This window comes from Acomys minous (genome assembly GCF_964271855.1).
Source record: "Acomys minous genome assembly, chromosome: 11".
Classification (NCBI taxonomy): Eukaryota; Metazoa; Chordata; class Mammalia; order Rodentia; family Muridae; genus Acomys; species Acomys minous.
In genome coordinates, this window is record NC_140492.1 from 35735404 (window position 1) to 35807492 (window position 72089).

The 72089-nt window shown below is 36.5% G+C and overlaps 6 protein-coding genes and 1 pseudogene across 7 annotated transcripts; 6 read left to right on the forward strand and 1 right to left on the reverse strand.

Annotated features, from left to right (window-relative positions):
* Positions 1–3965: 3965 nt before the first annotated feature.
* LOC311608545 (olfactory receptor 5H19-like) lies at positions 3966–4895 on the forward strand (the record flags this gene model as incomplete). The annotated part of the gene is made up of 1 exon (XM_084801076.1): positions 3966–4895. The coding sequence occupies one exon, from the start codon at positions 3966–3968 to the stop codon at positions 4893–4895; it is 930 nt and encodes a 309-aa protein (XP_084657202.1).
* A 13047-nt stretch (positions 4896–17942) lies between these two features.
* LOC311608544 (olfactory receptor 5H19-like) lies at positions 17943–18872 on the forward strand (the record flags this gene model as incomplete). Its single annotated transcript, XM_084801075.1, has 1 exon — positions 17943–18872. The coding sequence occupies one exon, from the start codon at positions 17943–17945 to the stop codon at positions 18870–18872; it is 930 nt and encodes a 309-aa protein (XP_084657201.1).
* A 2861-nt stretch (positions 18873–21733) lies between these two features.
* Positions 21734–25842, forward strand: LOC311608877 (olfactory receptor 5H18-like; annotated as a pseudogene). The gene is made up of 2 exons: positions 21734–21739; positions 24916–25842. The product of its transcript is annotated as an olfactory receptor 5H18-like (transcript).
* A 5762-nt stretch (positions 25843–31604) lies between these two features.
* On the reverse strand, positions 31605–32525 carry LOC311608551 (olfactory receptor 5K3-like; the record flags this gene model as incomplete). Its single annotated transcript, XM_084801082.1, has 1 exon — positions 31605–32525. One exon carries the CDS (start codon positions 32523–32525, stop codon positions 31605–31607), a length of 921 nt encoding a protein of 306 aa, XP_084657208.1.
* A 13935-nt stretch (positions 32526–46460) lies between these two features.
* Positions 46461–47390, forward strand: LOC311608548 (olfactory receptor 5H19-like; the record flags this gene model as incomplete). Its single annotated transcript, XM_084801079.1, has 1 exon — positions 46461–47390. One exon carries the CDS (start codon positions 46461–46463, stop codon positions 47388–47390), a length of 930 nt encoding a protein of 309 aa, XP_084657205.1.
* Positions 47391–57836: 10446 nt separating this feature from the next.
* On the forward strand, positions 57837–58766 carry LOC311608547 (olfactory receptor 5H19-like; the record flags this gene model as incomplete). The annotated part of the gene is made up of 1 exon (XM_084801078.1): positions 57837–58766. One exon carries the CDS (start codon positions 57837–57839, stop codon positions 58764–58766), a length of 930 nt encoding a protein of 309 aa, XP_084657204.1.
* A 7270-nt stretch (positions 58767–66036) lies between these two features.
* On the forward strand, positions 66037–66960 carry LOC311608549 (olfactory receptor 5H18-like; the record flags this gene model as incomplete). Its single annotated transcript, XM_084801080.1, has 1 exon — positions 66037–66960. The coding sequence occupies one exon, from the start codon at positions 66037–66039 to the stop codon at positions 66958–66960; it is 924 nt and encodes a 307-aa protein (XP_084657206.1).
* Between the last annotated feature and the right edge of the window lie 5129 nt (positions 66961–72089).

Here is a 72089-nt window from a genome sequence, read left to right on the forward strand (position 1 = left end):
TATGTACTTACATAAAATAAAGGATAGAGTGCACATTAAGAACACAAGAAACCTGTGGCTGGTAGCAAGTATAGTTGGTCTGGGATAGACACTGGAGAAGGTTTTGGGGTGCACGACTAGATGGAGATGTTGGACACCGATAAAAGTGAACTATTTGACGTTGGCAGATAGTGGGTCCAGGGTAGACACTGGAGATGGTTGTAGGAATTATGGCTGGAAGAAGAGGTAGGATATAGAAAAAAAAGGATCTGTGAGTTATTTTCGATAGACCAGGTCCAGACTAGACCCTATGGGGTACAGCCAGGAGTGTCCAGACTAGTCTGGGCTACTAGATGTGGGATCCAGACAAGATTTTGTGAGCGGGGCAAAGCATAGGAGGGAGGTGAGGAAAAATCACTTTTAATGGCCTGGACACTTGAGAATGAAGTGGGCTGTCTCTGAAATGTATTTTCTTTTATTAATTAATTAACATTGTATTGTGATCAGAACTTCTCCCTTCCTTCTCTCCTCCTCCTCCTTTTTTCATTAATTAGTTAATTTAGTTTATATTGCAATCAAAACTTCTCCCTCCCTTCTCTCCTACCAGTCTCTCCCTCTACCTTCCCCTCCAATGTTTCTCCTTTTCTCCTCAAAGAAGGAGAGACCTTCCCATAAATAACAAGCTGCATTGGCATATCAATCTGCAGTATGACTAAGCATATCTTAATCTATTGTGGCTAGACAAGGCCATCCTGTTAGGACGACAGAGAACCAAAGGCAGGCAACAGAGTCAGAGACAAACCCCGCTCCTACTATTAAAGGACCAAGCTGTACATTTGTTACATATTTTCAGGGTGCATAGGTCCCATGCATGCTGTCTGTTTAGTGGTTCGGTGTCTGTGAGTCCCTAAGGGCCCAAGACGGTTGATTCTGTCGGTTTTCTTGTGGTGGTGCTGTTGACTTCTCTGGTTCAATCCTTCCTCCCATCTTCTGTAAGATCCCCTGAGCTCTGCCTAATGTTTTGCTGAGGGTCTCTGCATCTGATCTCATCAGCTGCTGGATATAGCCACTCAGATGACTGTTATACGAGCTTCCTGTCTACAAGTATAGCAGAGTGTCAGAGGCAGGTGTGGTGGCGCATGACCTCAATACAAGCACTCAGAGAGGCAGAGACAGGCAGATAGCTATGAGTTCAAGGCCTGCCTGGTCTACAGAGTGAGTCCAGGAGAGCCAGGACTACACAGAGAAACTCTGTTTCAACAAAAAATTGTGTCAGGAATGGGCTGTCTTGTGACATGACTCAAGTTAGGCCAGTCATTGCTAAGCATTCTTTTATAGTAGGAAAATTGTGGGTGGAAGGTTTTGCTGCGGGATTGGTATCTCCATCCCTCCAGTGTGTTTTCAATAGTTAATATTCAAGTCTCTTACAACATTGAATATGAATAGTGTTAAAATGTGTGATACTCTGTGGGACCAATTTGGACATTTCATAGGGGTCTAAATCTATGATGCCCAGTAGGGCAGGCTTACCTTGTTCTCTAGAGAACAGTTAGGCCAAATGGGAATTTCCGTTCTCTAACCCACAGTCCTCTAGAACAAGCTTCCATGGGTACAATCTGATTCTCATGGCAAAGGGTGGAGTTCATTATAAACAGTATATTTGGGCTTGGGCAGTTACATTTCCAAAATGAATCACCATGAAAGGAATTGTTATCCACATTACTGCTTGCCTGTGCCATCGTGCTTTTTTCTGATTTAGAAAGGCTCACATGTTTTTGAGGATCTCTGTGGTGTCTTCAAAGATACGTGTAAGTGAGAAATGAATTATGTAATATCCATCATGCTTTCCATAAACATTAAAGAATGGTTTTTATTCCATTTTGATATTATATTTGGCTTTGGATTCCTATAACCAGATATAAATGAGTACAAAGGATGACCTGCATAGTTTAACATCATCAATAAATATGAATAAGCAAAATAGTTTGTATTTTTCTCCTTAGTAGTGCTTTTTAAAATGCCTTATGGCACTCAAAGAAAGAAAAAGCAGGCTACCAAGGTGAGACTTGATAGCCTATGACCATATAGTGGGGGAAGAGGTCCCCCTCAGTCTTAGACGTAGGAGAGGGGAATAGGGTGAAAGCGGGAGGAAAGGAGGAATGGGAGGATACAAGTCATGAGATACAGTTGAGATGTAATCTGAATAAATTAATAAAATTAAAAATTTTTTAATGTTTTAATCTTACCATAATGATGTTTAAAATCTCATGAATATAGTATTTTAATTGACTTCTTCATGGTTTGTGACTTATGTACATGATTTTTGTAGCAGTCCTGCTGTTTAAGAGTAATGAGCATAAGCTCTGATGCTTGGTGAGGGGGGGTCTATGTGACCTGACTGGAAAACAAACCCAGAGGTAACCATTTATTTCATGGAAATGCAGTTTTTATTTGTTGGCATGAGATATCTGTTGGGTTTTGTGCCATCCTTATTGTAGACTAACTCCATTAAATTTTCTTTTATAAATGTATGCATTTTTGCTTAAATTTCTTATGACTTTCCTCACCATAGTGTCCACCCCTCTCCACGTGATCTTTACTCATGTATCCTTAGTTGAAAGCTCTCTCTCAAGGAGCCTATGGTGCTTCACAAATGCCAATTGTACTCCACATTTCTTAAATTATTTCCAAGTATTCCTGTACCTTGTAGCAATCTACTTTTTCTTTTAATTCTTCTATTTTCCAACATTGGCTCTATCATTTTCAGGAAATTGTTTTCACCAAATACATTAAAAAAAAACTTTACTTTTCAACACGCATGGCTTTATAGCCAATTGTACTTCACCATTTTACTCCTATTACTTTCCCTTTCTTAGCGATTAAAACCTTAAACTATCCACTTATCTTCTCCCCAGTGTATATTTGTATATTTCACTGGCATGACATATGCCCGTGGTTACAAAGAAAAACATTTCTTAGGATATGAGATTGGTAGAGAGTGGAGGAATTCACTGGACAAAAAGCAAGGGAACAGGCCACACATTATTATTAAGCCTTGTTAGGCCAGCTCTCCTGTTCATGATTAAAAACAGCGGACACAAGCCGGGCGTGGTGGCGCACGCCTTTAATCCCAGCACTCGGGAGGCAGAGGCAGGCGGATCGCTGTGAGTTCGAGGCCAGCCTGGTCTACAAAGTGAGTCCAGGACAGCCAAGGCTACACAGAGAAACCCTGTCTCAAAAAAAAAAAAACAAAAAAAATAAAAAATAAAATAAAATAAAATAAAAACAGCGGACAAGTGCATCTAGTTTCTCAAGCTCCAGTTTAATAGACTCCAATGTTCACAAATAGGGTTTTTCTCCTTCTCATTAAACATCTAGTTAGCATTTCCTATAATCCCTGCTTAGTGGTAGCTGGTCTGTATTTGATTTTTTTTGTGTGTGATGTACTATTCTGGTCTCTAACTACCTCCAGAATCCTACCACATATGCCTTTGATTTCATACAATTTAAAGCCATTTGGGCATGTTTGTTTTTACTACTTTAGAATTACTTTGAAATTAATTCTGAAGATTTTTTTTTTGCCAGCTACTACAGATTCTTAACTTTCACCTGAAAGTTAGTCACTATATTCCAGTTAGTTAAGACCAATTATATCTGTATAAATTATAATGAAGGTGCATAAAACAGTTTTTTTCTAAACTCATAACGGACAACTTGGAAAAACTCTTCCCAGACAATTGAGATTCCCGTAGATTTTACAAATGTTAGAAGATTCTTATTTTCCATAAATCTGTTGTACATTCACATTTAAATTTTAAATCATGAAAGAATATTTTTAAAGTCACAACAATAGATACAATAAAAGGGAATTCTTATAAATACATAGCTGCATTTAAGCTACACTACACAAAAGCCCACTTTCAAAAGTCATAGTGAGTGATGTATGATTTTCATTGCTTTCCATTTCAGGGATATTCAGTGAAGATATGGAAACAAAGAATGGAACACTGTTGACAGAATTTGTTCTCACAGGTCTCACTCATCTGCCACAGTGGAAAATCCCCCTGTTCCTGCTGTTCTTGGTCATTTTTCTCATCACCATTGTGGGGAACCTTGGTCTGATCACTCTCATCTGGAATGACCCTCACCTTCACATTCCTATGTACTTATTTCTTGGGAGCTTAGCTTTGGTGGATACTTGGTTATCCTCCACAGTGACACCAAGGATGATACTAGACTTTTTTTCCAAGAGCAAACTGATCTCTTTCTCTGAATGCATGATACAGTTTTTCTCATTTGGAATCAGTGCAACCTCGGAATGTTTTCTCTTAGCAGCAATGGCCTACGATCGCTATGTAGCCATATGCAAGCCTTTACTCTACCCAGTGATCATGACAAATAGACTCTGTGTACGTCTGTTAATAATGTCCTTTGTAGCTGGATTTATTCATGTTTTAATTCATGAAGGCTTTTTATTCAGACTAACCTTCTGTAAATCTAACATAATACATCACTTTTATTATGATGTTATGCCACTGTTAAAGATTTCCTGTAATGATCCTTCTCTTAATTACCTAATGCTTTTCATTTTCTCTGGCTCAATTCAGGTATTCAGTATTTTGACTATTCTTATCTCTTATACACTTGTTCTGTTTTCCATCTTAAAGCAGAAATCTATCAAAGGCGTAAAGAAAGCCTTTTCCACCTGTGGCGCCCATCTCCTGTCTGTGTCTTTGTACTTTGGTTCTCTTCTTTTCATGTATGTACGCCCTGCATCTCCACAAGTAGATGATCAAGATATGATGGACTCTGTATTTTACACTGTTATAGTTCCTGTCCTGAATCCAATTATCTACAGTTTGAGAAATAAGCAGGTAAAAAATTCACTGGCAAAATTCTTAAAGAGAAATGCTTAGGTCTCATATCAGTTGTATTTTTATTGAAACATCATAAAATCATACAGGCTACATGTAGCAAAACTTTGTTTATTCTTAACATTTTTGCAATATATTTACCCTATGAAGTTTTTCTTCCTGGTCTTTGTGTATATGAATATACATGTATATACATACATGTATATACATATATGGTTATTGTTATGTGTATTTTTGTTTATATATGATATATATTATATATTTGTATTATAGTTTTTAGGTGAATAGTTAATAGTATGATTCCTTTGGCTTTTTCAGATATATATATATATATATATATATAGTTATTTTATCCACTTCCCTCCTTCTCTTGTATTTATGTACCTATCTCCTACCTAAGAATCCCACCCTTTTCTATTTCCTCAATCATATCCTTATATCTTGCAATTGCCCTTTACCATCTTTCACCTTATTTTGTATTTAACTTATCTCAGCTCCTGAGGAGTTCTACTTATTTTTATTTCCCTGATCAGATTATAAGGCTGAATTTTTGCTTCTTTCTCCATCTGTTCCAAAAAGCCATCAAGAACCATGAACACTCACAGTATGTTGTAATTATTTGGTCTTAGATAAGATATATTTAAAGTATGTTTTCCTCAATGATACAATATAGTAACACTTTATTACTCTTTTAATTAACCAATTCATGTATTCACTTTACACCTGGTCAGAGCCACATCCTTCTTCTCCTCCCAGTCTCACCATCCATCCCTTTCACCCTCCTGCCCCCCTATTCCTCAGAAAAGGAATCCGCCTCAGCTCATCAAGTCTTATCAGGGCTGAGTGGGTCCCCTATAGCTTGGCAGTGCAGTCCTGTCAGGAGGAAGTAATTGAAAAGCTGACCAAGAGAGCCCTTGGGAGAGAGACCCCATGCTCCTCTTACGAGGGGACCCACATGAAACCAGAGCTGCCCATTGGCTACATCTTTGAGGGGCCTAGGTCCGATCCATTCACAGCCCCTCTGGGCACCTGGTTAGGAGGCTCTGTTGGTTTTCTTATGGAACCTCAATGTCCTTTTATCCTTCCCCTCACTTTTACACTAGAATCCCTACGTTTTGCCCAGTGCTTGGCTGTGAATCTCAGCATATGTTTCGAGGCACTGCTGGGTGGAACCTCTAAGAGGACTACTCTGCTTGATTCCTCTCTGCATACATAGCAGAATATTGTTAGTAGTATCAAGGGTTGGTGTTCTTTAATGGGGTGGGTCTTAGGTTGAACCAGGCATTCAACACTCTCTGCTCTTGCTGCTTTATCTTTATCCCTGCACATCTTGTAGGCAGGGTGAATTTTGTGTCAAAGTTTTTGTGGGTGGGTTGGTGTTCCCCTTCCTCTACTAGAAGACTTGTCTTGTTAGAGGGTGTCCTCTATGTCTGTATGACCATTACTGCTAGAAGTCTCTGCTGGAGTCCCTCTCATATCCCCTAGCTAGCCTACTCTGACTTAGGTCTCCAGCTGTCAAGGAGCTACCCCACCACAGTTTCTCTTTTCTCTATAGTCTTTTCGTCCTCCCACTCCCAGATCTTCCCCAGGGCTGATCTCCACTCTTGTACATTGCTGTATTTTCTATCCTACTTAGTTCTCTCTCTTCAGCCAATACCTCTGTCTGTTATATTTCCCTTTCTGAGTGAGATTTATGCATTCTCCATTGTATCCTTTTCTTACTCATCTTCTTTGTGTCTGTGTACTATAGTACGTTCATCCTGTACTATATGGCTAAAATCCACTTGAAAGTGAGTATATTTCCTGTCTGTCTTTCTGAGTCCGGGTTACCTCACTGGGGATGATCTTTTCTAGTCTTATCAACTTGCATGCAAATTTCATGATTTCTTTATTTTTAATAGCTGAGTAGTATTCCATTGTGTAAATGTACCACAGTTTCTTTATCCATTCTTCAGTTTAGGGACATCTGGGTTGTTTCCAGATTCTGGCTATTAAGACTAAGGTGACTATGAACATAGTTAAGCAAATGTCCTTGTTTAAGTTCTAACTAGAACAATAAAACACTAAATGAGATCAGAGGGATACATTATGTAAAGGAAGAAGTCACAGTATCACTATGTGCATATAATATGATAGTATAAAGGATAGGTGACCCCAAATTCCATAATAGGATTCATACAGTTGATAAACACTTTCAGCAAAATGGCTGGTTACAAGATTAATTTTTAAAAATCAGTAGTCCTCCTGTATACAAGTAAGCTTTGCTTGGGCCTTTATTGCCAGCTCCACACGCATAGTAAGTGGAGAATGGCTGACTCATACAGCTCCACCTCTGCTTATCTCCTCCCAACACTGGAATGTGCTAGTACTCATCCAAAGAGCAAGTCTATTCATATCAGTGTATTGCAAAACTCATTTTCACCTTCCTGCTGATACTGTTTTCCCCACACACATTTCTACGCTATGATTCTCCAGTATAACTAAGATTAAATTATCCTTTTCCAGCCATTTTTAGTGGTTTATTATTGCTGCTATATTAGATGCACACACATAAAAAGTGCATGAATATACTCATGCAAATGCATAGTTTATTTGTGACTTAAGTGTATTTCTATACATAATTAGAGACATATTATTTTCCACCAACTTGCCTTTGCAAACCTTGGCATAATTTGAGGTCCTTCACAAAAACAGAAAGGCATAATTGTAATGGCATTATTGACAGACTACGGAAACTTTAATTTGTGGGGCAGAATGAGAGGTTTTGTCTTTTGAAGTCCTCTATTTGAAGATCTTTAGACCTTGGTCCCCTCATTTTTTCTTTTTTTTTTAAACTCTACTATGAGGTGAAAAGTTTTGCATCACAGAGCAATATGCCATAACTACAAGACTTCACCCCAAATAGGATCAATTGATTATACATTAAAATCTCGAAACCATGAAACAGACAAATGAAAAAAGCTGCTCTCTTTGAAAGTTGATTTATCTCAGCTGTTTGCTACAGTAATGGCAAGCTGTCACTCTCTTTCCCAACACTCACCATTTAACAAATGTGTACCTTTTAAAGGTAGATAATATATAATTAATTTTTAAATTAAAAATAGATTCTTCTCTTATACGATACATCCTGACCACAGTTTTTCCCTCCCTCTACACCTCCCAGCTACCCCCAGTCCTCCCCAACACCTCTTATTTCTCCATGATCCACTCCTCCATTTTAATTTTAGAGAAGAGCAAGGTTCCCAAAAGATGACAGCCAAACTGAGTAATACAGGACACAATACACCAAGCCAAAAGTCATTGTGTTTATGTTTAACAAGTCAACACAGTAAGAAGGAAAGAGTCCCAAGAACAGGCAAAAAATGTCAGAGATACATGCACTCCCACCGCTAGCAAGCCATAAAAACACAAAGTTATCAGCCATAAAATACACAGAGGAACTAGAGCAAGCCCATGCAAGTCCTCCACTTGCTGCTTCAGTCTCTGTGAGTCATCTGTGCCCCCTGATATCTTGATTTGGTCGGCCATATTCTCCTGGTGCCCTCCATCACTTCTGACTCGTGCAATCTTTCCTCCCTTTCTTTTGTGGAGATCCTTGATCTCTGATGAGGAGGACTTGAAATTTAAACTCTCTCTCCACATGTTTGGCTGTGGGTCTCTGCATCTGCTCCATTCTGCTTTTAGAGAAAGCCTATCTAATAACTGACTGAACATAGATTGCTATGAATATAGCAGAATATCATTAGGACTCATTTCACTGAGTTTTTTTTTTTTTATGACCAGTTGTCTTTGGTTCTACTCTGGGTCTCTGAGCTATCCAGTTTCAGGTTTTTGGCCATCTAAGCAATGTCAAGGATGCCCTCCTTCTTTTGGAGTGGGCTTCAATTTAAATCAGACATTGGTTGTCCACTCCCATAGATTATATACCAACACTACCGTAGCACATCCTGCAGTCAGGACTGATAGTAGGTGGAGGGTTTTGTGACAGGGTTGGTATTCTGCAGAGTACCTTCTCTTGCTAAAGAGGCTAGAACTTTAGAGGTGAAGGCTCTAACCTACACTCAATGAGCAGTATGGATATTGTCATTGGCAATGGGACATGGCTCTTAGGTTTCAGAGAGTGATCTTCTGTCCTAGAACCAGACTGGTATGATTAGGGTTCTCCACAGCACCCCTTTGGCTAACAACTCAAACAAATGCAAACTAGTCCCACTACTGGAAGCTTTCCTGGCTACAAAAGATGGCCATTTCTGACTCTACCACTAGGATTCATCACTAGGGTCATCCTCAGAGATTCCAGGAAGTGTTAACTCCCCTTGTTTTTACCCCCTTATACTCCCCAGTTCCAACTGTCTCCCCCCTCACTATCTGCCTCTATCTTGTCAACCTGATTCCACCTATCCCCAGTCTACCTGTATTTTATTCTATTTTCAGTTCCAAATGAGGTTCATGCATCTTCCGTAGAGCCCTCCTCTTTGCCTCTCTGAGTTTTTAGATTGTAGCTTGATTATAGGAGTATGTGGTCAATTTTAGAGAACATTCCTAGGGGGCAAAAAGAAGACATATTCTTTTGTGTTTTGTGTGGAATTTTTTATAAATATTTGTTGATAATTTTGTTTAATATGTCAGATACAGTATTTATTTGATTAGTTTTTGTCTGGGTGACTTGTCCATTGGTGAAAGTGGAGTATTCAGGTCCCCCCAGTATCAATGTATGAGTGTCAGCATGTGATTTAAGCTGTAGTAGTGCTTCTTTTACAAACTTGGATGCCCTTGTGTTTTGGACATAGATGTAAGAATAGAAATGTCATTTTGGTAGATTTTTCCTTTGATGAATATATAGTGTCAAGTCAACTCAAGTCAAAGTGAATTAAAGACCTTGACATAAAACCAGAGACACTAAATCAGTTAGAGGAAAAAGTGGGGGAAGACCCTGGAACACATTGGCACAGGAGACAACTTCCTGAACAGATCAACAGGCCAGGTCTTAAGGTCAACAATTAATAAATGGGACCTCATGAGGCTGAGAAGCTTCTGTAAGGCAGGGAAAAGATCTTCACCAACCGTACATCTGACAAAGGTCTACTATTCAAAGTATATAAAGAACTCAAGAAATTAAACACCACCAAACCAAATAATCCAATTAAGAAATGGGGCTCAGAACTAAACAGAGAAGTCTCAACAGAGGAACATCAAATGGCTGAGAAACACTTAAAGAAATACTCAAAGTCTTTAGTCATCAGAGAAATGCAAATCAAAATGATTCTGAGATTCAATCTTACACCTATTAGAATGGCTAAGATCATAAATTCAAGTGACACCACATGCTGTCGAGGATGTAGAGAAAGAGGATCATACCTTCATTGCTGTTGGGAATGCAAACTTGTACAACCACTTTGGAAATCAATCTGGTGCTATCTCAGAAAAGTGGGAATAGGGCTTCCTCAGCACCTAGCTATTCCACTCCTTGGAATATACCCAGAAAATGCTCCACCAAACAATAAGGACATATGCTCAACCATGTTCATAGCAGCCATATTCATAATAGCCAAAACCTGGAAGCAGCCTAAATGTCCCTCAGTAGAAAAATGGATAAAGAAACTGTGGTACATTTACTCTATGGAATACTACTCTGCTTTTAAAAACAAGGAAATCCTGAAATTTGTGGACAAATGGATGAAATTAGAAATGATCATAATGAGTTAGTTAACTCAGACCCAGAAAGACTCACATGGTATATACTCATTTATAATTGGGCACTAGCCCAAAAGGTACATCCTATGAAAGTCTTCACTTACCAGGAGATTGGGATAGATGTGAGGACACCCTACTGAGACTCTAGGTAAGAGAAATATAGGAGATGGGGAAATAGAAGGACCCAGAGGGTCCTAGAAGCCTACAAGAAGAACATCATGATGGGTGGATTTTGTCCCAGGGGGGTCTGCTCAAACTATTGCACTAACCAAGGCCAATACAATAGTAAAGACTGAACCCCTACTCTGATCTACCCAATGGACAGGACATTCTCCACAGTTATGTGCAGAGAGGGGACTGACTTTGACATGAAAGCTGATGCTCCATATTTGACCACCTCCCCTTGGTGGGGAGGCCTGGTGGCACTCAAAGAAAGAATAAGCAGGCTACCAAGATGAGACTTGATAGCCTATGACCATATAGTGGGGGAGGAGGTCCCCCTCGGTCATAGACCTAGGGAAGAGGAATAAGGTCAAAGTGGTAGGGAGGGAGGAATAAGAATTTAGTTGTAATCTGAATAAATTAATAAAATTAAAATTAAAAGTTAAAAAAAGAAAAAGATGTTACAAATAAAAGTTAATAATTTGAAATTTTAAGATCTGAAATTGAGAAACTTGCTAATGATATTAAATAGATACTAACTTTAGTCCTATGATTAATAAGATGTGTTGAAAACAGTGACTAGGTACATTCATATACTTCAGTAGTTGAAGCAATTTATTTTAACTTATTCCTAGGAATTCCAAGCATATATTAACAAAATTTCCTTATTATGAACTAATTTTATCCAAATATTTTTATTCTTTAATAATTTGATCAAATTTGTATTTAACTACTTTCTCATCGTGTGTGAGTTTAGAAATAGACGGTTTACACTTTAAATTCATTGCAAAAAATATGACCCTTTTTTTCTAATGCTACAGATTCGTCTTTCTTCATGGTTCTTTTCATCACATTTTTTACTTCCTTATTTCTTAGACTGTAAATAAAAGGGTTTAATAAAGGAAATACAAGGGTATAAAAAAATAGCTACAAGTATATCTTTATCTCCTTCACTGACTGAATGTGGTTGGGTGTACATAAAGAGAAGAGATCCATAGAATATTGACACAGACAGAAAGTGAGATGCACACGTTGATAAAGCTTTGCCTCTACCATCTTTAGATTTCATTGTGAATATAGTGAAAAGGATACAGAAGCAAGACACTAGAACAACAGTAATAGTAAAGACTTGAATCGACTGCACATGATAAGTAAAATCATTTCATTGATAGGTGGATCTGTAGGAGATTCTATGTAATGGGAGGACATCACTAAAAAGGGAATTACTCTAACCAAGCTAGTGACGGACTTGTTTGAAAAAAAACAAACAAACAAACTTTAAATCCCTGAAGAAAGAGATTGAAGATGACATGAGAAGATAGAAGGATCATTAACATAGTAAAAATGGCAATCTTGCCAAAAGCAATTTACAGATTCAGTGCAATCCCTTTCAAAACACCTACACAATTTTTAAAAGACATAGAAAGGTCAATCCTCAACTTCATATAAAAAAACAAAAAACCCAGAGTAGCTAAAACAATCTTATACGGTAAAAGATCCTCCGGAGGAATTTCCATTCTTGATCTCAGGCTGTACTATAGAGCAACAGTAATTAAAACAGCATGGTACTGGCACAGCAAGAAAGTATGTAACACACACACACACACACACACACACACACACACACACACACACGCACACACACATACACACACACCATGGGAGAAAATCTAGCATCTTCAACAAATTGTGCTGGTCAAACTGGATAACTATAGTCAGAATGAAACTAGATTCAGTTCTATAACCCTGCATAAAATGAAACTTCAAATAAGTATAGGATCATAGTGTAAGATCAGATACCCAGGCTCTGATGGAAGAAAAAGGGGAGAATATGCTTGACATAATTGACATGGGAAAGGACTTTCTGAACAGAACACTGATAGCAGGGGAGCTAAGAACAACAATTAACAAGTGGGACTTCATGAAGCTGGAAATTTTCTGTATGATGATGGACACCATTACTCAGGCAAAGTGTCAGCCTACAGAACCAGAGAAGATCTTTCTGAATTTTACCTCCAGTAGATGGTTAGTATCTAGAGTGTATAAAGAACTGAAATACCTGAACACCAAGAAAAATAACCCAATGTGAAAATGGAGTACAGAACTAAGCAGGGGATTCCCAAAAGATGAAACACAAATAGCTGAGGGACGTTTGTATGTTCAAATCCTTAGCTGTAAGAGAAACCAGAGAGATGCAAGTTAAAGTACCTTTGAGGTTTTATCTTAACCCAGTCAGACTGGCCTAAGTACAACATGACAAGTGACAGCACATGCTGGCAAGGATGCAGGGAAAAGGAAACACTCATTCATTGCTAGACGGAATGTGTTGGATCCCTGTCAAAGAAATGACCCATGGTGAGTAATCCTTGAGGAACTGTGAGAAAGGCTCCAGGGGAAAAAATGCAGAGGGCCTTTCATCTCAGTTGCTTTTTGCTCCCTGGATTGTTCTTGGATGTGATTTTGTGCTTCCTGTGATAGACATTGACCGTCAACTTATAAGACATGTTTACTCTTGTTGGGTGTCAGAACTTAGCAGAGAACCCAATCTGATCAGTATATTCCAAATCTGAACGTCAAATTAGTGACTCAATTCTTAAAACCAAAAAGTCTCATTCTAACAGAATGCTATTAAGAGACTGACTACTTTGATACTGTTGTGAAATGACTATAAGGAAAATTTTATTGTCTATAGTTTTATGTAATTAAACCAGTGTGATTGTGTAAAAGCAATAAATAAACAAATAAATAAATGTGTGTACAGTAAAAAATCCAATTCATAACCCATAGTAACTTGGACTCTGAACCAGATGTTTGAAACAGAGTTTTGTGTTGCTTAAAATGATGGTATTTGCAGTGCAAACTGCCCCTGTGTGTTCACAAATGCTGTAGTGAAAACTCAGTGTAATAGGACTAAGCACTGCTAGATCCACCTCAGGTTCATTACATATTTTATTTTGAATGGATTTTGGTTTTGTTTTGTTTTGTTTTTTTTTTTTTACATCACACGGAAATCCAACTCATATTTTAATAAAATGCAGTTCCCGTTCTCTTTCCCAACCTTCTTCCTCTTTCTGGGTGTGGGGGGGGACATCTGGTCATCTTTGGGATGTGGAGGCTCCCAAGAGTCTATGGTGGTGAGGCTAGCCGACACAACTAGCCACTGGAAATTTGGAGCCTAAAGTGGCCACCTGCTGTAGCCAGGCAGGACTTCCAGTGCAGGGAGGGGGACATCAACCCCCACATAAAACCTTACACCCAACCATCCAATGACTGGCCCAACTTGAGTTGCATGCCATGAGAGAGAACACTATTAATATTCTGCTATACTTGCAGACAGGAGTCTAGCATAACTGTCCTCTGAGTGGCTTCACCGAGCAGCTGATGGAAACCAATGCAGAGACCCACATCTAAACATTTGGCACAGCTCAGGGGAATATTATGGAAGAGGGAATTGAAGAAGGATTCAGCAATCCAGAGAGCTCAAGGAAACCACAAGAAAACAAACAAAAACAACCAATCTGGACCCATAGGGACTCACAGAGACTGAATCACAAACCAGAGAGTATCCGTGAAATGGACCTAGGTCGCCCACACATGTGTAATGGACGTACAGCTTGGTCCTCACATGGGACCTATAACAGCAGGAGCAGGGGTTGCCTCTGGCTCTGTTATCCGTCTTTGGATCCCTTTTCCCTAACTGGAAAAAGCACCCAGTCCTACTTGGTACAGCAAGGCAGGTTGACATCTAAGGGAAATCTTCCCTAAACTGAGGAGAAAGAGAGGGGAATATAGGGGGGAGAGAGGGGAGGGGAGAGAGGGGCACTGGGAGGGGAAGAGGGACTGGAGGCTCCAACAGGAATGAAAATTAATTAATTCATTGATTAAGAAAAACAGAAGAGAAATTGTGTAAATATTAAAATAATCAAGAAAATGATGGCAAGGTTAAGATATATCATGAAATCCTTGTTTTTCCAATAAAATGAATTTATATAAGAAAATGAGATTTGACAATTGACATTAATAAGATCATGTTTGATGAGCTCAGAAAAAGCAAACTATTTAAAGCCTAGAAAGCATAAAATTGTATATTAGTTTGGCTAAGCCTGTAAGAAGTGTGATGGAAAATATTACAATAAAATATATTTAGAGTCTGTATAATATTACAGTAAATAAATATTTATGATTTTGAAGTTTTCAGTGCCTAATGGAACCAATTTAGACTTCTGTCCAAACCTGCACTATCTAGTAGAGAAACCTATTTTTTTCCTCCAGTGAACCCTGATGCTCATGTGGGAATTTTAGTTCTACCCCTCCTTCTATGAATAAGTCTGGCAATGGTATAAATGTTCTTGCATTGAAGGAGAAAACATATATATGAAGTTGTACATGCTTAGTCGTGAAACTTCCAAACTGTAGCGAAGTGACCATTATACACACAAAGTCCTGCAGCCTTGTATGACTCTGCTTTTTCCTGCTGTAGAACACTCAGTGCTTTTTAAGGATCTCTGATTTTTTTTCTTGACATGGGTAAGGAACAAATGTGTTCTGTAATATCCACCATGCTTTCCATAGAAATTTAAGAATGCTTTTTAATTCATAGTAATTGTATATATCTCAGCATAAATGAGGATAGCAACAACAAAATATTGCCTGTGTATTTTCATTTGTGGCTAAATATAAGTGGGCAAAATATCTCAAACTATTCTCTTTAATAATGTTTTAAAAATCTTTTTACCTAACTATATTGACTTTTAGCTGTGAGCCTCCTATTTAACCGCTCTGACTATAATGACTATAATGATTTTTAAGTTCTCCTGAAGTAGAGTGTTAACTCAAAACTCAGTATAAAATTATGGTTCTTATATAACCAATTATTCTGATTATTTCAGTAAAATGACTATTCTTTCATCAGGTCCTTTCATGAGTCTTTTAAGTTCAGTTACTTATAAGTAGAAGATTTAAGTTATGTCTTCTACTTATAACTATAAGATTTATATTGCTACTTATATTTTATACTTACATAATATATGTTTTTATAAATGTAAACAGAAAAGATGTTATATATAGAACATGGTTCATGGGATATTATTGCTTGATTATATATCTAAGTATAATATATATCTATTTATGCTTAGGTACATATAAAGAAATACATATTAAAATATGTCAAAGATGGTTTCCGCTGCTCTTTCTTGTATTAATGATTTGTTACGTTTCCACCTGCTAAGCAATTTCAGAATTCACATTTCTTAGTGTGTTTTGAGGCTCAATGAAAGAAAAGCTATCCCCATAAAAACTTATCTTAAAAAATGAAATATTGGTGTGGCATGTTTCATCTATATGCAAAATTAATATGAATCGATTTATATTACCAATTCAAAACAAAATCTAATGGAATATAAAAAGTTTGTTGGAGAGAAATATAAATATCTGTTCTCAAATAAAACTACTAGGATTTGCGGAGAGATATTTCCAATTGTTTGACATCAAAAGTGCATCACATAAATACAGGAAAAACTCAGACACTAATTATATACATTCAAAAACATCAACCACAAAGAGATAATTAAGTCAAACTTAATGTGTTTTTTAAGTATATTATGTACAAATTACGTTTTGATTTTACAAAAGGAAAATGTTTTTTTCATAATCAATAATGGTTAATAAACACCAAAGCTAAATCAAACATTGAAAACCAAACAGCAGGAACTTGTTTTCTTTCTATATATATTTCAAGTGTGCATTTAAATAAGCTTTATTTATTCATTTATTTTGAATTTGGAGGGACTATAATATATTTATATCATTTCTTGTGCCTCTCCTCTCTCCAAACAGCTCATGTATTTAGGGATAGACGTAATAACTATTAAAGAGAAGGAGATGTTCTAAATTTTCCTGTATTTCCTCTATTCTTTTCCTACATGGTGCCATCTGTCCTAGTTAAGTGCTGCTTGCTTCTCTTCCTTCCTTTTATTTCTTTGTATACATCCAAGTTTCACACTCCATGTTGGTTGCACCTTTCTCCTGTTAGTGCTTTCTTCTCTCCTTTCACATTTTACACCCTGTTTAAAAGTTTTTCCTTAGATGCTCAACAGGTAATAGACTAGAGTAGTCTAGGACCGTAAAATAAATGTCCACATTCTCATTTGTATAACTGTTTCTTTACTTTGATTTTCTTTGAAGTAATATGGACTCGGGAAGTGATTGGTTTTAACACAGTTATTCTTGGGCTATCAGAGTAATTATATGGAAAAAACATGGTCATAAGAGGAAGAGAGCTAAGCAGTCATACTTGGTCATTTGTGTTAAACCTGAGGTAGACCAAGGATACTAGTATGTACCTTTCATGTTTAGTGATAATGGACAACAGACTAGATAATCTTAGTTGTGAAACCCAATTTGAAAAGACCATATTCATAGCAAACAAATATTATCTTCATTTCATTAAACACCAAGTTCATGTTGTCACTGCATAATGGTGGCTCAATATTACAAAACCTTTAAAATTTATCTCTTTGTCTTCCTAGTCATTCCTGATGTCCAGTCAGACACAGTTCAATACTTCATTTGCATTTAATAAAATATTGAGAAGTTTTGTAGGAGTTGGCCATTAGATTATTATTTATAAACTCCTAAACCAACTTATAACTAAATTTTACTATCTACAATTTGAATGAATGTTGCCAGACAATTCTGCTATACACAGAAGTCTTAGGTACCTTAACACTTTTCTATATTATTGACCCTGTTCCTCTACAAGACACTGATTTTTTCTACTTCTGTATATTACAATTTGAAAAAATTCCCAAGTCACTATGTACCGAAAGATTTCACTTTATTAAATTACAGTATTTGAATTGACTAAGACACCTCAGTTGAATTCATTGTATAATCTAAGATGTTAAAGCATCCCTTGCATTATTGTTAATCTGTAACATAGATAAGGAATTTTCACACTCAACCAATTTACAACTTCATGCTTTTCACACAAAAACCTTTGCTTTAAATATATTAATGTATTCATAATTTAATTGGGATAGTAAATTGAAATAATTTCTTCACTCTGAGGAAAAATTTTCATATTAAATAGTGATATCAAAGGAAATTTGGTGTTCATTCTGATAAGTATGGAGTTGTTTTTTAAATTGTACTACCTAAAATTTTAGGTTCCACATTTTTGTGTATGTCATGTAACATCAACCATTTTTTATTTCAGGGACACCCAGTGAGGACATGGTAATCGAAAATACAACACTTTTGGTACAGTTTGTTCTCACAGGACTTGTTCATCTGCCACAGTGGAAAATCCCCCTGTTCCTGCTATTCTTGGTCATTTATCTCATCACCATTGTGGGGAACCTTGGTCTGATCACTCTCATCTGGAATGACCCTCACCTTCACATTCCTATGTACTTATTTCTTGGGAGTTTAGCTTTGGTGGATACTTGGTTATCCTCCACAGTGACACCAAGGATGATACTAGACTTTTTTTCCAAGAGCAAACTGATCTCTTTCTCTGAATGCATGATACAGTTTTTCTCATTTGTAGTGAGTGCAACCACAGAATGTTTTCTCTTGGCATCAATGGCCTATGATCGCTATGTAGCCATATGCAAGCCTTTACTCTACCCAGTGATCATGACAAATAGACTCTGTGTACGCCTGTTAATATTGTCCTTTGTAGGTGGATTTATTCATGCTTTCATTCATGAAGGATTTTTATTCAGATTAATCTTCTGTAAATCTAACATAATATATCACTTTTATTGTGATGTTATGCCACTGTTAAAGATTTCCTGTAATGACCCTTCTCTCAATTACCTAATGCTTTTCATTTTCTCTGGCTCAATTCAGGTATTCACTATTACAACTATTCTTGTATCTTATACACTTGTTCTGTTTTCCATCTTAAAGCAGAAATCTATCAAAGGCGTAAAGAAAGCCTTTTCCACCTGTGGCGCCCATCTCCTGTCTGTGTCTTTGTACTATGGCCCTCTTCTTTTCATGTACGTGCGCCCTGAATCTCCACAAGTGGATGATCAGGACATGCTGGACTCTGTATTTTACACTGTTGTGATTCCTGTCCTGAATCCAATTATCTACAGTTTGAGAAATAAGCAGGTAAAAAATTCACTGGCAAAATTCTTAAAGAGAAATGCTTAGGTTTCATATCATTATCTGTTGTATTCTTATTAAAACATCACAAAATTGTGCAGGCTTAATGTCGCTGTATTTGGTACACTGCCAGGATATTTTGAAAATGAGCCAAACCTGGAATTGTTGTTGATGATGAAGGTGTGTTGTCTCTGTATGTATGTGGTTTAAGCATACTTATTCATGAAAATTGTGCAGAGGTTGAAGAAGGTCAAATGTCCTGCTTAGTCACTCTTCCAACTAATTGTCTTGAAAGAGTGAACTTGAAGTTAGAATTTCAACCTGCCAACCCCACAAATCCTCTTTTTCCATCCCCAACACTATTAATGTTACAGGCATATGTGGGGCCATGATCTTATCAACAAAGAAATCAGAAGTCCTTTCCTACTGACATCTGTATGCTATGTTGATGGGCATGCAAACACACTTATTCATCTTATGCAGAGGGTATGATGAATTCTTTTCTATGTGTCCACTTCCTTAAAAATATTTGGAATGAATTTTAAATTATACAATGACTTCTAATAAAAGTTTTAGTAAAATAAAAGAAATATAGCAGAAATCAAATAAAAACACCTTAACAGGTTTGTATGTTGTTCATTATAGCATCATAAATACATTAGTAGTAGTGGTGCAGTTGATGGGAAAATGACATGAATATAATGTAGTTGACAGCTTGAAGAACCATAGCACATTTTCCTGTTATGGTGAGGCATTGCTATATTTCTGTAAACAAACACAAAACGTGGGATGGTAACTAAAAATATGAAAAGGCCTTTCATTAAATTCTGTTGGAAAATGATGATTCTTTTTTGTATCTCTTTAAATTTTTTTAAATTTTTTATTTTTACATATACATTTATATTATTACACATATATACAATAAACTACTTGTAGCAAGAAGAACCATGACACAATCAGGAATTACATAAATGTTACATTCCTAAGTGTTTTGCCTCTTTGTATTTGGCATCCTTGAAGAAAACCTCTTTCCTACCTTGCTTCTGATTTTTTTTATTGTAAAGTCAATAAATTTTTATTTCAGGAATGAGTCCTTTCTTTTACTATCCATCCAGATCATGTGTTCAGCATTCAGGGTTTCTGAAAACAGCCCTTAAAAATGGTCTAGTGTGCTCTTTTTTTTTCAGCCCTTTATTTATTCCTTGGTTTAAATATAGCTATGACAACTTCAAGGTTCTCAGCCAGAAGATTTTGGATGATTTCTTCAATTTAGGAACCATTTTACAGTAGGCTTCACTTGTTGACACCAGTCACTCTGACCTCTAAGGGCACACACACCCACAAGTTTATACATTATAAAATAAACTGTATTGTTAGAAATACCAGATTTAACATGCACAAAGCCAAGAAACCAATGATGCCAGATGGTGAATTTCTATTGAACTTGGTTCTGATTCTTATTGCAACCCGACTTGTGTTTCACACCACAAGTAAGGAAGAAGACATGGAACAGCTAAAGCAAGATTACAACAGGGAGGCAGAGGCAGGCGGATCGCTACACACAGAGACCCTGTCTCAAAAAACAAAAAACAAAACAAAACAAAAAAAAGATTACAACAGTGGGCAGAGAGTCAAAGAATGCTCTGTGGTCAGTGGGCTTTGGCAGGTGAGGAGAGGCCATTAAGCTTTACCCTCTAGGCTGCCCTGGACATTGACTGTAGTTATGATCTGTGTTTTAGCTCCACCCAGAAAGTTTCAGTAAATCAAAATATTAACAATTTTAATTAGATGAATAATTAATGGATTTTCTTAAGGAAATACAGTGGGGGAGGGGTCTCAATAGCCTCGGTTTTATAATAATGAGTTGTCTTAACTAGATTATCTAAGAGTTATTAGAGTGTGTAGCTAAAGAAACTGTTTTAAATGTATATAATCTAAGGTCTAATAATGGTGAATATGATGTCACAGTCCCTAATGACTTTTTTGGACAGATGTGAAATTATGTGCTTTATGTTTGCACTGACCTTGATTTCAGGCCTCACGCACATCCTGAGTGCAGAATGAGTGAGATGTCTTCAGCCCCACCTCTGTTCTTCTTCTCCATACAATGGAATTGGCTATTGAGAATCTCACTCTACACATTATTCCACTATTGTGTATACACTGTAAACATATTGTTTGCCTTCTGTTGATACTCTCTTCCTTTTCATACATCTTTACCATCATTTTGCATTAAAGTTATCTTGATTAAATGTTAGTGGGATGTTATTGTTCATTTATGTGGAGAGATGTAATGAGACATGTACATATGTATGCATTTGTGTGAATTCAGAGTTTCTTTGTGATATGATCTTATCTGTGTTCATGACTATATCAAAAACATTAGTTTCCCACATTCTATGTTTGTTCACCCTGGAATTTTTGAGGTCTATCATGAGACATAAAGCCTTGGTCTGTCACTTAGGACTATTGACATTTTGCATGAACTTAAACATATGGGTTATGTGGCCGATTTTGTAGTAGATGCATCCTTTTGAAGAAGATTGTGAGACTATGATCCCACCTTCTTGCTCTCTTTTTGTTCTTTATACTTGACTTGAACAGTTTTGTTCCACAATGCAATTATACCATGATGCACTGTAATCTTTGATGATCTAGAAGACCTCACTGTTCAACAACTCCAAAAGAGGTAACCTAGTCCTACACTGGAATTTGTATTTGTATTTGCTAGCCCATGGTGTATGGTAGGGGTCTTGTCACCCCTTTATAGGGCAACTTCCTTACAGTTTCCCTTTTACACACACACACACACACACACACACACACACACACACACACATATATATATATATATGATATATATTATTATTAGGGTGCCTCTATAAACCAAGAAAGAAATCGTTGACACTATGGAGGTAATAGCATTTTGATAGCCTTAAAATGTTTGCCAGTTTCTTACAGAAAAGTTGAAATGGACATTTATATAAATAATATTATCAGTAACCTGAATATCTCTTAGCCTGGTCTTAACTCCTTAATATGATGTCCAACTAATGTCTTGTATTTGAGATAACCCCAATTCATGATACAGAACTCAGGTCACATGTTCACATGGTAGCCTGAGGTTGTGAATTCAGGCTTTGTTAAGGTCCATTGTGAGTGAAGATGATGTTATCAAAAACTGAGCATTTCTAACAAGGATTTCAAGATTTTGCAATGAAGTACTGAAGACCTAGGTGTAATTGTCTTTATGTCCTCAGATCAAGGTATAACATGAGAGCTGTATCCAAGCCGCTCAAATACATTGCTTGCGATGAGGCCAGAACATTTTTTTCTCTATTTTAACTATCCTTAGGCTTAGGCCTAGAAGCTTCTAGCCTCTGTATACTCTAATCTTCTGCAAAACCAAGCCTTGAAGGCTGCAGTTTCCAGCCTCCATCTGCTATCCTAGGCCTAGAATGTTTTCATCCTCCAGGACTTATTGCTAAATAAGCTCACCCTTTCTATCTCTTTCTGAGCTCTGGCTGATTGGTTCAACTTGGCTTTTCTGGCCAAACTCCTCTCCAAACTGACTTATTCAATATGGTGTCTTTCTTGGCTAAATTGCTCTGCTTGGTTTCAAATACGGCAATATGTTCTACACTTCTGACTCCATCTCATCCCATGGCTTGTTCTTTCTTCACCTGTGCCTAGATTGTCCTCTCTGCCACCTTTCTCTGTAAAACTCTCCTGGTAAAAACAGCTACACACACACACAGACACACAGACACACAGACACACAGACACACACACACACACACACACACACACACACACACACACACACACACACACACCACCCACTCAACTACTCTATCCCTACTCTTCTCTCCATGTGCTGCTATTAAACCTCTCTTTTTAGTCTGTTCGTGTGAGAGTTGGGTGTATCCTATCTCTGACTCATTCTGTCAAATCTTTTCTCTGATATAATACTTTGTCTGCCCTCCCCTCAATTAGATACCATTTTCAAACATACCTGTTTTCTTCTTTAAACTAATTTTACTTTTATTGTTTGGGATTAAAGATGCATACAAAGGCATATCTATATAACAGCCAGATTATATAGACTTGGAAAGTGTTTAAATGTGATCTTTTCCTAGAGCAAGCATGTCATTGGATTAAAGTTCCTATATATCTAGACTATTATTAATCTATAAAGACGTCTCAAAAATCTCAAGCAGTGCCTCCCTTAGCTATGGCCTCTTGGAGTAGCAGTAGAGTTGCTGAGTCATAGGGTCGCAATAGTTTGTAAAGCAGGTGAGGATTGCTTTGTGTCTTATTTTTCCTGAGCTGTACACAAAACAGTGGTTTTACTGTTACTTTTCAAATAAGTCAACAAGAACAAATAAGGCTAATCCTGTTTCCATATGTAATACAACTTCTGGGGCTACTGCTCTGTCTTGACTTAAAGGTCCACATGCAGGGTGCTATCTTCACCCTTAGGAAAGATGGCTTTGTCTCTCTCTGTGTCCCTCTGCCCTCTCTCCTGTTCTCCCTTCTCTTCTTTCTTCTTTCCTCCTCTCTTTCTCTCCCTCCACCCTCTAGCTTTCGCTACCTCACTTCTTTTCTCTTTTCCTTTGCTTTCCTCCCTTGATTCATGATTCTCACCTACAAATATGTAATAATAAACTGCTCTCTGGAGCTCTCCACTTTGCTCTCTGAATTTCATTCTTTGAAAACTTACTAGACCCAAAACTAAAAGTCCAAGGTAACTTTTGGGGACAGTCATGTTTCCTAAGATCCTAGATTCCCAAGAGAGGCTCACCAAGAGCTGAGAAAGGGTCCTTCCCTCAAGTAGACATGCCAGCACTTCTTTTTTAAAAATATATATATTTTTATTAATATATTTATTAATATATTTTATTAATATATATATTATAATAAATATATATATTTATTAATTTATTCATAGTACATCTCAATTGTTATCCCATCCCTTGTATCCTCCCATTCCTTGCTCCCTCCCATTTTTCCACTACTCCTCTCCCCTATGACTTTGACTGAGAAGGACCTTCTCCCCCTGTATATTCTCACAGGATATCAAGTCTCTTCTTGGTAGCCTGCTATCTTTCCTTTAAGTGCCACCAGGCCTCCCCATCCAGGGAATGTGGTCAAATATGGGGCACCAGAGTTCATGTGAAAGTCAGTCCCAACTCTCCACTCAACTGTGAAAAATGTCCTGTCCATTAGCTAGATTTCGGTTTATTGCATGTATTGACCTTGACTGGTGGCCATTGTTTGAGCAGGACCCCTGGGCCCCTGTCATAATGTTTTTCTTGTAGGTTTCTAGGACCCTCTGGATCCTTCTATTTCCCCATTCTCTCATCTAGAGTTCCAATAGGATGTCCTCGCTTCTGTCCCACTTTCCTGGTAAGTGAAGACTTTCATGGGACCACCCCAGTATTTCTATATCATTTGTATACTGACCTAAAAAAATCCTTTGCCTAAACCTGTCAGGAGTGTTGCTTGTGATCAGCATAGTATTATAGGGAGTAATTCCATTTTTTTTCAAGCTAGGCTTTACTACTGTGAGTAGATATTCACAATGCAAAAGTCTGATGATCCATGGGGCCATTTGGACTCTTCACAAACATTACTGGGATGTGCAAAGGGTCTTCATACTACAAAGTTGTAAATGTTTCTATATGTTCAACTTATTAGGATAAACTGAGAAGGCAAGCCACACATCTCTCTTACTGACTTTTATGCCCACAATGATTATGTGAAATGCAACTACCTTGGTAGTCTAAAAAACCTTAGAACCTTATCTTTTATCCTAATCATTACTAATAGTGTCATTTCACATGTTGACTATTAATTTTACCGCATGTAATTATCTGAGCAACATGTAACCATATTATTTCATCATATTTTAATAATTAGTTTCATATTTCAGTTTTCAATTTCCTCAAATATATTCTATAAGTTGGAATAATAGAAAATGAAATTAAAATGCCATGTTGATATGGCTATTTACACTATACCAAAAGTACTCTCTTGATAGTTGACTTATAAATCCAAGGAACATTCTTTTTCAAGTGTTTCATTTCAGGGGATATCCAGTGATGATTCAGAAAGGAAAATTTCAACTTTGCTGAAAGAATTTGTTCTTATATGGCTCACTGATAGTCTAGGGCTCCAACTACCCCTTTTCTTGTTATTCCTAGTGATCTATCTCATCACTGTTGTGGGGAACCTTGGTCTGATCACTCTCATCTGGAATGACCCTCACCTTTACATCCCCATGTCTTCTTCCTTGGTGATCTGGCCTTTGTGAATGCTTGTTTGTCATCCACGGTGACACTGAAGATGTTACTCAATTTATTTCCTTTTCTGAATGCATGATGTAACTTTTTCCTTTGCAATGTTTGTAACTACAGAATGTTTCTTGTTGGCAGCTATGGCTTATAATTGCTATATAGCAATATGCAAACTTTTACTGTATCCAGTGATTATGACTAATAGACTGTGTATATGTCTTTTAGTTCTAACTTTCGTAGGTGGAATTCTTCATGCTACAATACATGAGGGATTTTAATTTCTATTAGCCTTCTGTAATTCCAATATAGTGTATCACTTTTACTGTGACATTATTCCATTGCTAAAGATTTCCTGTACTGACTCTACTATTAATTTTCAATTGGTATTTGTTTTGGCTGGGTTAATTCAAGCCTTTACCATTGTGATTGTTGCTGTATGATATACACTAGTGCTATTTACAATTTTGCAAAGGAAGTCTATCCAAGGCATAAGGAAGGCTTTCTCCACCTGTGGTGCCCATCTCCTATCTGTGTCTTTATACTATGGGCCTCTTCTTTCCATGTATGTGCTCCCTCCATCTCAAGATGCAGATGATCAAGATATCATAGACTCTGAGCTTTACGCAGTCATAATTCCTGTGTTAACTCCATTTATCTATAGTCTGACAAGCAAGCAAGCCATGGATTCACTGAAGAAAATATTAAAGAAAAAGACTTAGACCTTACAAAGTACTTGTTTTATTATTGAAGATAAAAATATCACATTTTGTTTTGTGTGAGTTTTTTAAATATTTTAGTGAAATCTCCATAGAATTTTGAATTTATCTTCTTGACTTTTCAAATAATTTTCTATCATTTTTTTGCTTTAAGATGATCTATCTATTAAAATTCATAAAACATTAGTGTCTGTGGTAGTTTGAATAAGAAAATGTCCCCCAATAGCTCATGTATTTAAGCATTTGGTTTTTAAGAAGAAACCTTTTCATGTTGAGTGTCTTAGAGAGATTGGGGATACAAGGCACATATCTAAACATGGTAAAGGCAATACATAGCAAGCTCACAGCCAACATCAAACTAAATGGAGAGAAACTTACAATCCCAGTGAAATCAGGGACATGACACGGCTGTTCCACTCCCTCTATTTCTCTTCAATATAGTACTTGAAGTCCCAGCTAGAGCAACAAGACAGCTAATGGAGATCAAGGGGATACAAAGGAAAGGAAGAATAACTTCAATACTTGCAGATGATATGATAGTACACATCAGTGACCCTCAACGTTCTGCCGGAGAACTCCCACAGATGATAAACAACTTCAACAAAGTGGCAGGATACAAAATTAACTCAAAAAGTTAGTAGTTTTTCTGTATACAGATGACAAACAGGCTGAGAAGGAAATTAGAAAAACCACTTCCTTGGTATAAATTTAACCAAACAAGTGAAAGTTCTATATGAAAATAACCTCAAGTCTCTGTACAAGGAAACTGAAGAAGATATCAGAAGATGCAAAGATCTCCCATGCTCATGGATTGGGAGAATCAATACAATAAAAGGGCCATCCTACCAAATGCAATCTACAGATTCAAAGCAATCCCTATCAAAGTACCAATACAATATTTTACAGAACTGGAAAGATCAATTCTAAACTTCACATGGAAAAACAAAAAAAAAACCCAGGATAGCTAAAACAATCCTGTACAATGAAAGATCTTCTGGAGAAATCTCCATTCCCTGATTTGAAGGTGTATGCTGTACTACAGAGCAACAGTAATAAAAACTGACATAGAAATAGGCTGGTCGATCAATGGAATCAAATCAAAGACCAAGAAATAAACCCACATACATCTATGGACACTTGCTTTTTGACAAAGAAGCCAAAATTATACAATGAAAAATAGACAGCATCTTCAATAAGTGGTGCTGGTCTAACTGGTTGTCTACTTGTAAAAAAATACAAATAGATCTATATTTATCACCTTCTACAGAACTAAAGTCCAAGTGGATTAAAGACTTCAAATTAAAACCAGACACACTAAATCTGTTAGAAAAAAGGTGGGAAAGAGCCTCGAACTCACTGGCACAGGAGACAATGTCCTGAACAGAACACCAACAGCTCAGGCTCTAAGATCAACTATTAATATATGGGACATTATGAAACTGAGAAGCTTCTATAAGGCAAAAGACACAGTTAAAAGAACAAAGCAACACCCCACAAATTGGAAAAAGATCTTTAACAACTGATAAAGGGCTAATATCTAAAATATATAAAGAATTTTTCTATCTTTTCCTATATCATTTTATTTCCTCAACCTCATGCCCCATATCCAGGTACTAGTCGATATTGTCCAGAGCAGCCTCTGCAAGTGGCACCTGATCCAGGGACCTGAGACACTGTGGAGTACAGGAAGGCCACCATGGTAAGTATGAGCTCAGATCAATTATTATAAGGTAGGATAGTTAGATAAAGTCTTCAAAACCCTAAGACACATGCAGAATATGACATTTAAAAAGATTTTTATTATTTTAAGATTCACTGACAATGAGACAGGTTAACTCCTGGCAACAACCAGCCTACCTAAAGAGGATGATGAGCATCAAAGAACCTCCTTATGGAGATGGCTTAAATTGTGGCAAACAAGCCACTGGGAAAAATTTCCTCACTTCTACCACAGACAGAATTCTGCCTAAAAAGGGGGCAAGCTTGGACGCAGGCAGAGTCAACAGTCAAGCACTGCCAATACAAGGTAAGCAAGTCCTCAATAGTTCCTGCCTCAAAAATATGTCTGTCAGATATATGGAGCCAGAAGTTTGAAGAAGATGCTCCAAAATAATAAAGAGTTTTGGGTGACTATTAAGGTAGAATGCTGTCTTAGTCATCTTCTCATTTGGAAAGCTACTAATGTGTACCCCTGGTTTACTCAGGTAATCAAGTTTGTTCCTTCTCAAGTCTCTGATGGACTTGAAGACCAGGTATCTTAGTTTTACAATAAAGCTCAGTTGTTTAGGGGTTAAGATGTTTAAGGTCTAGATAGATATTTAAAGTTGATAATGAAAAGATGTGATGTAGATTCATTTACATTCAGAAATCTAGATGTACCAATATAGGAAAGATATTTTCTTCAAGGTGGTCAGATACAAATACCCAAACCCTAAGACTGTAACATTTATATAATTCCTGGTTGTATAATGGCTATTCTTGCTATAGGTAGTTTATTGTATATATGTGGAATAATATAAATGCATATGTAAAAAAATAAATAAAATATAAAAGGACCTCTCATCTTCATGGAGACATATTGCCCTAGCTATTATTATGTTCTTATGCTGGCTTCTAGGAGTCTGGATTTGGGGTGACTATAGTATTAGCTGTTGATTCCTGGGTTTTTCTTTGTTGGCTGGGTGTTTTATCCCTTGGTTTCTGTTCACTCTAAATTTTTAGAGAGTCTGTTGCCTGTGTTGTCTTTTTTACTAGCCTGCTCAGCTGTTATATTGCCAGAAATGCTTGCTGGTGTTGGAGGCTTGAGGAAGAGCAGGCCTGTGGAGATGGTCTGTTGCATTGCTTGGGTGACCCTGAGAATTGGGTCTGATAAAAAAAAAGAGGGTAGAGAAAGTCCATGAGCAGACTATTTCATCATCCGGAAGGCATGGCTTGTAGTTAAGCATTGGGTGTCCACCTAAATTGGGGCCTTAGGCACAGCAACAAGGAAGAGAGGGAAGACTGGAAGAGTGGTTTGTAGGATGCGCAGATTCTATCGACATCAGGTTAGGAAAATCTGTGGCAGTGTTCTATTGCAGCACTAGAGGCAACCCTGAAGATTGGGTCTGAGGGAACAGAGAGAAAGGAAAAGGTCCATGGGCAGCCTACCTCATCTTCTGGAGGCATTGCCTTTGTGTGCCCCAAGTTTTCTTTTTTCTTTTTTTTTCCCCCAAGTTTTCTTAATGAGACTTTGATGATTTTAATTCTATCTTCATTTCAGTTTGAACCATCTTCAATATTTCTAAATTTTATTGAATTTAGTGTTCAAATACTGGGCTATCTTCTTCATTTCATTCATCTATGTACTTTCATTTTCTTAAATATCACTCAAGCATTTACTGTCATCTTCTTGAATTTCAGTGAAAATTTTTTGTCTTCTTTAAAGTCCCCTCTTTTTTTCTCTTTTACTTTTTACTTTCTTCTGTCTCTTTATTCTTTTCTTCCTCTCCTCTTCATTTCCCCCTTCCCTTTCTTCTATCACTTTAAATATTTAAGCCTCTATTTACTTAATGAGGAAAACCTTGGAGGTATTAAATACATACAATTGATCTAGAAACATGGCCTCTACCAAGTTTATTTCCTTTTTTTGGAATAAATTTTTCTATTGCTATAGCTGAGCATTGTTAACATTTTGAAAATGATACTATACAGTCTTGGTATTTAACATATTTTTTCACTTAAGAGATATCTAATTATGATTCCTCAGCTAGTGGAAACTCAAGTGCAGAACTTCAAATTCTGAATTATATTAATCTCCTCAGCCATGCCTAGACATCATTCAAACATTTTTTGTAATCTTCTTGGGTTTCAGTGAAATATTGTTTTGTGTCTTCTTTAAATTCTCTCATTATTCTGTTTAATCATATGTCTTGGTGTTCATATAGGCAGTTCTTATTGGAGAACTCTTCTATAGTACTAATGGGTTCAACAAGAGTGATGCTGTTTGGCCATTCATTTTGTTTTTGATGCTGCTATTTGATCTAGGGATGTGGACTTCTTGCCTTGCCTGTATTTCTGGTGTGATAATCTGGTCTTACTTACATTAGGATAGATTGAGATGCATGCCCTGAACATGGCCAGATCAAGCTGGTGGATGGGCTGTTTAGTTAGACTAAGAAAAGATGTCTCCCAAACTATGGCTACATTTCCACTGAAACACTTACTTCCTCAAAGACTGACTTGAACCTGCTACTTAATGCTACTTAATGACCAAGACCTTTATAAAAATATTTTTGAGATTATAATTTTATTATTCATTTTTTCTTTTTTTATTCCTCCCTCCATGCCCTCTCATGTACCCACACTGCTGTATTTCAATTTTTATATCCTGTTTATTTATTATTTTTTGTAACATTTATTATGTATCATCATTGTAATATCTAACCATCTGTCTATCATCTATCTTTTTTCTATGTATCCATTGGTATACTGGCCAATATATCATCTATTTCTGCACACATGTGTTGAAAATTGTGAATATATATATATATATATATATATATATATATATATTCCCTGTATACATTCTTATATAACATATGCTTATAAATAGAATATAGATATAATTAAGAGTATATATATTCATAAGTATACATTATAACCTGCATACTATATATTATATATTTCTTTCAGTGTGGACTGTTTCTTATTTCTCTCAGTGCAGACCATTTGGTACTGCATAACCAACTGGTGTCTTCTTCTGTGGGGAAGGCGCTCTCTCTCTCTCTCTCTCTCTCTCTCTCTCTCTCTCTCTCTCTCTCTCTCTCTCTCTCTTGTTCTCAGGGTTCCTTAGTTTTCTGTAGTTTTTGTATAGGGTTGAAGCATTTAAAGACAATCTCTATTCCCCCAGCTTTCAAGCATCTAGAGAAAAGGCAATATTGATTTAAACTCATGTGTGAATTAGAGTAAGGATGGAAAACTACTGAGTATTTCTGTGTATATGATGTTTTTATTCAAATATAACATAAAAAATGCATAATAGGTCAATAAGATAAATATCAAAACTGTAGCAAATGAATAGTACATTCTTGGGTAATTCTTGATAATTCCAAAAAGGATACAAAATTGTCTTAATGGATATATTTAGTGGCATGTACAATGGGCAAATAATCAAATAAATAAAAAATTAAAACACATAACAATTTCAGCATAGATGGATAAGTCTTACATATATATTTTAGTTTAGACTATGTGAGAGTAAAAATGACTAATAATATATATGAAAATAGTTTTGTTATAAAGTAAATATTTTGATGAGTACATGTTGAAATATAATCTGTTTAAAGTACAAATGTCAAGTTGAAAATTAAATTGAACCCTAAGCATTATCTTCTATTGATGGCACTGCTTAAGATAAGATTACAAATAAAAGTTAATAATTTGTTTGAAATGTTAAGATCTGAAATTGAGAAACTTGCTAATGATAGTAAATAGATACTAACTTTATTCCTACAATTAATGAGATGTGTTGAAAACAGTGACTAGATACATTCCAATACTTCAATAGTTGAAGTAATTGATTTTAATTTATTCCTAAGAACTACAAGCATGTTTCAACATAATTTCTTTATTATGAACTAATTTTATTCAAATGTTCTTATTATTTAATAATTTGATCAAATTTTATTTTTTGGTACTTTCTCATGATGTGTGAGTTTAGAAATGGATAGTTTCTACTTTAAATTAACTGTAAAAAAATATGGTACTTTTTTTCTAATGCTACAGATTCATCTCTTCATGGTTCTTTTCATCGCATTTATTACTTCTTTATTTCTTAGACTATAAATAAAAGGGTTTAATAAAGGAATTACAAGGGTATAAAAAATAGCTACAGGTATATCTTTGTCTCCTTCACTGACTGAATGTGGTTGGGCGTACATAAAGAGAAGAGATCCGTAGAATATTGACACAGACAGAAAGTGGGATGCACAAGTTGATAAAGCTTTGCCTCTACCCTCTTTAGATTTCATTGTGAATATAGTGAAAAGGATATAGAAATAAGACACTAGAACAATGGTAATAGTAAAGACTTGAATTGATCCCGCCAAGATAAGTAAAATCATTTCATTGATATGTGGATCAGTACAGGAGATGCTATACAATGGGAGGACATCACAAAAAAAGTGCTTGATTACATGTGACCTACAGAAAGTTAACCTCAGCAAAAGCCCTACTTCAATCATAGGATGCAGGTTTCCTGCTATGTAGGCTCCTGTGGTCATCTGAAGGCAGAGCTTCTTGGACATCATGGTGTGGTACTGCAGTGGGTTGCATATGGCCACATAACGGTCATAAGCCATCGCTGCCAGAAGAAAGCAGTCTGTAGTTTCAGCAAGACAGAGAAAGTAGAACTGTACCATGCATTCATATAGAGAAATCCTTCTGTCCACAGAAAAGAAGTTCTGCAGCATCTTGGGAGTGATGGCGCAGGAGCAGCAGGAGTCCATCAGGGCCAGGTTGCCCAGAAAGATGTACATGGGTGTGTGGAGACGGCGTTCCATGTAGATCAAGAGCACCAGCCCGAGATTCCCCACCATGGTGACCAGATAGATGGCGGAGAACACCAGGAACAGCAGGGTCTTCAGGTCTGGCTGGTCTGTGAATCCCACCAGGATGAATTCATTTGTCACAGAGTTGTTCTCAGCCATCTCACCTTGTCTGTCACTACTGAAGTCACAAAAATATAAAATGGCAATGGTGAGATCGTAATTTCCTGCTGTGTTCTCTGTATAAGAGGGAAGTTTTTTTCATTGTTCCCTTGCTATTGTCTCTGGGACACAGCAACTTATACTTACTGAGAGAATTTATTCCCAATAAATGTTGGCATCTATGATCTCAAATTTTATCTCAAAATTCACAGGAATACTTTTGTAATGGAAAGAAGGAACTTTTTAAAGTAAAACTGGTGTTTTTTATGCATTTAGGACATATGTTTTTGACTTGTTGCTCTAAAATAATTTTGATGTTAGATTTGTTAATGATCGTTGAAATAAATTTAGAATAAAATGTCTGTAAATGTGTTTTATTTAACTCAAATTCTTAATGTATTCAGTGGGAAAGGGCTTTTTTTTTCTGGAAAATATATTGCCCATAATTGAAATGTATTTTTATGAATTGCACAATGACGACTATGGACTAATTAATGAATGTATAGTTATCTCTAAATAAAATTACCAAAAAGGTGGAAGATTAACAATTTTCATTTTTTTATCCCCTTTCATACACATTTTTCTAAATACTGATTCTAGGCCATTAATCCCATTAAAAAATTAAATATCTAAATCCTTCCTCTGCATTATAAGGCTAGTTTACATGTGATTTTTTCCTTTTTTTTATTAATTTATTCTTGTTACATCTCAATGGCTATCCCATCCCTTGTATCCTCCCATTCTTCCCTCCCTCCCATTTTCCCCTTATTCCCCTACCCTATGACTGTTCCTGAGGGGGATTACCTCCCCCTGTATATGCTCATAGGGTATCAAGTCTCTTCTTGGTAACCTGCTGTCCTTCCTCTGAGTGCCACCAGGTCTCCCCCTCCAGGGGACATGGTCAAATGTGAGGCACCAGAGTATGTGAGAAAGTCATACTTTACTCTCCACTCAACTGTGGAGAATGTTCTGTCCATTGGCTAGATCCTCACGAAAGCCTTCACTTACCAGGAAACTGGGACAGAGGGGAGGACATCCTATTGGAACTCTAGATGAGAGAAGCATGGGAGAATGGCAAAGTAGAAGGATCCAGAGGGTCCTAGAAGCCTACAAGTAGAACATTATGATAGACAGATTTGGGCCCAGGGGTCCCGCTCAAACTAAGGCACCAGCCAAGGACAATACAGGCAGTAAACTTTAAACCCCTACATGTGATTTTAATTAGAGTAGTTCTTCACTGCCTTGTCTACCACTGACATGAACATCCAGTCCCTTTTTTGTTTTGTTTTTAAAGAATTTTGACTTTTGAGACAATCTCATTATTGTTGTTTCTTTCCTTGAACGCTCTCTGAAGCTGAGATAAACTTTCAATTTTCAATCCCCATGCCTAAATCTCCTTAATAGCCAGGATTATGGCTATTATCCTGGGTTCTGGTACCTAAAATTTAGGTACCTACATTGTGTTATTTTTCTATATGTATTTAAACACCTTTATTACCTTGAAAGTATTTTGAGCTGAGGTATATTCTACCTTTGTGAAACATGTCTCAAATGTCTTGAGGAGAGATAGGATTTATACTCCCAACTTTATTTTGATGACCCGGGGATGGGTGATTTTGCTTTCTGTACCCTAATGGAGCTTTTTATCAGTTCTTTGTTTCTTCATTGTCTGTATTATAATGAAGTCTCTACAAAGTAAATCTTGGTATGCCTACCTTATGAACAAGTTTTTAAAAAAATTTAACTTGACTTTTCTGGTTTTATATCTTTAGAAAATTATTTTAAGGTGTGCCATGGGACATTAGAGTCTTGTGAAGATGGATTTCCTTTTCTACTTACATTTCTAAACCTTAAAAAACCGTACAGTCTAGAATTTTGAATTACATTTCAGTTTGCTTTATAATGCTACTACCTCTCAACACTTAGTGATTCACTGGGACTCATTAATTGACAAATTGAATTATATAAATTCTATGGCCAAAATGGTTTTGTTCTCTGGTAAGGAAAACATTGAGAAACATCAATAGAAGTTCCCTTGTTGAAGAATGTTAATTTCATGTCATGTGTGTGGCATTATTGAAAATTACTTTTAAAATATGCCTGAATATTTAAGTGATTAATTTGTCATCTTACCTATATATTTGTGGATTCTTCCTTACCATCATAAAATGAGATTGACCACAAGATTGTACTTCAACTTGATTCCCCATATCTTTGAATTTTGAGATGACATACAGAGTCAAGAGAGGAGTCACAATTTAAAAAAAAAAAGAACATTTATTTTAAAATGAGAAAAGTAAGTATTTGTCATGCCTATACATGAGGTAAAAAGTTAGAATAGTTCCCTTACCTTGAATTCACTGAGGTGTGCTTTATGAAAATACATGTTTTCTTTATAGTGAAGGTTTCAGAGTTTAAGAAAACCTCTATACTTTGATCTCACACCAATTGAGATGGAAGAAATGAAGACCACAGGCTATTCACAGGTGATAATAGCTGTGGACCTCACTCTGCAAACTTAAAGGCTTCAGGCAAACCCTAAGAGGATTTCCCAGGTCTGACATCAGTCTGTTTCTTTAGAGATTTTCAGTCCTAGCAAATATGACCTATTTGAAATTAATTAAAACTGTGCAAGGAGAGCATGGTCTTTACTAAAGTCAGCTCGAAGTTTATTTTGACAGTTTGGATGTAACTGACAAAACTCTTAAAATTCTACTCATCATTTTTGCATACAATCTAGAGCAAACAGAAAATAGTCTCAGGCTAGTTTGATATCTTAATGGAGAATATAAAATTAACATGAGTTATGAAAGATAATTAGCAGTAGGCCAACTAGATGGTTCAGAAGAAAAGACTGTATGTTGATCAAATACAAGGATATGAGTTCAATTCCCCAGAACCCATATTAAAAAGTTGGGAGTGGCCTGGTGCACGTATAACCCTCCTATTGTGGAGGAGAAATGGAGACAGGAGGATTGCTAGAGCATACTAGCCATGGGGATGGCTGCAGGTTTAGTAAAGACTTGTCTCAAACATATAAAATGGAGAGTGGTAGAACAGGACCAATGTTCTCTCTCTTTGTGTGCATATATGTTTCTATAAATCAAGCACACCTTATATTAAAATACATGAGGGGCGGAGGCAGACACACGGAGATATAAAAGTAAGAATAGTAAAAGAAGCTGGGCATGGTGGTGAACTCCTTTATTCCTAGCACTTGAGAGGAAGAGGCAAGTGGATCTCTGAGTTCGAGGCCAGCCTGGTCTACAGCGTGAGTTCCAGGTCTCCAGGCCTATGCAGAGAAACTCTGTCTCAAAACCAAAGACAAACAAACAAGCAATACCTATACTTTGAATTTGAAGGTCATCTGGGACCTTGTCTGCACAGTGAGGGCCTGTGTCAATAAACAAAACAAAACAAAACAAAACAAAAATAGGCATAGGGATAAGAAAAAAGATGTGAATAGAGGTAGACTTGGGAAGAGAGATGCGGGAGAGGGGTCAGTGCACAAATGGGATGGAGGAAAGAGACCAGAGAGTCTAGTGCCCCAGGACAATGACACATCCTGTGCTCCAACTAAAGATGTGGAAGGTACCTAAAGAATGACACTTAAGTGGTCTACTGTCCTCTGTATACATGCACACACAAGTGTATGAACATTCACACATACATAAATGCCCAAATATACATATACAAAACTAATAGGAAGTATTGATGATAACAGTAGGAAAAAGAGCAATGAAGCAAGTTAAGGAGTGAAAATAATATGAAATAAAGGCACTAAAACAGCATAGAAAGCAATATGAAACAAATACAAAAATTAAAAATATTTCTTCAAAAAGTAAACAGCCAACTACAGGTAGCAGGGGATGCTATAGGTCTTAGAGGAGAACCTACTAGTACCACTTGCTAAAACACATATACATGCTAACTGTACTCTAAATGTTGGTCCTTAAATCCAAAAATAAGAGTAATTCTCACTGATCATCAAAGGTCCCTTCAGAAGCAAATAGAATTACAGAAAGGCAGAACTGATCAAAATTCAAATATCAAAACTGACCATGGGATGCCCATCTCTAATACATTTTCAACACAACCCCTATACCTAAGGTCTTATGGAACGTTAGAAAAGATGAAACAGAACAAATTTTTAAATAAGAATTTATTTTAGTCTCATTGCATACCGACTGTCAACCCAAGTTTTCCTCTCCTGTGATGACCTACATTTGTCTATACTTTGCACCAGACACATTTCTACATGTAAGTAGGTTCCTTAGATTTTGGTCTGGGATGTTTATCAGGACTCTACAAGATCCTTGGGGTAGAACTTGAGATGCCTTCAGATCAGAACAATTTTAATAGACAAAGGACCAGGAATATATTACAAGCTGGTTATTTTTAAAAATGGAAAGGAAGAGGATATAAAGTGGAAAGAAATAGGGAAAGGGGTAGATATGGGAGGAATGTGGAGCAGAGTTGTGGTGCATGTGATCAAAATAAGTTAAATAAAACTATCAAAGAATTAATAAATATATTTTGAAGTGTATAATGGTTGTGGAGATGGTCCAAATGTTTCCATTTGTCTTTAGCCAAAGAAGGATGAAGAGCTGAGATCGGATGCCCACTATCCATCTAAAAAGCTGTTTAGGACAGAGTGTTGCCTGTAAATAATTCTGATGATGTAGAGGCAGGTATTGAAGGTACTAGGGCTTGTTATCTAATTAGTCTAACTAATCTGTGAGCTTTAGGTTCTGTGGGAGATCCTGACACACAAAAATATAAGGTACAGAGTGGTTGAAGATGACATCTGACTTCCAGATGCATATGCGCACAAATGTATGCTCACCCCTCACATACACACACACAGAACACAGATATGAACACAAACACACAGATGGTTCCTTCCTAGTAAGGGAATGACAAATAAATACAGTGTTTGCTCCCAGCTGTCTCATTTAGAAACTCACTAAAATAAGGATGTAGGACAGTGACTGACTTTTCTTAGACTCATACATTTACCCAGATAAGGTTGAAAATGAGCTAGACCTGGGTTGCCTTGTTTGACACGTGATCTAAGACAATACCCACTCTTGTGATGTACTTCTACCAATTTTCTCCACTGCTCTGTGGCTCAAATATTAAGTGTTTCCTCCAAAAAGAGGTTATGACGGTACAAGAATGGATATGTGAATCACTTGAGGAACAGCTTGGTTTTTACCTAATGCTCTAGCACTATGTGAATTGGTTGATGATTAAGAGTGACAGGAAATTTCCGCCTTTGATGTTGATGTTTCTTGGGTGCAGGAGAAGGATTGATCTTTTTTTCTCATCTATTCTGTGAGTCCTGTCATAGTTGAAATCATTGATACTGAGGGATATCAATAACCAATTATTGTTAATTCCTTTCATTTTGTGGTTGGTGGTGATGGTGGTGGCGTGACTGTGTGTATGTGTTTGTGTGTATGTGTTTTCCATTCTCTCTGTTTTGTTTGTGTGAGTTTCTTCATATTCTGTCTTTTCATGGGTGTAGTTAACCTCCTTCATTTAGATTTTTCCTTCTAGCATCTTCGGGAGGGCTGCATTTGTACATAGATACAGCCTAAATTGCCTTTATCATAGAATATCTTATTTATCAATCTGTGGTGATCGAAAGTTTCACTGCATATAGTAATGTTGGTTGACATCTGTGGTCTGTTAAAGTCAACAATACATTGAGCCAAGCCATTCTGGCTTTTAGAGTCTCCATTGAGAAGTGACGTGTAATTCTTTTTTTAAAATGCTCTCTCGAGACAGGGTCTCTCTGTGTAGCTCTGGCTGTCTTGGACTCACTTTGTAGACCAGGCTAGTCTTGAACTCACAGCAATCTGCTTGCCTCTGTGTTGGGGACAATAGACCATATGGCCAATGTTCAGCCATCTTGTCCAAGTCTGCACCTTTAAGTCTCTGTCTTTCCCAAAGCTTGCCTTTAACCAGAAACTAGCTGACCCTGTTGTGGGTCAGCAGTTAACCTAAAGACAGATAGAGATGGAGCAACCCTGTTGTGTTTTAGCAGCTAGACTAAAGCTAGATTAAGACAGAACAAGATGCTCTGTGTGGCAGGACATTATGACCCTGCCTGGAATTCCCTATGTTTTGAGAAAAGCCTACAGCTGGGTTGCTATAGCAATATGCTTCCCTGCCTTCTGACTTATAAAAGCTTCTGCCTGACTAATAAAGTTTGAGAGCTTGATCAATCAGACTTGCTCTCCTTCTTTGTGTCTTGCATTTTCAATTCATATTCTCTTAATTAAGTCAGTCTCTTTATATTGACCATGACAGTATATCAGACAAGGTACTCATTTTGTGAGTATCAAAGAATGATACACATATTTAAACAAATAGCATTATTGTGTGAATTTGCAAGACACGTTTAGTGTTCATAGAATTAGAGCTGGTCCCAAGTGATACCCTCAGAGCCACAGGAAAGGAATGAATGAATCACAGCCCACCTATTTTTATTCTTTCTATCCAGACGGTTCCTCTTAATGCATATGTCTGCAGTTTGCTGAATTTAATTGAAACTTTCTACTACATTTTACTATTTGAACAAGTAACTTCTTATCAGTTACTTGTTTGGCTTGTCCATTCAATGATATGATTCTTATCATTGATCCCAAAAATAATGATATGAGAAGCAATATATTTTTTTCTGCTATAATAAATGTTTATTGCCTATTACATGCTCTTTAATTAATAAGTTAGATATAAAGGCTGTTCATAAAGGAAAATTTATGATATGAAGTTTATTTTATATTGTCTGGAAAGGTTCACTTAACTGGGAAATTTTATGCAAACATCATATAGCAATATTTAAAACATAGTGAAAATAGTATTTAGTATAAAGGTTTATAACTTACTAACATTTAGATGTAAGTAATTCATATTTGTTCTTATATTAATATGAAATACTATTTTTCAATATCTTTAGAAGTAATTTTTATTCTCTGGCTCAATTGTCTCAGAGGTTTACTGCCTCTTTCTGCTAACGTAGGCCTATTGGAAGCTTCTAGCCTCCATACAATCTAACTTAGCCTTAGAATGTTTTCAGCCACTGACACTGCTTACTAACCTTGCCTTCACTTGTTTCTTCTGAGCTCTGTCCTGGCTGAACTCAGCTGTTCTGACTCAAACTCTTCTCCCAGCTGACTTATACAATCTGGCTTCTCTCTCAGCCTGGAATTTCACTGCTTGGCCTCAAACTAACTCCAGCAATCTGCTCTAATGCTCTGGCATCTTCTTCTTTTCTTTTTTTTTAATCAGTGAAAAAGTTTATGTTTTATTATAAATATAAATGAGTTTGAAAAGTTATGAAAGTGAAGGGCTATGCTAATGGCAAGAAACATAACAGCCAAATATCCCAAACTTTAAAAAAACTTACTTACATAAATTCAACTCAAGTGTAAAAGCTAATTTATTATAAAATTGAATGTTGAACACAGTGGAATACAGAAAACAATACATTAAGATTTTTGTGGATGTAATTTTCTTTATACATTTTTGGGCACAAGTGCTTGCTAGGTAGACCCTCTTATCTTTTTTATTAATATTTTTATTTTTTACATATACATTTATATTATTACACATATATACAATACACTATCTACAGCAAGAAGAATAATGACACAATCAAGAATCATATAAATGTTATAATCTTAGTGTTTTGGCTTTTTGTATTTGGCAGCCTTGAAGAAAACATCTTTCCTATCTTGGTGCTGACTCATACTGTCTTCACCTGACTTCTCTCTCTGCAACCAATCTCTCTGTTCCTGTCCTGGTAAAACTGCTTCCTCTCTGTAAACTGCTTCTTAAGTAGCTTTGCTTTCCTCTCTCTTCTCATTAGAGTTGGGCATATCCTATTCTGTCAACTATTCTCTGATTCTGCCACTCAATTAGACATCACTTTCAAACATGAATGCTTCCTTCTACAAACTAACTTTACCTTCATTTGAAATTAAAGGTATGTACCACCATGCCTGAACCTACGCTTTTCTTTACCTGATATTTGCTCTATACTGTGCTGGCCTGAAACTAAGATCTCTTTGCCTCTGTCTCCTGGCTTAAAGGCATGTTTGTATTCTAGCTGGTTCACACAGACCTAGATCTTTCGATGTGCTGTCTTGTCAGCTGGATCACATAGAGCTAGAAGATCTTTAGATTTGATCTCTTGCAAGAACAGCCGTATTCTGAACTAATATTCCTCTACAAACATTCTACTTTTTAAGATTGTTGGCAAAATTATCTCCTACCTTAGTAAAGAATCAAAACATGATTAGGATTTAGGGAAATAACAATCAAAACAACAAAAATATTTTTAATTCTGCATTGTGATTTATCTGTGATAGAATGTTACTTCAGTATGTGTATATCTGTGTGTAAAAACTTCTAAGATGGCTGGAATAATGGCTCAGCAGATAAAGGTGCTTGCCACTAAACCCTTAGATTTGGTCCTCATAATCTCCATTGTGTAAATAAATACTTGACTCCTATAAGATGTCTTTTGCATGCACATTGTGGTATGCCAGATCCACCTCAAGTTCATTACATACTTTATTGTGAATGGATTCTGGGGTTTTTAACACCACACTGAAATCCAACTCACATTTTAATAAAATGAGATTCCTGTTCTGTCTCCCAGCTTTCCCCCTCTTTCTCCACACTTGGTCATTTCTAGGATGGGGAGTCTATGGTGGTGAGGCTAGCTGACACAACTAGCCACTGGAAATACAGAGCCTAAAGTGGCACCTGCTGTAGCCAGGCAGGACTTCCAGTGGAGGAAGGGGCACACCAACCCCCCACACAAAACCTTCCACCCACCTAATGACTGTCCCAACTTGAGTTGATTGCCATGAGAGAGAACACTATTAACAATAACCTGTTATACTTGCAGACAGGAGTCTGCAATAACTGTTGTCTGAGTGGCTTCACCCAGCAGCTGATGAAAGCAGATGCAGAGATCCACAGGTAAACAAACATATGATTCAGTTCAGGGAATTTTATGGAAGAGATCGAGGAAGGATTCAACGAGCCAGTGAGGTCAAGGACATCACAGGAAAAACAACAAAATTAACCAACCTGGACCCATATGGTCCAAAGACTGAATCACGAACCAGAGAGTATTTATGAGATGGACCTAGGTCGCCCACACATGTGTAACGGACGTACAACTTGGTCCTCACGTGGGACCTCTAACAGCAGGAGCAGGGGTTGCCTCTGGCTCTGTTATCCACCTTTGGATCCCTTTTCCCTAACTGGAAAAAGGCACCCAGTCCTACTTGGTACACCAAGGCGGATTGACATCTATGGGAAGTCTTCCCTTAACTGAGGAGAAAGGGAGGGGAATATAGGGGGGAGAGAGGGGGGAGGAGAGAGGGGCACTGGGAGGGGAAGAGAGATGGGAAGTTCCAACAGGAATGAAAATTAGTTAAATCATCAATTAAGAAATAAAAAAAAGAAATTGTGTATACATTAAAAATAATCAGAAAAGGATGGTTAGATTAAGATATATCGTGAAATCCATGTTTTTTTCCAATAAAAGGAATTAACATAAGAAAATAAGATTTGATCATTGACCATTAATGGGATCATGTTTTATGAGCTCAGAAAAAGCACACTATTTAAAGCCTTGAAAGCATGAAATTGGATATTAGTTTGGCTAAGCCTGTAAGAATTGTAATGGAAAATAGTACAAAAAAGTATAATTGGAGTCTCTTACAGTAAATAAATATTTATGATTTTGAAGTTTTTCGGTGCCCAATGGAACCAATTTAGACTTCTGTCCAAACCTGCAGTGTCTAGTAGAAAAACCTATTTTTTTTTCCTCTAGTGAACCATGAGGCTCTTGTGGGAATTTTAGTCTACCTTTCCTTCTATGAATACATCTGGCAATGCTATAAATGTTCTTGCATTGAAGGAGAAGACATATATACAAAGTTTGATGTGCTTAGTCATGAAACTGCCAAACAAACTGTCGCAAAGGGATCATTGCAAACACACACACACACACACATGGTCCTGCAGTCTTGTATTATTGTGCCTTTTCCTGCTGTAGGACACTCAGTGCTTTTTAAGGATCTCTTCATTTTTTTTCTTGAAATGGGTAAGACATAAATGTGTTCTGTAGTATCCACCATGCTTTCCATAGAAATTTAAGAATACTTTTAATTCATAGTAATTTTATATATCTCAGTATAATGAAGATAGACAGAACAAAAAATTGCCTGTGTATTTTAATTCATTGCTAGATATAAGTGGGGAAAATATCTCAAATTCTTCTCTTTAAATATATTTTTAAAATCTTTTTACTGAAATATAATGACTTTTAGCTGTGAGCCTAATGTTTAACAGCTGGGATATATTTCTAGCCCTGGCTATAATTACTTTTAAGTTCTCCTGAAGTAGAGTGTAAACTCAAAATTCAGTATAAAATTATGATTCTTAAATAAGCAATTTGATTGTTTTAGTAAAAAGATCATTCTTTCATCATGTTCCTTCATGAGTCTTTTAAGTTCAGTTACTTACAAGTAGAAGATTTAAGTTGTATCTTCTACTTATAAGATTTATATTGTTACTTATATATTATACTTACATAATGTGTGTTTTATATATGTATACAGAAAAATTTTGTATATAGAATATGCTTCATGGGGTATTATTCCTTGATTATATATCTAATTATAATATATATATATATTTATGCTTAGGCACATATAAATAAATACATATTGAAATCTGTCAAAGATATTTTCCACAACTCTTTCTTGTATTAATGATTTGTTACAACTCCACATGGTAACCAATTTGAGAGTTCACATTTCTTAGTATGTTTTGCAGATCAATGAAAGAAAAACTATTCCCATAAAATGTTATCTTAAAAAATGAAATATTGGCATGGCATATATATATAATGTATATGCAAAATTGATATGAATCAATTTATATTACTAGTTCAAAACAAAATGGAATGGAACCTAAACAATTGTTGGAGAGAAATGTAAATATCTGTTCTCAAATAAAACTACTAAGATTTGCAGAGAAATATTTCCAATTGTTTTGACATCAAAAGTGTATCACATAAATACAGGAAAAAACTCAGGACTGATTTTAACATTCAAAAACATCAAACACAAAAAGCTAATGAAGTCAAACTTAATGTGTGTTTTAATATATTTTATTAATTTTTTCATATTACATCTCAATTGTTATCCCATCCCTTGTATCCTCCCATTCCTCTCTCCCTCCCATTTTTCCCTTACTTCCCTCCCTTATGACTGTTACTGAGGGGGACTTCCTCCCCCTGTATATGCTCATAGGGTATCAAGTCTCTTCTTGGTAGCATGTTATCCTTTCTCTGAGTGCCACCAGGCCTCCCCATCCAGGGAATGTGGTCAAATATGGGGCACCAGAGTTCGTGTGAAAGTCATACCCCACTCTCCACTCAACTGTGGAGAATGTCCTGTCCATTGGTTAGATCTGGGTAGGGGTTTGAAGTTTACTGCACGTATTGTCCTTGGTTGGTGCCATAGTTTGAGCAGGACCCCTGGGCCCAGATCTGCCAGTCATAATGTTCTTCTTGTAGGTTTCTGGGATCCTCTGGATCCTTCTATTTCCCCATTCTCCCATGCTTCTCTCACCTAGAGTCCTAATAGGATGTTCTCTTCTCTGTCCCACTTTCCTGATAAGTGAAGACTTTCATGGGACATGCCTCATGGGCTAGTGTCTAAATAAAAGTGAGTATATACCATTTGACTCTTTCTGCTTCTGGGTTAACTCACTCATTATGATCATTTCTAGTTCAATCCATTTGTCCACAAATTTCAGGAATTCCTTTTTTTAATAGCTGAGTAGTGTTCCGTAGTGTAAATGTACCACAGTTTCTTTATCCATTCTTCTACTAATGGACACTTAGGCTGTTTCCACGATCTGGCTATTATGAATAAGGCTGCTATGAACATGGTTGAGCAAATTTTCTTGTGTGCTGAAGCATCTTCTGGGTATATTACAAGGAGTGAAATAGCTGGGTCTTGAGGAAACTTTATTCCCAGTTTTCCGAGATAGCGCCAGATTAATGTGTGTTTTTTAAAAGTATATTATGTAGAAATTAAATTTTGATTTTTACAAAAAGGAAAATGTTTTTCAAGATCCATAATAGTTAATAAACACCAAAGCTAAGTCAAACATTGAAAAGCAAATATACCAAAAAAAAAAAAAAAAAGCAAACATCAGGAACTTGTTTTTCTTTCTTTATATATATTTTTCAGGTGTGCATTTAAATGAGATTTATTTATTTATTTAGCGTTGGAGGGACTATAATATATTTATATCATTTTCTCTTCCTATCCAATCTCTGAACAGTTCATTATTTAGGGATAGGTATAATAACTATTAGGGAGAATGAGGTGTTCTATATTTTCCTATGCTTCCTCTGGTTTTTTTTTTTTTTTTTTTTTTTTGTCTTTTCCTACATGAAGCCATCTGCCTTATTTAAATGGTGCCTGCTTCTTTTCCTCCCTTTTATTTCTTTGGTACACCCAAGTTTCCCATTCCATGTTGGTTGTGCCTTTTCTCCTATTAGTGTTTTCCTCTTCTCCCTTCTCACTTTTCTACACTTTGTTTAAAAGTTTTTTTTTCCTTAGATACTCAACAAGTAATGGACTAGAGTAGTCTAGGACCGTAAAAACAAATGCCAACTATCCTCCACATGCTGGTTTGCATTATTACTGTGTCTTTCTTTTGATTTCCTTTGAAGAAACATGGACTCTGGAAGTAATTAGTTTTTTATATAATTTTATTTTATTACACATGTATAAAACAAACTACATACAGCAGGGAGAACCATGTGATAATCATGAGAATAATGAGTTCTATACATGTTACATTCATAGTGATTGGTTTTACATACAAATTCTGGGCTTTTGGAGTATTTATCTGGAGAAACATGATCATAAAAGGAATAGAGCTAAGCAGTCACACCTGGTCATTACTGTTAAACCTACAGTACACCAAGGATGCTATATATGTAGCTTTCATGTTCAGTGATAATGGACAACAGACTACTGCACCTTAATGGTGAAACCCAATTTGAAAAGACCATATTCATAGTGAACAACTACTATTTGCATTCTATTAAACACCATCTCCAAATGTGGTCACTGTATATTGGCGGCTTGAGATCACAAAACCTTTCCAATATATCTCTTTGTCTTTCTAGTCTCGCACAGTTCAATACTTCTTTCACGTTTAATATCATCTTGAGAAGTTTTATAAGAGTTGGCCATTAGATTATTGTTTTAAAACTCCCAAGCCAAGCCTAGCTAAATCTTGCTATCTACAATTTGAATGAATGTTCCCAGACAATTCTGCTATGCACCAAAGCCTCTAAGTACCTTAACAGTGTTATATATTATTGATCCTGTTCCACTACCAGACACTGATTTTCTCTACTTCTGTATAATACAATTTGAAAAAAATTCCCAAGCCACTATGTACCAAAAGATTTCACTTTTTTACATTACAGTATTTGAGTTGACTAAGACACCTCAGTTGAATTCATTGTATAGTCTAAGATCTCAAAACATCCCTTGCATTATTGCTAAACTGTAACATAGATACAGAATTTTTACATTCAACCAATTTATACCTTCATAATTTTTACACAATACCTTTTCTTTAAATATATTAATGTATTCCAAATTTTATTGGAATAATACATTGAAATAATTTCTTCACTCTGAGGAAAAGTTTTCATATTAAATAGTGATATCAAATGAAATTTGGTGTTCATTCTGATAAGTATGTAGTTGTTTTTAAAATTGTACTACACAAAATTTCCTGTTACAAATTTTCATGTATGCCATATGACATCAACCATTTTTCACTTCAGGCACACCCAGTGAGGACATGGAAATCGAGAATACAACACTTTTGGTACAGTTTGTTCTCACAGGACTTGTTCATCTGCCACAGTGGAAAATCCCCCTGTTCCTGCTGTTCTTGGTCATTTATCTCATCACCATTGTGGGGAACCTTGGTCTGATCACTCTCATCTGGAATGATCCTCACCTTCACATTCCTATGTACTTATTTCTTGGGAGTTTAGCTTTGGTGGATACTTGGTTATCCTCCACAGTGACACCAAGGATGATACTAGACTTTTTTTCCAAGAGCAAACTGATCTCTTTCTCTGAATGCATGATACAGTTTTTTTCATTTGCAGTGAGTGTAACCACAGAATGTTTTCTCTTGGCATCAATGGCCTACGATCGCTATGTAGCCATATGCAAGCCTTTACTCTACCCAATGATCATGACAAATAGACTCTGTGTACGTCTGTTAATATTGTCTTTTGTAGGTGGATTTATTCATGCTTTCATTCATGAAGGATTTTTATTCAGACTAATTTTCTGTAATTCTAACATAATACATCACTTTTATTGTGATGTGGTGCCACTGTTAAAGATTTCCTGTAATGACCCTTCTCTCAATTTCCTAATGATTTTCATTTTCTCTGGCTCAATTCAGGTATTCACTATTACAACTATTCTTGTATCTTATACACTTGTTCTGTTTTCCATCTTAAAGCAGAAATCTATCAAAGGCCTAAAGAAAGCCTTTTCCACCTGTGGCGCCCATCTCCTGTCTGTGTCTTTGTACTATGGCCCTCTTCTTTTCATGTACGTGCGTCCTGCATCTCCACAAGTGGATGATCAGGACATGCTGGACTCTGTATTTTACACTGTTGTGATTCCTGTCCTGAATCCAATTATCTACAGTTTGAGAAATAAACAAGTAAAACATTCACTGGCAAAATTCTTAAAGAGAAATACTTAGGTTTCATATTATTATCTGTTGTATTCTGATTAAAACATCACAAAATTTGCAAGCTCAATGTCACTATATTTGGTACACTACAAGAATGTTTTGAAAATAAAATTAACCAAGAATTTATGTTGTTGTTTATGATGATGATAATGTTGTATTGTATAAGTACATATGTGGTGTAGACGTACTTATATCAAGAAACTTGTGCAAAGGTCGAAGAAGGTCAAATGTCCTCCTACTTAATCATTCTCCCAACTCATTTTCTTGAAAGAGTGCCTACAAATGAACTTGGAGATAGAATTTCAACCTGGTAAACCCACAGATACTCTTTTTCCATCCCCCACAGCATTAATGTTACAGGCATATGAGGGGCCATGATCTTCTCAACAATGAAGCCAGAAGCCCTTTCCTAGTGACATTTGTCAACTATGTTGATGAGGATGCAAACACACTTATTCATCTTATGCAGTGGATACAATGAACTCTTGTCTATGTGTCCACTTCCTTAAAAATATTTGGAATGAATTTTAATAAAAAAATTTTAAATTATGCAATGACTTTTAATAAAATACTGTATAATAAAATCAATACAACAGAAATAAAATTAAAACAACCTAACAGGTTTGTGTGTTATTCATTATGACATCATAAACACATTAATTGTTATAATAGTGCACTTGCTGAGAAAATGATATGAGTATAATATAGTGGACAGCTTGAAGAATCATAGCACATTTAGCTGTTCTGGTGAGGCATTGCTATATTTCTGTAAACAGAAACAAAACTTGGGATTGTTACTAAAAGTATGAAAAGGGTCTTTCATTAAATTCTCTTGGGAAATGATGATTCTTAGTGCAATTCAACTTGTGTTTCAAACCACTAGGCAGGAAAAACACACAGGAGTGCTAGTGTAAGATTAAGACAGTCGACAGAGGGCCAAAGAATTCTCTCTGGTCAGTGGTGTTTGCCAGGTGAGTAGAGGCCATTATGCTTACCATGTAGGCCGCCTTGGACATTTGCTCTAGTTCTGAGATGTGTGTTAACACCACCCTGAAAGTTTCAGTATATCAAAACATTAATAATTTTCAGTAGGTGAATAATTAATGGGTTTTATTAAGAAGATACAGTGGGGGAAGATAGCAAAGGGGTGTCAATAGCCTGGAATATATATATAGTATATATATATTCATACAATAACAATTAGTGAAAAGAGGACAAAAATTTGAAAGAGAACAAGGAGAAGGGTATAGGATGTTTTGGAAGGAAAAAGGAGAAGTAGGAAATTATGTAATTATAATCCCAAAGATAAAGAATAAAGTATTATAAACAGAAATCCTCTCAAACTATCTTTTTAAAACTTAATTTATTCAGATTACAACTCAATTTTTCCCCTCATTGTATCCTCTCATTCCTCCCTCCCTCCCTCCTTCTTTCACCCTGTTCCCCTCGCCTAGGTATGTGAGCTAAGGGGACCTCCTCCCCCACCATATGGTCACAGCCTATCAAGTCTCATCTTGGTAGCCTGCTTGTCCTTCTCTGAGTACCTCCAGGTCTCCCCACCAAGAGGAGGTGGCCAAATATGGGGCACCAGAGTTCATGTCAGAGTCAGTCCCCGCTCTCCACATATGTTTACTGCATACATTTTCCTTGGTTGGTACAGTAGCTTGAGAAGATGCCCCTGCGTCCAGATCCACCAGTCATGATGTTCTTCTTGTAGGTTTGTAAGACCCTCTTGATCCTTCTATTTCCCCATTCTTCCATACTTCTCTTACCTAGAGTCACAATAGGATGTCCTAGCATCTATCCCAACCTCCAGGTAAGTGAAGACTTTCATGGACATCCCTTTTGGTCTAATGTCCAGTTATAAGTGAGTATATACCATGTGAGTCTTTCTGGGTCTGGGTTAACTCACTCAGTATGATCACTTCTAGTTCCATCTATTTGCCCACAAATTTCTAGATTTCCTTGTTTTTAATAGCTGAGTAGTATTCCATAGTATAAATGTACCACAGTTTCTTTAATCATTCTTCTACTGAAGGATATTTAGGTTGTTTCCAGGTTCTGGCTATTACAAATAAGGCTGCTATGAACATATGCATATGCCCTTGTTGTGTGGTGGAGCATCTTCTGGGTATATTCCAAGGAGTGGAATCACTTGGTCTTCAGGTAGCCCTATTACAAGTTTTCTGAGCAAGTGCCAGATTGATTTCAAAAGTGATTTTACAGGTTTGCAGTCCCACCAGAAATGGAGTGTTCCCCTTTCTCCACATCCTTGCCACCATGTGCTGTCAATTGAGTTTTTTATCTTAGCCATTCTAATGGGTGTAAGATGGAATCTCAGGGTCATTTTGATTTGCATTTCTCTGATGACAAAGGATGTTGAGTATTTCTTTAAGTGTTTCTTAGCCATTCAATATTCCTCTGTTGAGAATTCTGTTTAATTCTGAGCCCCATTTCTTAATTGGGTTATTTGGTTGGGTGGTAATTATTTATTTATTTATTTATTTATTTATTTTATTAATTTATTCACATTATATCTCAACGGTTATCTCATCCCTTGTGTACTCCCATTCATCCCTCCCTCCCACTTTCCCCTTATTCCCCTCCCCTATGACTGTTCCTGAGGGGGACTTCCTCCCCCTGTATATGCTCATAGGGTATCAAGTCTCTTCTTGGTAGCCTGCTATCCTTCCTCTGAGTGCCACCAGGTCTCCCCATCCAGGGGACGTGGTCAAACATGGGGCACCAGAGTTCGTGTGAAATCCATACCCCACTCTCTACCCAGCTACTTGAGCTCTTTATATCTTTTGGATATTAGACCTCTGTCAGATTTAGGATGGGTAAAGACCTTTTCCCAGTCTGTAGGCTGTTGCTTTGTTCTGTTGACAGTGTCTCCTGCCTTACAGAAGCTTCTCAGCCTCATGAGGTCCCATGTTGATCTTAATGCCTGGGCTGTTGGAGCTCTGTTCAAGAAGTTGTCTCCTGTGCCAATGTGTTCCAGGCTCTTCCCCACTTTTTCTTCTAACAGATTTGGTGTCTCTGGTTTATGTTGAGGTCTTTAATCCATTTGGACTTGAGTTTTGCATATGGTGATAAATATGGGTCTACTTGCATTTTTCTACATGTAGACATCCAGTTAGACCAGCACCATTTGTTGAATATGATATCTTTTTTTTCCATTGAAAAGATCTGGCTTTTTTGTCACAAATCAAGTTTCCATATGTGTGTGGATTTATTTCTGGGTCTTTGAATCAATTCCATTGATCAACCAGCCTATTGCTATGCCAGTACCATGCTGTTAAGTATACAAAGGGCATTGACAAAACTCCACTGGGAAAATGAACCCATTATATTGCTTCTCAGACTCCTCAGGTCTCCCTGGAACATATGCCTCCCTGTTAGACACCACAGTCCTCTGCAAGGCTCTTTCCCCAGGCAAGGCTTTGGATTGTATTGCAGAGGGCTACCTCATCTAAATGACCTGGAAGTTCAATGGCTGACAACTTACCATCAAGGCTGTGATTTCAGATCCCTAAATCTAGAGTGACATGAAGATGTCTCTAGAGTGGGTGGTCTCTGAATTCACAGAAACAGACTAAGCAGTGAACACTATTCTAATGGCAGCTTTCAACTTGGCTGTCCAATACAAGGCCAAATAGATGGAATAATAGGACATGGCTAATAGTATGGTAGGCTATGTGCATTCTACTGTAACAGGATATTAGCATGGATTTTATAATAATGAGTTAACTAGATTATCTAAGAGTTATTAGAGTGTGTAGCTAAAGAAACTGTTTTAAATGTATATAATCTACGGTCAAATAATGGTGAGATATAATGTCACAGTCCCTAATGACTTTTTTGGACTGAAGGGAAATTGTATGTGCTTTATATTTGTACTGACCTTGATTGCACATCATGAGTGCAGAATGAGTGAACTGCCTTCAGCCCCACCCCTGTTTTTCTTCTTCGTACACTGAAATTGGCTATTGAGACTCTCAGTGCAGACATTACTCCACTAGTGTACACACTGCAACCTTATTATTACCTTCTGTTGATACTCTCCTCCTGTTCATACATGTCACCATATGGCTTTGCAGTAAAGTTTCCTGGATTAAATGCTAGTGGAATGTTATTGTTCATACATGTAGAGAGATGTATGAATGAGACACATATACATATGTCTGTATTTGTGTAAATTCAGAGTTTATTTGTGATGTGATCTTATATGTGTGCATGATTGTATCAAAAAATATGAGTTTACCACATCCTATGTTTGTTCAGTCTGGAATTTTTGAGGTTTTTTTCATAAGACATAAAGTGTTGGTCTGTCACTTAGAGCTATTGACAGGTTGTGTGAACTTCAACATATGGGTTATGTAAGAGATTTTGTCAATAGATGCATCCTTTAAAAGAATATTGTGAGACTATGATCTCACCTTCTTGCTCTCTTTTTGTTCTTTAGACCTGGCATGAACAGTTTTGCTCCACAATGCAATTGTACCATGATGTATGTAATCTTTGTGGATCTAGAAGATATCACTGCTCAACAACTCCAAAAGAGGTAACCTATTCCTAGCCCTGGAATTTGTATTTACCAGCCTGCGGTGTCTGGTAGAAGTCTTATCACCCCTTTAAATGGCAACTTCCTTAAAGTCTTTTTTTTTTACACACACTCTAATATATGCATATTTGATATATACATATATTATTATTAGGGTACCTTTATAAATCAAGAAAGAAATAGAAATTATGACTGTTATGTCTTTTCCTCTGCGTTCCTCCCTCACTTCATGAGTTCTCAACTACAAATATGTAATATTAAACTGCTCCTTGGAGCTCACCTCTTCGCTCTCTGAATTTCATTCTTTGAATTTACTAGACTCAACCCTGAAAGTCCAAGTTTAGGGACATTCATGTTTTCAAAGATCCTAGATTCCTAAGCCAGGCTGACCAAGAGCTGAGAAAGGTTCCTTCCCTCAAGTAGACACCCCCAGCGTTTCTATTTCATTTGTATACTGACCTAAAAAAAAAAAGTCATTTGCCTAAACCTGTCAGGAATGTTGCTTGTGATCAGAATAAGGAGATTTTTTTTTTCTTCAAGCTAGGCTTGGGTACTGTGAGTAGATATTCACAATGCAAAAATCTGATGCTCCATGGGCCGTTTGGACTCTGCACTTACGTCCAGTCATGGTCCAGCACAGCAGCTACACTCTGTCCTCAGGGAGCACCTGTGCTCTCATGTGAAAAATCTTTGTTCCCCCCTCAGGTCTACAATTAGTTGACCTTGAATCAAAGGAAAATATACAGACAGCTTTTTCTGTGTTTATGTAATAAAATCTTCAAAGCAAGCCACTGCCAAAGAATGCTACCAGTTTTCCTGCGTCTCTGCACTGCTGATTTCTTAACTGCTTTCAAAAAACCAACACTTATCTTTACATTTCTCACAATATTGGTAGAAAGAAATGATTTGTGTGATATTATTCCTCTATTATCTTACAAGTTATATGCTGTTTAAATAGCAGTTGTTTTATATTTAGGATACCAGACTCCAACTTGGTATAAAATAAAAGAAGAACAACAAAAGATTATCTGTATAATTTATTCTTGTTGACAAATATGAAGGAACAACATAGTTGAACAATAATTGGCTTTGCTAGTGATGTTATATATACCTTTATCCATAAATTTAGTCTGTTGAACTAAAATACTGGTTTTAAACATCTAAGTAACTGTTCTTCTTCTGTATTGATATCTTCAAGTAATCTCAGCAAAAACTATTACTCTATATATTTAATCATGTTTTCTAATTAAAATCTTTAAGGCTGGTTACTTAAATATTCATTTGTCTATATTGTCAAATTTTAAGATATAAACACTCACCATATTCATGGGGAAGAGGTTCCCCTCAGTCACAGTCATAGGGAAAGGGGATTGGAGTGAAAGCGGGAGGGAGGGAGGAATGGGAGGATGCATGGGATGGGATAGCAAATGAGATGTAATATGAACTATTTTATTTTTCAATAAAAATGTGTTAAAATATATAAACACACATATACAGACAGAGAATAATTCATACATGTAAGGGAGAGAGAGAATAGACCTATGTTTCATGGAGTCATACATATTGATATATAAATGTACATATTTGTGATTGTATGTAAAGAAACTTTATATACAAAGTTCATTTATCCACCGAAAATATTGACATTCCATGTGTCATTTATATAAGGATTAAGTGTTTGACACAATTTTACTCTGCCAGGAAAATTATACCAATATCACCAACATAGATGAAAATGCTGTTAAATACAATCAGAAAGATTTCTAAAGAAACTTAGTTCTAACTTTAGTTATGACATAAGGAGATAAATTTAAATATGCAAAGAACTATCAGTAAAACATGTACCCAGAATTTGTGACATAAAATTTAAATCCAATGCCTTTTGGAAGCACAGATTTATAGGAAATGTATTTTAATTTTTTCTAAAGGAAAACTTACTCAGAGTAATGAGTAAATAGCAGGAGAAGACATTCACCCTGGGCATGGAACAACCTGTCCCTCATTGACTTTCCATTCTTTGTCTGGTGGCTCTATTTTGTGATGTCACACTCTGTTCATTGAGTATTTAGTGACTTCATACTTACTGTGCTCTTTGTGTATTTTGTGACTTCCCATTTACTGTGTTCCTTGTGCCTTGAAAGCATAAAATTGTATATTAGTTTGGCTAGGTCTGAAAGAAGTGTGATGGAAAATAATACAATAAAGAATAATTAGAGTCTACTACACATATTGTCCTTGGCTGGTGCCATAGTATGAGCAGGACCCTAGGGCCCAGATCTGCCCATCATAATGATGTTTCTGTAGGTTTTTAGGACCCTCTGAATCTTTCTATTTCTCCATGCTCCCATGCTTCTCTCACCTAGAGTCCCAATAGGATGTCCTTACATCTGTCCCACTTTCCTGGTAAGTGAAGACTTTCATGGGACATGCCCCTTCAAACCCCTACCCAGATCTACCCAATGGTCAGGACATTTTCCACAGTTGAGGGGAGAGTAGGGACTGACTTTCACACAAATTCTGGTGCCCCATATTTGACCACGTCCCCTGGATGGCGGCCTGGTGGCACTCAAAGGAAGGATAGCAGGCTACCAAGAAGCGACTTGATACCCTATGATCATATACAGGGGGAAGAGGTCCCCTTCAGTCACAGATATAGGGGAGGGGAGTAAGGGGAAAATGGGAGGGAGAGAGGAATAGGAGGATACAAGGGATGGACTAACAATTTAGATGTAATATGAATAAATTAATACAATATATTTTTTAAAAAAGAATAATTAGAGTCTCTTACAGTAAATAAATATTTATGATTGTGAAGTTTTCAGTGCCCAATGGAACTAATTTAGACTTCTGTCCAAGCCTGCAGTGTCTAGTAGAGAATCCTCCTTTTCTTGGCTCCAGTGAACCCTGAGGCTCTTGTGGGAATTTTACTTCTACCCTTCCTTCTATGAATAAATCTGGCAATGGTATAAATGTTCTTGCATTGAAGGAGAAAACATGTATACAGAGTTTTATGTGCTTATCATGAAACTTCCAAACTGTAGCAAAGTCATTATTACACACACACGGTCCTGGAGTCTTATACAACTGTGCTTTTTGATGCTATAGAACACTCTGCATTTTTTTCTTGAAATGGGTAAGAAACAAATGTGTTCTGTAGTATCTACCATGCTTTCCATAGAAATTTAAGAATACTTTTTAACTCATAGTAATTTTATATCTCAGTATAAATGAAGATAGCAACAACAAAAAACTGCCTTTGTATTTTAATTCATGGCTAAATATAAATGGGCAATATGTTAAAAATTCTTCTCTTTAATAATGTTTTTAATATCTTTTTACCTAAATATATATTTGTTTTACCTAAATATATAAATATTACCTAAATATACACTAAGCTGTGAGCTTAGTATATAGCAGTTCGGTTATATTTCTAGCCCTGACTATAATGACTTTTAAGTTATCCTGAAGTAGAGTGTAAACTCAAAATTCAGTATAAAATTATGATTCTTATATAAGAAATTATTCTGATGATTTCAGTAAAAAGGTCATTCTTTCATCATGTTCCTTCATAAGTCTTTTAAGTTCAGTTACTTATAAGAAGATTTAAGTTATATCTTCTACTTATAACTATATGATTTATATTGTTACTTATATATTTTACTTATATAATGTATGTTTTTATAAATGTATACAGAAAAGATTTTGTATATAGAATAAGCTTCATGAAGTATTATTCCTTGATTATATATCTAAGTATTATATATATATTTATGCTTAGGTACATATAAATAAATACATATTGAAATATGTCAGATACTTTCCACTACTCTTTCTTGTATTAATGATTTGTTACAATCTCACCCTGCCTAGCAACTTGAGAATTAACATTTCTTATTGTGTTTTGAGGCTCAATGAAAGAAAAACTATTCCCATAATAACTTATCTTAAAAAATGAAATATTAACATAGTGTATGTATCATCTATATGCAAAATTGATATTAACCTATTTATTACTAATTCAAAACAAAATGGAACGGAACCTAAACAATTGTTGGAGAGAAATGTAAATATATGTTCTCAAATAAAACTGCTAAGATTTGCAGAGAGATATTTCCAATTGTATTGTTATCAAAAGCGTATCACATGAATACAGGAAAAACTCAGGCACTGATTCTATACATTCAAAGACATTAACCCCAAAAAGCTAATGAAGTCAAAGTCAATGTATGTTTTTAAAAGTATATTAGGTATAAATTATATTTTGATTTTACAAAAGGAAAATGTTTTTTCAAGATCTATAATAGTTAGTAAACACCAAAGCTCAGAGGAACATTGAAAACCAAACATTAGGGATGTGTTATTCTTTCTCTATATATTTCAAGTATGCATTTAAATAAGCTTTATTTATTTATTTAGAAATTGGAGGGACTATAATATATTCATATCATTTCCTCTCCCTCTCCTCTCTCCAAACAGTCCATGTATTTAAGGATGGATATAATAACTATTAAAGAGAAGGAGGTGTTCCAAATTTTCCTATGCTTTGTCATTTTTTTTCTCTGTATTTTCCTACATGGAGCCATCTGTCCTAGTTAAGTGCTGCCTGATTCTCTTCCTCCCTTTTATTTCTTTGTATACATCCAAGTTTCCTATTACATGTTGGTTGCACCTTTTCTCCTGTTACTACTTTCTTCTTCTCTCCCTTCACTTTTTTACACTTTGTTTAAAAGTTTTTCCTTGGATGCTCTACAGGTAGTGGACTACACTAGTCTAGGATGCTAAAAACAAATGCCATCTGTCCTCCACATTCCGGTTTGTATTATTACTATGTCTTTCTTTTGATTTTCTTTGAAGTAACATGGACTCTGGAAGTGATTAATTGAAGCATAGAAATTCTGGGGCTATCGGAGTAATTATCTGGAAAAACATGATCATAAAAGGAGGAGAGCTAAGCAGTCATACCTGGTCATTAGTGTTAAACCTACTGTAGACCAAGGATACTAAGAGTGTACCTTTCATATTTAGTGATAATGGACAACAGACTAGCGAATCTTAATTGTGAAACTGAATTTGAAAAGACCATATTCATAGTAAACAAATATTATTTTCATTCCATTAAACACCAAGTTCATATGTGGTCACTGTATAATGGTGGCTCGATATTACAAAACCTTTCAAAGTCACCTCTTTGTCTTCCTAGTCGTTCCTGACGTCCAGTCACACACAGTTCATTCACCTTTAATATCATCTTGAGAAGTTTTATAGGGGTTGGTCATTAGATTATTGTTTATAAACTCCTAAGCCAATTTATAACTAAATCTTAATATCTACAATTTGAGTAAATGTTCCCAGACAATTCTGTTATACACAAAATATATATCAATATATATTATTGATCCTCTTCCCTTCACCTACCAGACACTGATTTTCTCTACTTCTTTACAATTCATTTCCAAAAAATTCCCAACTTAATATGTATTAAAAGATTTCACTTAATTAAATTTAAGTATTTGAATAGACTAAGAACTTCAGTTGAACTTATTGTATAATCTAAGTCCTTAAAACATCCCTTGCCTTGATTATTAATCTTTAACATAGAAACAGAATTTTCACACTCAACTGATATATAACTTTATACTTTTCACACAAATACCTTTTTTTATATATATTAATGTATTCAAAATTTTTATTGGAATAGTAAATTGAAATAATTTCTTCACTCTGAAGAAAAGTTTCCATATGAAATAGTGATATTAAATGAAATTTGGTGTTCATTCTGATAAGTATGTAGTTGTTTTTTAAATTGTACTACACAAAATTTCCTGTTACAAATTTTCATGTATGCCATATGACATCAACCATTTTTCACTTCAGGGACACCCAGTGAGGACATGGAAATCGAGAATACAACACTTTTGGTACAGTTTGTTCTCACAGGACTTGTTCATCTGCCACAGTGGAAAATCCCCCTGTTCCTGCTGTTCTTGGTCATTTATCTCATCACCATTGTGGGGAACCTTGGTCTGATCACTCTCATCTGGAATGACCCTCACCTTCACATTCCTATGTACTTATTTCTTGGGAGTTTAGCTTTGGTGGATACTTGGTTATCCTCCACAGTGACACCAAGGATGATACTAGACTTTTTTTCCAAGAGCAAACTGATCTCTTTCTCTGAATGCATGATACAGTTTTTTTCATTTGCAATAAGTGCAACCACGGAATGTTTTCTCTTGGCATCAATGGCCTATGATCGCTATGTGGCCATATGCAAGCCTTTACTCTACCCAATGATCATGACAAATAGACTCTGTGTACGTCTGTTAATATTGTCCTTTGTAGGTGGATTTATTCATGCTTTCATTCATGAAGGATTTTTATTCAGACTAATCTTCTGTAAATCTAACATAATACATCACTTTTATTGTGATGTTGTGCCACTGTTAAAGATTTCCTGTAATGACCCTTCTCTCAATTTCCTAATGATTTTCATTTTCTCTGGCTCAATTCAGGTATTCACTATTACAACTATTCTTGTATCTTATACACTTGTTCTGTTTTCAATCTTAAAGCAGAAATCTATCAAAGGCCTAAAGAAAGCCTTTTCCACCTGTGGCGCCCATCTCCTGTCTGTGTCTTTGTACTTTGGTTCTCTTCTTTTCATGTATGTACGCCCTGCATCTCCACAAGTGGATGATCAGGACATGCTGGACTCTGTATTTTACACTGTTATAATTCCTGTCCTGAATCCAATTATCTACAGTTTGAGAAATAAACAAGTAAAAAATTCACTGGCAAAATTCTTAAAGAGAAACACTTAGTTTTCATATTATTATCTGTTGTATTCTTATTAAAACACATTTTTAGGTCTAGATAGGTGTTCTAACTTGATAATGACAATATGTGATGGATACTGAGTTATATTCAGAAATTTAGATGCACCAAGATAGGAAAGATGTCTTCTTCAAGGCTGTCAAATACAAATAGCCAAAACACTAAGAATGTAATATTTATATAATTCCTGGCCGTGTCATGGTTTTTCTTGCTAGAGGTAATCTATTGTATATATGTGTAATAAATATAAATGTATCTGTAAATAATTAAATTAAAGATAAATAAAACCAGTGAACTGGAAAAAATCACAAAATTATGCAAGCTTAATGTGACTATATTTGGTAAGCTGCCAGAATATTTTGAAAATGAACCTAACCTAGAATTGTCGTTGGTAATGATATGTTGTTTGTGTATGTATGTGGTTTAAGCATACTTATGTTATGAAACTTGTGCAAAGGTCGAAGAAGGTCACATGTCCTATTTAATCATTCTCCCAACTCATTTTCTTGAAAGAGTGCCTACAAGTGAACTTGGAGATAGAATTTTAACCTGCTACTCCACAGATCCTCTTTCTCCATCCCCCACAGCATTAATGTTACAGGCGTATGAGGGGCCATGATCTTCTCAGCAATGAAACCAGAAACTCTTTCCTACTGACATTTGAATGCTATGTTTAGGGGATGCAAACACAGTTATTAGAGTGTGTAGCTGAGGAAACATTTTTAAATGTATATAATCTAAGCTCTAATAGTGGTGAATATGATGTCACAGTCCCTAATGACTTTTTTGGACAGATGTGAAATTATGTGTGCTTTATGTTTGCACTGACCTTGATTGCAGGCCTCAGGCACATCCTGAGTGCAGAGTGAGCGAGATGTCTTCAGCCCCATCTCTGTTTTTCTTCTCTATACACTGGAATTGGCTTTTGAGACTCTTACGCCAGACATTATAACACCAGTGTGTACACACTGAAACCTTATTTCTACCTTCTGTTGATACTCTCTTCCTTTTCATACATTTTCACCATGTGGTTTTGCAGTAAAACTTCCTGGATTAAATGCTAGTGGAATGTTCTTGTTCACATATAGAAAGAGATGTAACAAGACACATGTACATATGTGTGTATTGGTGTGAATTCAGAGTTTATTTGTGATATGATCTTATCTGTGTTCATGACTGTATCAAAATATTAGTTTCCTACATCCTATATTTGTTCACCCTGGAATTTTTTGAGGTCCTTTCATAAGACATAATGTCTTGGTCTGTCACTTAGGGCTATTGACAGGATGTGTGAACTTCAATATATGGGTTATGTGGGAGATTTTGTAGTAGATGCATTCTTTTGAAGAAGATTGTGAGACTATGATTCCACCTTCTTGCTCTCTTTTTGTTCTTTATACTTGACTTGAACACTTTTGTTTCACAATGTAATTATACCATGATGCACTGTAATCTTTGATGATCTAGAAGACCTCACTGTTCAACAACTCCAAAAGAGGTAACCTAGTCCTACATTGGAATTTGTATTTGTATTTGCTAGTCTGTGGTGTCTGGTAGGGGTCTTGTCACCCCTTTAGAGGGCAACTTCCTTAATGTATCCCTTTTAAATATACTCATATATATGTATACATATATTATTATTATTATTAGGGTGCCGCTATAAACCAAGAAAGAAACAGAAATTTGGAAGGTAACTTTATTTATGATAGCCTTAAAGTGTTTGCCAGTCCTTTATGGAAAAGTTGAAATGGATATTTACATAAGTAATATTACCAGTGACTGAATATCTCTTAGCCTACTTTTAACTCCTTAATATGGTGTCCAACCAATGTCTACTATTTCAGATAACCCTAATTCATGATATGGAACTCAAGTCACATGGTCACATGGTAGCCTGAGGTTGTGTATTCAGGCCTTGTGAAGGTCCATTGTAAGTGGAGATGATATTATCAAAAGCTGAGCATTTCTACCAAGGAGTTCAAGATTTTGTAGCAAAGTACTGAAGACCTAGCTGTAGTTGTTGTTTTTATTTCTTCAGATGAGGAAATTAAGAAGAGAGCTGTATCCAAGTTGCTCAAATACATGACTTGGGGTGAAACCAGAGCATTTTTTCTCTATTCTTACTTTCCCTGGATTAGGCATAGAAGCTTCTAGCCTCTGTACACTCTAATATTCTGCAAAATTGAGCCTTAAAGATGTCAGTTTCCAGCCTCCATATGCTAACCTAGGCCTAGAATATTTTCATCCTCCAAGACTTACTGCTAAATAAGCTCACCCTTTCTATCTCTTTCTGAGCTCTGGCTGGCTGATTCAACTTGGCTTTTCTGGCCAAAATTCCTCTCCAAGCTGACAGATTCAATATGGATTCTTTCTTGGCTTCTAACAGAATTGCTCTGTGGCTTCAAACTAACTCTAGCAATATGTTGTAAACTTCTGGCTCCTTCTCATCCTATGACTTGTTCTGTTTTCACCTGTGTCTAGTTTGTTCTCTCTGCCAACTGTCTCTGTAAAACTGTCCTAGTAAAAACTGCTACACACACACACACACACACACACACACACACACACACACACACACACACACACACTCCCACTCTTCTCTTCTCTCCATGTGCTGCTATTAAGCCTCTCTTTCCAGTCTGTTCTTGTGAGAGTTGGGTGTATCCTATCTGACTCTTTCATTCAATTTTTTTTCTCTGTTTTATGCCTTTGACTGCCCCTCAATTAGACACCACTTTCAAACATGCCTATTTTCTTCTATAAACGAATTTTACTTTCATTGCTCGGGATTAAAGGTGCATACAAAGACATGTCTATGTTCCAGCCAGATTACATAGACTTAGAAAGTCTTCAAATGTGATCTCTTCTGTTCAGGAAGTTGTCTCCTGTGCTGATGTGTTTCAGGCTCTTCCCCATTTTTTCTTCTAACCAGTTTAGTGTCTGTGGTTTTATGTTGAGGTCTTTTTTTTCTAAGTTGTACACAAAAGCAGTGGCTTTCTATCATTTTTCAAATAGATCAACTAGAACAAGTGAGGCCAACCCTGTTTCCATATTTAATACAACTTCTGGGCTTCTGCTTTATCTTGACGTAAAATTCTGGATGCAGATGTTATCTTCACCCTTAGGAAAGACGGCTTTGTCTCTCTTTGTGTCCCTCTGCCCTCTCTCCTGTTCTCCCTTCTCTTCTTCCCTCTTCTCTCCTCCTCTCTCTCTCTCTCTCTCTCTCTCTCTCTCTCTCTCTCTCTCTCTCTCTCTCTCTCTCTCTCCCTCCCCCCTCTATCATCAACTACCTCACTTCTTTTCTCTTTTCTTCTGCTTTCCTCCCTTGCTTCCTGAGTTCTCAACTACAAATATGTAATAATAAACTGCTCTCTGGAGCTCACCGCTTTGCTCTCTGAATTTCATTATTTGAACATACTAGACCCAAACCTGAAAGTCCAAGGCAGCTTTTAGGGGACAGTCATGTTTTCTAAGACCCTAGATTCCAAAGCCAGGCTCACCAGGAGCTGATAAAGGATCCTTCCCTCAAGTAGACACCCCAACATTTCTATATCATTTGTATACTGACCCAAAAAATTGTTTGCCTAAACCTGTCAGGAGTGTTGCTTGTGATCAGAATAGTATTAAAAGGAGTCATTCCATTTTTTCTTCAAGCTAGAAAAGCTAGATATTCACAATGCAAAAGTCTGATGCTCCATGGGGCCCTTTGGACTCTGCACATGTGTCCAATCATTGCCCAGCACAGCAGCCTCACTCTGTCCTCAGGGAACACTTGTGCTCTCATGTGAGAATCTCTGTTCTCCTCTCAGGGCTACAATTGGTTGACCTTGAATCAAAGGAGAATATACAGACATCTTTTTTTTTTTCCTGTGCTTATGGAATAAAACCTTCAAAGCAAGCCACTGCCATAGACTGCTACCAGCCTTCCTGGTAAGTTCTTGACTGCTTTCAAAATCCCAACACTTATTGAAGATCTTTACAGCATTTCTCATAATATGAGTAAGAAAGAAATGATTTGCATAATATTATGCCTCCAGCCTCTTACAAGATGTATGCTGTTTAAATAGCAGTTGTTTTATATTTAGGTTACCAGACTCCAGCTTGGTATTAAATTAAAAAAGATTAACAACAAAAGATTATCTGTATACTTTAATTTTTGTTGAAAAATATGAAGAAAGAACATAGTTGAACAATAATTGGCTTTGCTAGTGATGTTATATTATATATTTAACAATAAATTTAGTTCTGTTGAACTAAAATACTGGTTTTAAACACCTAAGTAACTATTATTCTTCTGTATTGATATTTTCTGGTAATCCCAGCAAAAACATTACTCTATATATTTAATCATATATTCTAATTAAAATATTTAAGGCTGGTTACTTACATATTCATTTGTCTATATTGTCAAATTCTAAGAATAATTTATTTGAAAAGACATAGACACACATATACAAACAGAGAAAGATTCATACATGTAAGGGAGAGACAGAGAATAGACCTATGTTTCATGGAATCATACATAATTGGTATATAAATATACATATTTCTGATTGCATGTAAAGAAATATTATATACAAAGTTTATTTATTCACTGAACATATTGACATTCCATGTATCATTTATATAAGGATTAAGTGTTTGACACAATTTTACTCAGCTAGGAATAATTACACCAATATAGATGAAAATGCTGTCAAATACAATCAGAAAGATTTCTAAAGAAACTTAGTTCTAACTTTAGTTATAACATAATGAAGTAAGATTTAAATATGCAAAGAATTATCAGTAAAACATATATCCATATTACCACAGCACAGAATTCGTGACATAAAATTTAAATGCAATGCCTTTTAGTAGCATGGATTTATAGGAAAAATGTATTTTAATTTTTTCTAAAGGAAAAAACTACTCAGAGCTGGTAGTTATCAAAGTAATGAGTGAATAGCAGGGAGAAGACATTCACCCTGGACATGGAACAACTTGTCCCTTATTGACTTTCCATTCTTTGTCTGGTGGCTCTATTTTGTGATGTCACACTCACTGTGTTCATTGAGTATTTTGTGACTTCACGCTTACTGTGTTTGTGTATTTTGTGACCCCTGCACTTACTGTGTTCCCTGTGTCTTCTGAGGATATATCTCTCTTCCTCCTTTTTAAGCATCCAAAATTCCATTTCCTGTATTTTTTCTCTTGTTGATAACATCCTTTTATCCCCCTCTGATGTATTTATCAAGCATGTTTCCGAAGAAATAGCTTATAAATTCTGAAAGGGCAAACAAACTGTCCACACTCCCACGATCTATGGCTCTTTCAGAGAGTCTTTCTTAACTATGGAATTAATGCTGCCACTCTGACATTATCCCTCAAGCACATTCAGGAAACCATTTTCAGCAAATTCCAGAAGCTTCTTAATCTCAGCAATCAGAAATGTCTATTGCTTATCCTAATGAAGTATTGAGTTTTACTCCAGTCAGTATATTTTTCTTTAATAATTCTTTCTTTTTTAATATTATTAATTTGTTCAGATTACAACTCATATGTTATCCCATCACTTGTATCCCCCCATTCCTACTCCCTCTTGCTTTCACCTTATTCCCTTCCCTAGGTCTAAGACTGAGGGGGACCTCCTCCCCCACTATATGGTCATAGGCTATCAACTCTCATCTTGGTAGCCTGCTTATTCTTTCTTTGAGTGCCATCCAACTTCCCCACCAAGGGGAAGTGATCAAATATGGAGCACCAGAGTTCATGTCAAAGTCAGTCCCCACTCTCCACATAACTGTGAAGAGTGTCCTGTCGTTGGGCAGGTTAGAGTAGGGATTCGATGTTTACTACTTGTATTGTCCTTGGTTAGTGCAATAGTTTGAGCAGATTCCCCCTGAGTCCCGATCCACCCATCATGATGTTCTTCTTGTAGGTTTCTAGAACCCTCTGGGTCCTTCTGTTTTCCCATCTTCTATATTTTTCTTACCTAGAGTCTCAGTAGGATGTCCACACATCTATCCCAATCTCCTGGTGAGTGAAGACTTTCATGGGACATGCCTTTTGGACTAGTGCCCAATTATAAGTGCATATCTACCATGTGAGTCTTTCTGCTTCTTAATAGCTGTCTTTTCTTTGGGGTCACAATCTTGAACTCTCTAGCTGCATTTTGTTTTTCTGGTTAGTTTTTTTTTTTTTAATTAATAGTATCTTGCTCTAGTCCCAGGCACGATTTGCATGTTTCCATCCTTTGAGTAAAGTGATTACTGATAGGTTTGACTTTGACCAGGGATTTCCTTTTCTTAATCCCTTTTATTCTAACTTGAGCCCATTATTGAAATTGCTAGAATGCAGCTTGATGTCATGAAAAGATGAAAAAGGATCAAGAAAGTCATTCAAGGGGAAACATCACACCTTAACATTTCAGAGATGAAGGAGGTTATTGCTCTTGAAGAATGTCACTCGGGAAGGTGATGATTCTGGAAAGCAGTAGCTGGATTATCCACATTTTTTCTGGAGCTATTTTGTCAATGTGTTTTCATTTTTAAAAATCTAAGTTGTGTAGGATTGAATGAAAAAGAAACATTTAAAACAAGAACTTTGTCTGCAACCAGGAGCCATGAAGTACAAATGGCTCCCAGATTAGTTACATTGTAGACATCATTCTTCTTGTTTATAACTCCGTTCACTTAACTCCTTCAAATGCTTTTTGGGTCGTCAGCTCAGTGGTCCACAGCATGTCCTCAACTATACATACCTTAGCAATACTCTATTGATGTTATTATGTAAACATTACTGGGATGTGCAAAGGGTAAATGTTTCTATATGTTCATTTTCAACTTATTAGCATAAACTGACAAGGCAAGCCATACATCTCTCCTACTGACTTTTATGCCCCACACTGATTATGTGAAAACCAACTAACTTGGTAGTATAAAAAACTTTAGAACCTTATCCTGTAGCCTAATCATTACTAATACTGTCATTTCACATGTTGACTGAGCATTTTACCTACACTTTAATTATATCAGCAACATTTTAATAATATTATTTGGTCATATTTTAATAATTAAAATAGTTGCATATTTCAGTTTTTCAATTTCTTTAAACATATTCTGTAAGTTGGAATAATAGGAAATGAAATAAAAATGCCATATTGGTATGGCTATTTAGATTATATCAAATGTACTCTCCTGATAGTTGATTTCTAAAATCATAGTGAACATTTTTTCATGTTTTTCATTTCAGGGCACGTCCAGTGAGGATTCAGAAATGAAAAATTCAACTGTGCTCACAGAATTTGTTCTTACAGGGCTCACTGATCGCCCAGGGCTCCAGCTGCCCCTTTTCTTGTTATTCCTGGTGATCTATCTCATCACTATTGTGGGGAACCTTGGTCTGATCACTCTCATCTGGAATGACCCTCACCTTCACATCCCCATGTACTTCTTCCTTGGTCATCTGGCCTTTGTGGATGCTTGTTTGTCATCCACAGTGACCCCGAAGATGTTACTCAATTTCTTACAGATTAGTAAAATGATTTCCTTCTCTGAATGCATGATACAATTTTTTTCCTTTGCAGTCTTTGTAACTACAGAATGTTTCTTGTTGGCAGCCATGGCTTATGATCGCTATGTAGCAATATGCAAACCTTTACTGTATCCAGTGATTATGACTAATAGACTATGTGTATGTCTTTTAGTCCTATCTTTTGTGGGTGGAATTCTTCATGCTACAATACACGAGGGATTTTTACTTCTATTAACTTTCTGTAATTCCAATATAGTGCATCATTTTTACTGTGACATTATTCCATTGCTAAAGATTTCCTGTACTGACTCTACTATTAACTTTCAATTGGTATTTGTTTTGGCTGGGTTAATTCAAGCCTTTACCATTGTGATTGTGATTGTATCTTATACACTAGTGCTGTTTACAATTTTGCAAAGGAAGTCTGTCCAAGGCATAAGGAAGGCTTTCTCCACCTGTGGTGCCCATCTCCTATCTGTGTCTTTATACTATGGGCCCCTTCTTTTCATGTATGTGCTCCCTCCATCTCAAGAGGCAGATGATCAAGATGTCATAGACTCTGTGCTTTACACGGTCATAATTCCTGTGTTAAATCCAATTATCTATAGTCTGAGAAACAAGCAAGTCATGGATTCACTGAAGAAAATATTAAAGAAAAAGACTTAGATCTTATAACATACTTGTTTTTTATTTAATATTAAAATTATTTTTTACAATTTTTCTCTGTAAGCTTTTTTAATATTTTAGTGAAATGTCCAAAGAATTTTGAATTTATCCTCTTGTCTTTGACTCTGTCTAAATAAAATTTTCTGGCATTTTTACGGCTTAAGATGTTTCATCCAAAAAAATGTTTTATCTAATAAAATTCATAAAATATTGATATCTGTGGTGGTTTGAATAGGAAAATATCCCTCATAATCTCATGTATTTCAGCATTTGGTACCCAGATGTTGGTGCTGTTTGGAGATATTATGGAACCTCAAGGACAAAAGATTTGCTAGAGAAAGTACATCACTGGGAATGGCCTTTGAAAGTTTATTGTCTTCTTGTAGTTCTTTCTGTTTCCTGGTATACTAACAAAATGTGATCAGCAAGCTTCCTGCTTCAGTTGCTGGTTTCTGTGCCATCCAAATCAGTATGGACTCTTAACCGTTTGGAATTGTAGGTCAAAGTAAATAATTTCTTCCATAAGTTGCTTTTACTCATAGTATTTTTATCACAGCAGCAGATGAATAACTAACATAGAAGATGGTACCAGAAGTGGGTCATCTCTGTAAAGTTCCTGACCATCTGTATTTTTGGATGAATAGTAAGACTTTCAAACTTTTATATAGAAAAGAGGTGGAATGTATAGAAAATGAGATTACATGGTTATTATGGTAGGAGCCTGGTGCATAGATTCAGCATGATAGTGATTAAATTTGAGTTTCAAATAATGCTGTATCACATTATTGAAAAATCTGTGTCACATTATAGAAAGAACTGCAAGAACTTCCCCTTGCAGTCATCTAACCAAGAGCAAATCTAGACTTAAATTCTCTGTTTCATGTTTCCCATGTCTTCCATCCTGTCTGTCCTTTGTATGAATTTGAATCTATGCCTACCTGCAGAAGGTTGTCTTATGATTCTGTACCTGTGTGTATATTTGTCCTTGTGTGTAACATTGTATGTCTGTATCTATGTGTGTCTTGATATGTCTGTCCATATCAAAGCATTCTGCTCTCTGTGTCTTTGTCTCTTCTCTGTCTCTCTCTGTGTCTGTGGTCTCTCTCTCTCTCTCTCTCTCTCTCTCTCTCTCTCTCTCTCTCTCTCTCATTGAAAAGTGTAGAAACCATCACACAGTGAAAAAAGGAATATGATATTTTATAGAAATCATTAACTCAAAGCTGGACACTAGGCAGAGTGTCGAGATTTGTAGGTAAAAATGGGGGAATGGAAGGTGCAGGGGGGGGAGCAGGAGCTCCACAGGGAGACCACCAAGGCATGTGAGTCGTGGCACAGGGAGATCTCCACCAACTAATGCACCAGTCAAGGACAACCCATGCAAAGAACCGAGACCCCTTTTCAGATGTAGCCAACAAACTGTGGATTCCCCAGATGGGGTCAATGGGGGAACTGCTGCTGAACCTCTGCCTTGTACTCAGAGACCCGCCACTTGGCCACTGTCTCTTGGCAAGGCAGCCTAGTGGGCACACAGTGGGGTATGCAGACTACCTGATGATAGGCTGTTCCCAGAGGCCTAGAGGCAATGGGAAGATGAGAGGGAGGGGATAACAAACAGGAGGGAAAGTGAATAAACTATAATAAATGAAATATACACTTAAAAAATCTGAATGGAGAAGAGGGTGGTTGCAGGAACAGATACATGAACCAAGGACCATGCAAGGCAAGGATCTAGACACTCAGCTCAGTTGTAGCACACAGGCAGCACAGTCTCCTTGTCGGTCCCACAACAGGAGGAGTAGGGACTACCTCTGACATGGACTTGGGCCTCCTCATGCTGTTCACTTCCCCATGGCAGGGTAGCCTTGCCAGGCCACAGAGGAAGAGGTTACATGTAGTAAAGAGGACACTGGGTAAGCTGACCTGAGAAGTTAGGGGAGGAGATCTCCCTTTTCTAAGGACTAGGGAAAGGAATGAATGGGGATGTGGGAGGAAATAGGGTTGGGAGGTGTTGAGCTACATGGGAATAGCTCTAAGACTGGCTGAGATACGAATGCGTATGCATTGATAAGGCTTCATGTTGGCCACAGATTGTCTGTGACTTATTACTAGAGGCCAGTCTTAGCATGTCATGAAGGAAGATTTCCAGATATCTAACTTCTGCTCATACAATGAGCAGAAAATCAGATTTAATTGTTCTGTGCATCTCACACACCTCATACAATTATAATGTTAGAACCATATAATACTTGTGAAAAATTATGTTTTCAGAACAAAAGAAACAGATACTGATATTGGATCACACCTGACAGGATTCATTCCTCTCAGCATGCTGGATGCTGACATCCTGCATCCTCCATGTTCCAGCCCCAGGCACCTCAGTTGCTGTTACTCATCAGAACAGAACAGCTTCCAGGATAGCGTTATAGAAAAGTTCTGATCCCAATTGGCCCAGCATTTCAGTCTGTCCCACACAGGATTCCTATTAAGCCTGGAATCTTTCAACATTTAGAAACTGGACCACAAATGCAAACCCTGGCTTGCTTAACCATTTCCCCAATTTTGGGGGGCCTGCTCTAAGGTATTACTCACCCCAAATCAGCCTGAAGAAACCTTAAGAGAAAGATGTCCCATTTCCTCTAAGGGAGGTTGGGTAGGTTTCTGCTTGCTCTCTTGGTCTACAGATGCTTACTTTCATTGGGGGATGGTTATAAGTTATTGTTGGTCTTATACAGAGAGAAAACTAGGTTGGACTCAGGGAAGTCTCTCTTTTCCTTTATCTTTCTTTCATAGATAAGAAGAAAAGAGAGAGAGAGAGAGAGAGAGAGAGAGAGAGAGAGAGAGAGAGAGAGAAATATAGGAGGAGGATAGAACAAAAAGTAGATTATTGAATCTACTCCTTAACTCAAGGCCTTAATTGTTACTCACAAAGAAGGTTATTTTTAATTCATCGGTATAGAAATTTGTACATTGATGCAAATCATGATCATGTCAAATACTGGTCTAATTTTATCCCAAGATTATACACCCTAGGTCTAACAGATAGACATGATTCTATAAATACATAAGGTAAAATAGTTAAATAAGGTCTTCAAAAGCCTCAGAGACCTACAGAATATGACATTTAAAGATTTTTTTATTATTATTATAAAGATTCTTTGACAACAAGACAAGTTAACTCCTGGTAATACCTAGCCTACCTCAAAGAACATGATAAACATGAAAGAATCTCCTTATAGAGTTGGCTTCAAATCTGGCAAACCTGCCACTGGGCAAAATGTCCTCATTTCTGCCACAGTCAGAATTCTGCCTAAAAATGGGCAAGCTTAGATACAGGCAGAGTCAACAGTCAAACTCTGCCAAGACAAGGTAATCAATTCCTCAATAGTTCTTGCCTCCCAAATATGTCTGTCAGAGATATTGGGACAGAAGGCTGAAGTTGATGCTCCAACATTATAGAGACTGTTCAGACATTTTTTCAGTGTTGAAGTATAAGACTGAGATCTTTAGAGTGATCTCTAGTCTATTTCCAGAGTCCCATAGAAATTTATTGAGCCAACGCAACAGGGTTGGCCAAGCTCTTTTGAGTTGGAGACCCTGAGAAACAGAGGTATAGACTTTTTATAGATTTTAGAGAAAGAAATGAGTTTATAAAATATTTTTTATTAATTTATTCATATTACATTTCAATTGTTATCCGATCCCTTTTATCCTCCCATTCCTCCCTCCCTCCCATTTTCCCCTTACTCCCCTCCCCTATGACTGTGACTGAGGGGGACCTCCTTCCCCTGTATATGCTCATAGGGTATCAAGTCTCTTCTTGGTAGCCTGCTAGCCTTCCTCTGAGTGCCCCCACGCCTCTCCATCCAGGGAACATGGTCAAATATGGGGCACCAGAGTTCATGTGAAAGTCAATGCCCCCTCTCCACTCAACTGTGGAGAACGTCCTGTCCATTGTCTAGATCAGGGTAGGGGTTCGAAGTTTACTGCACATATTGTTCTGGCTGGTGCCATAGTTTGAACAGGACCCCTGGGCCCAGATCTGCCTGACATAATGTTCTTGTAGGTTTCTAGGACCCTCTGGATCTTTCTATTTCCCCATTCTCCCATGCTTCTCTCACCTAGAGTCCCAATAGGATGTCTTCCCCTTTGTCCCACTCTCCTGGTAAGTGATCATAATGAGTGAGTTAACCCAAAAGCAGAAAGAGTCAAATGGTATATACTCACTTATATCTGGACACTAGCCCAAGGAGCATGTCCCAAGACATGAGTTTTACAGTATGTGATTGGTTGAACCAGTCACAGGGGCGTTAGGAACTTTTTAAGTTTGAAGGGGCAATTACATTCCTGGGAAAATGGACATTTTAAACACAAGCTGTAACACAAACTCACTGTCCTTGAGTTAAGCTGGACTCTCACAGGCAGGCTGTCCTTGGGACAAACTGGACTCTCCAAGCAGATAAGATTTACAGACTTTGGCCTTAATGGGGTTCCTTAAGGAGAGGGGACTGGTTCCTTTAGAAGCTGCTAACTTGCACTTCCGGTTCACTCAGGTGTTTAAGTTTTATTCCTTCTCAAGTCTCTGATGGGGTTGAAGACCAGATAGTTTAGTCTTACAATCAAGCTTAGTTGGTTAGGGGAATAAGACGTTTTTAGATCAAGATAGATGATTTAAGTTAATGGAGATAAGATATGATAGATATTTATTTTCATTCAGAAATTTAAACCCAACAAGATAAGAAAGATGTCTACTTCAAGTTAAACAAACATAAATAGCCAAATCACCATGAATGTAACATTTATATACCTTATGATTGTCTCATGTTCTTCCTCCTGTATGTAGTTTATTTTATTCATGTGTAATAATATAAATACATGTGTTAAAAAGAAACATAATAAATAAATAAATAAATAAATAAATAAATAAATAAATAACATTTTTAAAAAAGAAAAAAAGACCTTAAACTCCACAGCTCAAAATTGGTAAACACATGAAGAGGAAATTCATGAAAAATGTAGAAGTATGCCAAATAACAAGGCAAATACATGAAACACATGGTGGACAGTGTTAGTCATCAGGTAAATGTGTATTAAATTTCAATGACATACGAGGGCTTACTTATTAAATAAAT